Consider the following 64,402-nt stretch of genomic DNA (forward strand, 5'->3'; position numbering starts at 1 on the left):
AGAGCTGATCCCCTCCTTTGATATCCCCTGGGATAGAGGGGAGGGCTGGAGAGTTCCCTGGCAGTGCTGTAGGACTAACCTACTTCAGTGTCTTGAGAACGTGCACATGCAGAGTATTGATTTTTCTATGTGCAAGCCACAGTTTTAGCTTGAGTGGTTTATTATTCATGGCCCCAAGATTCCTGTGAACTCTGTGGGTGATGATTTTCTCTGTTTTCTTGATGCTCCCAGAGTGGCAGGATGGGGAGGCAGAGAACAGCCTGGTGTTAGATGTTTTTAGATGAAGCAAACTTAGCACCAGTCTCGGCGATCACTTGATTTCTCTCTGAGAAATGGTGTGGAGGGGATATTGTTTTAGCTGTGCAGCCAAATTCCTCATCTGGTAGCTTTGTCCTACCTGTTGTTCTCCTTGGCCTGGCTGGATCTGTCCCCTGGACACCTCCGGGAGCCCTTGGACAGGACAAGTGACAAGTATCTGCACATTCCCCTTGGAAGAAGCTGCTGCTTTCCCCTAGAGGCAGCTGCCCTTCTCTGGCAAAGGGGTGCCTGTTGTATGTGCTGTTTAGAAAGTGCTAATGCAGTTAATTATGGTTGATTAATCACCTGGGGATAATTATCACAAATGAGCTCTAATATCAAAGTAGCATTAGATCAAAATGCTGCCATTTCCCCAACAAAGCGCATCAACGTCTCACTTGTGGAAATGCAATGTGTCCATGTGTTTTGCACAACAAACTATGTTTTTCAGAGAGGAAATCCCCTCTCACTCACTGAGTCCTATGTGAGATTCTTCCAGTCCTGCTGGTGTGTTGCTGTCGCCAGCAAGTGCAATGATGTCTTCATTGCCATCACAAGCAGGAGCATGATACAGTGCTAAAGGCTTAGGAGAGGATTCCTTCCCCCATCCACCAAGGATTTGTTGTTCAGGGATCAGCACCCAGTTTTCCAGGCTGAGTGTCACGCTTCAAAGTGTGCTTCCTTCATGTGGCTGGGTTAAGATTTGCTGTCATTTGCTCCATGGCCTCTCGGAGCATATGTCCCACCACTGCTCATTCCGGAGAGGTGCGGAGCAGAAGCAGCGTCTGTGGAGGAGAAGCAGCATTTCAGATTTGCTCTGCAGGCAGGGAATATCCTTGTGCTTTTGTAGAGGAGCAGGTGGCAGCTCCCAGCACTGGGGATGGCATAAAGGAGGTTGGCAGGTCCCCTTGGTCCTTAGGAACAACAGGACCCATGGTGCTCGCCTCTTCTCGAAGCACAGCAGCCCTGTATGGCATGGAAAGAAATCGACGTTAGCCCTGCAGAGACAGTGACAAACAAGGGCCAGCTCTGATTTAATACCTAGCAGTGAGACAAGTTCATTGCTGGATAACTGAGGAGCACAGAGATCCTGCAGAACAGATGATGTGCAGGAAGCCCTTCCTTCAACCTTTGCTCTTAATGCTGCTGGAGCTGGTGCAGCATCCGTCCTCCAGGCACAGCCATGAGCTTCCCTGGAGCTGCGAACAGACCCCCCTGGGAGCAGGGCAGCCCCCTTGCGAGTTGAAAAGCCAGGCAGGGTCAGGACAGAGCAGGGTAGGTGTCCCCAGGAAAGTGCCGTAAGGACTGGGCAGCTATCTCTAGATACAGTGTGGTTCTGTTTCTGCCCAGGTTGAAGCCACGCAGGATGGTGCAGGACCTTCGTGTGTAACCCCCCGGGCTCTGAGCAGTGCTGCTGGGCCCCAGGCCCCTCTGGAGATGAATCTTTGTTGGAATGAGATCAAAAAGAAATCCCACAGCCTTCGGTAAGAGTCCCTGCCTGGAGCAAGCTCCGGGGCTGGCCTGGCCTTCCAGCTTTGCCTGCTGCATGTGCTTGTCAGGAGGTTTTTGAACTTGTTTGCTTGATGAGCCACATGAATTCACGGTGACCTTGGCTCTGTTTCCCCCTCTTGTCCACAGACCTCTGAGTCTTTCTCCCTGCACTGAAAAGCATCCCCTCCATTTCCACCCATCCCATCCTCCCCTCCTTCACTCCTGCTTGCTTTCTGCTGCTTTCTCCATCCTCTGCCACTGCTGTCTCTTCGGCTTGTCTCTTTTTGCCCCACAGCCTTGCCGCCACCTCCTCTGTGCTTGTCCCTTCTCTGGGAGCCCTCTCCACCACGTAGGGGGAGCATGCCTTCCAGACCATCAGAGGTTGCAGCTCCACAGCCAGCATGACAGAATTTAACTGGGGCGTGTTAATGGTCTCCTGCCTTAATGCAAGGCTCCTGGAAGCTGCCCAGCCATGTAAATGCCAAGCCAAGCCCCCCGTGCTAGCCAGAGCACAGCCCTGACGCACAGGCAAAGGTAGAGTGGCTCTGTCCTCTGCTCCGGGCTCCAGGGTAATGAATAGCCTCAGGGTTTTCTCTCCCCAGTGCCTCCGTGCTTCACCCCACCTGGCAGTGCAGCATCTGTGCTGGCTGAGGGTCATGCACAGCCCGTGCTGAGGCATGCTGCCAGTCACTGGTGGAGTCCTGTAGGTGCCCGGGGGTCACCACCCCAGCTGCGGTGCTGTGCCTCCCCTCGCTGGGGAACCTGCTCCTCTCCTGTCCATCTGACCACTGTCTTGCTGTCCTTGCTCTCCTGCCAGGGCTCGGCTGGAGGCTTTTTCCGACCACAGTGGGAAGCTGCAGGTGCCTCTCCAGGAGATCATAGACTGGCTCGGGAGGAAGGATGAGGAGCTCTCAGCACAGCTGCCCCTGCGGGGTGATGTCCTCCTGGTGCAGCAGGAAAAGGAGACGCACGCGGTACGTTCCCTCATGCCTCCCCTGCCACCATTCGCTGCTAAAATGAGCTGCAGGTGGGCAGCCCTGCCTGGGACCCCTGCCTCGTGTCACTCCCATGCCCACAGCCTGTGAGTGCACCAGTCCTTGCCCGTCTCCATCTCTGCTTCCCATGGAAAAGCAGAGCTCCAATCCTGTAGCAAATACCCAAGGCACGCGACAGGCGGAGCCCATCTGGTTTTATACAATAAATCTGCATTACAGCCTCAAGTCATCTGCAGGTGCTGCAGCTGGTAGTGGGCCCCATCACTTCTCTCATATTTTCTTCCTTATGTCATGTCCTACCTCTGCAACAGAGGGAATTGCCTCTCACTAGCCTCTGCTTTTGGGATCCTGGAGCCTGAGGAGGTTGGTTGGTCTAAAGGCGACCCGGTGGTCAGGACATGAGTGATTCCTGCAGCAGCACATTGTCATCATATCTGAAACTGGGGTAAACCCAGACAGATCAGAGTTTCCTGCTTCCCCAATCAGAGCATTTCCTTCTCACTGCCAGTGGCTGTTGGGCTTTAGTTGTTTTTACCTTGAAAATAAAACTAAACTGTTGCTTACTGTTGCTATCCCTTGTCTTCGCTGGAGCTAGCCCACTTCCCTGGCACACAAATAGCCGATCCAGCAGACAGCACCAGTGGGAGGCTGCAGTTGGAGGCGGGGAGGGGACATCCTAAACCAGCCTGCCTCCGAAGTCTGCCCTGGCAGATAGGCTGTTTGGAGCATCGTGCTGTTCCCCTCCTTGCTCCTCCAGCAGCTGGACCTGTTGCTGAACAGCTGCTGGAAGGACTGTTTGCATGACCGTGCTCTTGCTGAATGAGTGAGGAGCGTCTCTAAGCAGTGCCTGTGAAAGCATCATCAATAAAGCAGTTCCTCTTGAGCAGCCCTGGCTCAACACACCCTTCTGGGCTTGCTGTTCTGCCTCCCCCCCTCCAGAAAAGCTGCAGTCCAGACCTCTGCAGGAGCCACCTTCTTGCAGGCGGTCATTCCTTCCCTGAACTGCAAAAATATTTCTCTGTTAACTTCTGTCTGTGTCTCCAGTGAGGTTTGGGCCCTGGAGTGGATAAATCACTGCAGCCCTTGGCAAGGGGCAGCAGGGGCACGATTCTCCATCTCAGCCTGCTGTCTCATCTCTGTGCTCTGCTCTCCAGGCTTTCATGGAAGAAGTGAAGTCTCGGGGACCATACATTTACTCTGTCCTGGAGTCAGCACAGGCTTTCCTTTCCCAGCATCCATTTGAGGAATTAGAAGAACCAACTTCAGAAAGCAAAGGTCCGTGGAGCTTCCCCTTCCTTGTTCTCCAATAACACAGCACAGCTCCTCCTGGGCTGGACTGGAGAGGATGGAGTGGAGGTGGTTGGTGTGGCACAAAGTGGCATGCTCTGCCTCGTGCCATCATGCACCAGGCTGTTTCCAATCCTTTGGCCAAAGGTCAGACCAGCGCAGAGCAGTGCTTCTGTCCCAGGCGAAGGTAGAGGCTGCTGCTGCAGCCCAGGATGGGCTGTACCTCATGAGACAGTATCAGATGTGCTTTGGGGTAGGTTTTTAAAGGGCAGTAGGGCCTGTGAGGACAGAGAGAGGGCAGAGGTCTGTGGGCAGGCTGGATACCTAGAGGAGCTGGTGCAGAGATGGATACTATTAGCACTTGGTTTCTCTCCCTCTTTCCAGGTTTCCCTAGATTTTTATCATGTCCCTTTTTCCTGCCCTCCCACCATCTCTTGCCCACTCTCCTCTGGGCTGGGCTCTCATTTTTGCTCTCTGTTCCCCTTCTGCTTTGCCTTCACAGATGTCTCTCCCCGGCACCGGATCCAAAACATCAGCCGCTTTGTCTGGAAGCAGGCGAATGTGGCCAGTGAGCTGTGGGAGAAGCTCACAGCCCGGTGTGTGGATCAGCACCGTCACATCGAACGGACACTGGAGCAGCTGCTAGAGATTAAAGGGGCCATGGAGGAGCTCAGCACAACACTGGACCAGGCTGAAAGCATGCGTGAAACCTGGGAACCCATTGGGGACCTCTTCATTGACTCTTTACCGGAGCACATCCAGTCGACCAAGGTACTTCTGGCTCTGAGAAGACTCCAGCCTTGGCCCCAGAGGTGATGAGATGCTGCTTCCCAGGAGGGCAGTGCTGCTCCTCCTGACTGCTCAGTCCAACGCAGCCTTGTTACTTGGGGTCTCAGGGGCCAGGTCGTCCCTCTGACAGCCCCCTAGTTTTGCAAGGGTGGGTTTGGCCCGCAGTGTCCTGAGCAAGTGTCTGTGCTGAGCACCTTGTCATAGCACAGACCTTACACAGGTACAGTGGCTCAGCATAGATGAGCCACTGTCCATGTTCCACTTCTCAGGAGACTTGAGAAATCTCCAGCCTGGCTGGTTTGTTTTGTGGGTTTTTTTTCCCTGCTGAAGTGCCCTGTGGGAGGGTTAGTCAGCAGCATCTTGCCAGCCACTAGCCCACTCTAGCTTGTAGCAGAGGAATCAGATCCAAGTCCTGACCACTCACCTGCTTCTTTTCCTGCTTCCCCTGCCCTGTGCCTGTTCCCCCGGGCATGGGACTCCAGCTGTTCAAAGAGGAGCTCTCCCCCATGAAGGATGGGGTGAAAGTGGTCAATGATCTGGCGCACCAGCTTGCCATCTCAGATGTCCACCTGTCCATGGACAACTCCCGTACCCTGGAGCAGATCAACACACGCTGGAAGCAGCTGCAGGTGGGAAGGAGTCAGGACCAAGCACTGCAAATAAACCACAGGTGGGAGGACGCTGGGGAAGGGCTGTCACTGCTGAGCTTCAAGGATGATAAAGTAAGACTTGGCATAGCAGGGATGGTATAGCTGGTGTTCCTGGAGGAGAAGAACGTCATTTCAGTGTGAGGAAAGTGGCTGGTAAATCTGTAGAGGTCTTGAGCAGGAAAAGGCAATGGGAGGAAAAAAGGATGCTGTCTGAGAAGAATCAGGATCTGATGGGGGGTGGGGGGGTAGGTACCAGCTGCGGCTTTGTTGATGACTGTGAAAATATGGATACAGGTGAGCTGGAGATGTGGCCTGTGCTGCCTCAGCCTGTGGGAAGAGGTGTAGAGGGCTGAGCGGACTGGGGAATGCAAATACCAAGGCAGGCGAGGAAGAAAGAGGACCTGCGTGCTGGGCATGTTTGAGTCTGTCCACAGGCCTTCCTGAATGAGGCTTCAATCGGAAATACTTGATGGGCTGCTATTGAATTCTGTCCCATTCTCCAGGCCTCCGTAAATGAACGCCTGAAGCAGCTCCAAGACGCCCACCGGGACTTCGGACCAGGCTCCCAGCACTTCCTCTCCTGTACGTGAGCTGGTCCTCCTGGCTTCCCGCCGTGAGCTACCTCTGCAGAGTGGCTTAGCGTGAGCTGTGGTACAGGAGAATGGGGTGCAGAGTCCTGTTGCTGAGCCCAGAGCAACCAGAGCCATGCACGCAGCTAGAAAAGGGCCCAGGCCAGTGCCTGGTGCACAGGAACCAGAGCAGCAGGCATCTCCCAAAGTCAGCGTTGTGCTACCTCACCTTGTGGGACCAAGGGTGGGACATGAGTGTGGTTCCCCTTCAGAGTGCAGAGCTGTGACACTCACAACAGCAGCTCCCAGGTGATACTGGGACTGTGCCAGCCTCAGAGACTGGGCAGGCAAGACAACAGATGGCAGAAAAATGCAGTCCCCCATATCCCATGTTAGTCATTCAGAGGCCAAAAATGCACACATTAAGGAGGTTTTCATTCATGTGGCAAGGCAGAGAGATGCTGTTCCTACAGAGCTGAGCTACTGCTGGGTGACAGCTCTCAGACCTGCAAAGGGTGGGCAGCAGGTTGTGCTCCAGAGTATGCGGTCTGTCCTCGGAAATGCCGAGCCCTGCAGGATCTCCACATGTCAGTGGGGTTTGTTGGCCTGTGTTTCTCTGCAGACCATGTCCTCCTATCTGAAAGGAAGAGCTACTTTTCCAGTTGCTAGAATTGATAAGCTGCCTGCAACAAGGGAAAATAGCTGAGGGTCATAAAAGGGCTTTCATCCTCTAGATAACAAACATAGGGTGGCAGGCAACTGGTAGGGGTTGCATCCTCATCTTCCCGAGATACTGCAGCTGGCACACAGAGCATGAATAATGGGAAGAGCAGATGCTGTGGGTGCCCAAGCCTGGCCATAACAAGCAGTGCTGTGTGTGTGCCCGAATCCCGGCTGCTATGAGCCCTGCCCACTGGTGACCACAGTGTTGCACTGGGCATCATCAAAAGCATCACGAAGTGTGTTTTCCTGAGTTCTGAGCTCAGCCAGATTCAGGGCACCTGTCAGAGGCATCTTGCCTCTCTTGAGACAAGGCCAGCAGCCTTGTGCCTCTCTTATAGGCAGCATCTTCTTGCCTGTTCCAACACCCCTAGTTGGTGATTTGGGAAGGCACAGCCCCTTCAGAGGCACCCATCTGCTGTCACAGTCCTGCTGAGCTCTCATCACAAACAGCATCAACCTAAAGGAGCGTTTGATGTTGATCTGACATCTGCGTCTCTCTCCTTGCAGCCTCTGTCCAGGTCCCCTGGGAGCGAGCCATTTCCCCCAACAAAGTGCCGTACTACATCAAGTGAGTGTGCTCCCAACCGTAGCCCATGGTCTTCTCTGGCCCAGTGGGAACGGGAATTGGGGACCAACTTAGGAGCAGGGGGCAGCGAGCGGACTGGTCTGAGCACTGACCTCCAGCCCCCAACCTGGCAGAGCCAGGATTTCCCTGCCTGCCGAGATGCCCCAGATGAGGGGGGGCTGGCAGCAAGAGGGGGCATCCTCCATGCTGCTGTGGCTGGGGAGTGTGCTTACTGGGGTGCAGCAGCCCCAGCATCTGCAGGCACTGGGGGACTCACTCCCAGGGCCGGCTGGGTCCTTTTTTTAATCTCTCATGGCACCTGCCTAATTCCCAGCTTGTCTCTTTGTTTCCTTCTATTTTCCTTCCAGCCACCAGGCCCAAACAACATGCTGGGACCACCCGAAGATGACGGAGTTGTACCAGACGCTGGGTAAGGAGGCTGCCACAAAACCATTTGAGTATCATCTGCTGTTTCGCAGCGTGGGGCGCTATGTGAGATCCCCCCAGCCCACCTGCTCCCCTCTGTGGGATAGAGCCCCCCCAAAGCAGTGGGGTGCAGCCCCCTGCCAGGCTCTGCCCCTCCTCCTCCTGTGCACACTCTGCTTCTGCTGGTGGGGCTGGTGTCTGGGAACTGCAACTGCTGCTTCCTGCCCTGGAGATAAGGATGTCAAGCTGCAGTTTTATTCTTCTTTTCCTGTGTTATTGCAGCGGATTTGAACAACATCAAGTTCTCAGCATATCGGACGGCTATGAAACTACGACGGGTGCAAAAAGCCCTGCGATGTGAGTGCGGGAAGTATTTCCCTCCTGCTGGGTCTCCCTCCATAAAGGCATTAAACTAACATAAGCTTTTATCAGCACATCAATGGCAGGAGCCCACCAGGGGACAGGTAGCTGAGGCAAGAAGCACTAGGAAGATGAGCCTGTGGCTGGAAAGCTGAGCAAATCCATCTGCAAGGTGTCTGTGTCAGCGCCTTTCTTTGCAGGCTTAGGGTGGAAATGCCTCAAGGGTAGGTGTTAGTCAAAGGGATTTGAGAACAAAGTGGTCCAACTCAGAGTTACAAAGCCATGGGATCAGGCAGGGGCTCACCCAGGAGCTCCAAGGGAGCCCGGAGAAGCCGTGAATGTAACTGAGAGCAGAAACCAGTCTCACTGGCAGGAGCAGAGAGGGCTCCACTACTTAAAAGAGGAGGAAGGGAGCCAATGAAACTGATTTCTGCACTCTTGGTAAAGCTCCAGTTAAAACAAGGATTAATAGTCAGGTGAATATGATGTGCTATGAGTTCAACATGATGCATGGCTCTCTGAGGGGCAGCTGCTCCTCAGAAACTGCTGAGGGGTTTCCAGGGGAACTGGTGAGTGGGTGGGTGGGAATCTGATAGATGCAGCATCCGTGGCTGCTGGAGAGCTTTTGGCAAGGCCTCTCACCTAAGGCTCCATCAAAATTAAACAGCAGCAGGGTGCGGGAAAACCGTCTCCTGAATTAATTTTTCCCAACAGAGTGGAGACACAGCCAGGCAGCAGTGGGATCCCAGGCAGACTTGTGCTCCTTGACATCTTGTGAAAGGCCTGGAAGAAGGCAATGAACAAGGGCCAGAGGCGATGCGATACTCGTGGGAGTTGAACCCTGGCTGCAGAGTAGTTTCATGACACTGTCGTGACCAGGCTGTCCCATACCCAGGGACATTCAGGGCTGATGTAGTGCAAATGGGGGAAAGTAGCAGTTAGCTTTTACCACCCTGCAAAGATGTCCATGTACCAGGAGCTGCCGAAACACCAGGCATGGTGAGGAAAAGGGCAGAGAGCAAAGCAGAACCCTTCCATGTCCTGCTTGTGCATCTTTGGTGGCCCATCTCTTGCCTCTCACATGCTGTGCTGGCACCTTCTTCGTAGCCCAGAAATTATGTGGAAGAAAGTGAATAAATGCTTCTTATTCAAGACGTACTTGAGAAGGGCAAGGAGGCTGCCAAAGCAGCTTCCCCATGATGAGAGGTTTGGTGGAGGCCATGTAGGACAGAGGCAGTGTGGGACACATCAGAGCCATGTGCAGTCATGGGCAGTGTGGACGTGAGGGTGAGCAGGAGCGATACTCACTGGTGTGTGAATTGGGGGTCCCCAGTGCAACTGTCAGCAGCTTTGACAGGAGAAGAGAGGACTTTTCCAGAGTGAAGTTACACTGTGGAAATGGCACATGATCCCCTGTGCACTGAGAACATAAATGGTCTCAGAAATGGAAAGACTTTCAGGAGAGAAAGATTACTGGCTGCTAAACATGGTAGCACATGCAACCTGCAGCCATAGAAATCTGAAAGCAGGGTACCAGGGTAGCTCACGCTGTCCTAGCCCCATTTTAGGTTTGTGTCTTGACACCCACTGCTGGTCAGAGCTGGAGACAGGGCTGTTCCACTTCTGGGCAGCTGCTCACAGGGTCTGTGTGGCTCTGTGCCCCCTCACCTCCCCACGCCAGCCCCACAGAGAGCTGGCACGTGCAGAGGCTGGCTCTGGCCGCCTGCGGGTCCGCACAGAGCCTTTCATGGGTAGCATTTTCGTGGCCATGGCTGGCCACAACAACAGGGAAGGAAGGCCACACAGAATGGCAGCTCAGGTTGACTATAGGTGGAGATGTGGATATTTTTGGGAGGGGTTTACGGCTGGGAGAGCAATTCTGGGAGCTGTGCCCATCCTGCCAGCATCTTCCACACCACAGCGGGGCTGAGTGTGCCCCAGGTCAGGGCAGGGCTGCATCTCCCTCCTCTTAGTTCTCGCCTCTCCCATTTTCCTCTCTGCCTCTGATCCCTCCACCTGTGCTTTCTGTGCAGTGGACATGGTGACCCTGGCCACAGCCTTGGAAATCTTCAATGAGCATGACCTGCAGCCCAGTGACCGGGCGATGGATGTGGTGGAGGTCATCCACTGCCTGACTGCCCTCTATGAGAGGCTGGAGGAGGAGCGGGGCATCCTGGTGAATGTACCGCTCTGTGTGGACATGAGCCTCAACTGGCTGCTGAATGTCTTTGACAGGTACTGGTCCCTCGGTGTCCCCCTGAGCTGTGGGGCTGCCATGCTTGGAAGGAAACCTCTGTGCTGCTCTTCCAGCTGGCAGTGCTGCAAAAAGGCCCTGGCTGCTACCGGGGGGGCTGCCCGGTGCAGGTTTGCCTTGCAGACCCCTGTGCATAAAAAAAAAAACAACTCCAAAACATTTGCAAACCTGTGCAATGTCTCGCCTTGCAGTGGCCGCAGCGGGAAGATGAGGGCTCTCTCCTTCAAGACGGGCATTGCATGTCTGTGCGGGACAGAGGTCAAGGAGAAGTTTCAGTGTGAGTCCCCTGTCTCCCTCCACCAGGGCCTGGTGTGGAGTAACCTGGGAAAAGTGGGAGTGCTTTTGTTCCCTGGCTTAGCCCTTCTTTGCCCAGCAAGAGCAGAGAAACAGCTTTCCTGCACTGACTAATCTGCTTGCATCACCACCCCTCCCTCCCTTCCTCCCTTCCCAAGCCTACACCACCTAAATTAGGAGGCTTTTTTGCAGACTGACTGGTGCTGTGCTTGCATGGCACTATAAGGAACAGTGCAGAGAAGGCAAACAGGCAACAGTTATCCAGTGCTTCCCGGAAGGAAAAAAACTGGGGGTGCATAGCTGGGAAGTAGGTTGCAGACAAATTAAAGGAAGGCCTGTTCCTCATTGCATTTTAACCATGGTATTCTCTGCCATGGGATACTGCAGAGGGGTTAGCATAGGAAGCACCAAGGGCTTAAATAAAGGAATTGGGCAGATTCATAGAGGACAGGCCAGCTGTGGCTGTTAAAGAAGTGATGTATGTAACCTCTGTCTCAAGAAGACTCTCAGCTCCTGGTTATTGGGAGCTGGAAGGATACTGGTAAAGGTTATAGCTCAGTTTTTCCCTCTTATTTGAGCTCTGTGCTGGAGACAGGCAGCGGGGCCTCTGCTCTGATCCACACACCGCTCCCCTGTGCCAGCGTCCTGTTCGGTGTGTTGGGCATCAGCCGTGTTTCTAACGGGGCTGTGTGTCTGTCCTGCCAGCAGATCTCTTCAGCCAAGTGGCGAACGCCGGGGGACTGTGTGACCAGCGGCACCTTGGTGTCCTGCTGCATGAGGCCATCCAGGTCCCACGCCAGCTGGGGGAGGTGGCAGCATTCGGGGGCAGCAACGTGGAGCCCAGCATCCGCAGCTGCTTCCGCTTTGTGAGTAGGGTGCCATGGCCTGTGCCGTCCCCTCTGCAGCAGCCATGCCAGGGAGAGGCTCCTGGAGCTGGCGAGGAGTTTGCACCCCATCACAGCTGGGTCCCAGCTCTGAGCAGCCCCTTCCTCTCCCCTCCCCAGAGCAATGGGAAGCCTGCCATCGAGGCATCCCAGTTCCTGGAGTGGGCAAACCTGGAGCCGCAGTCCATGGTGTGGCTGGCTGTGCTGCACCGGGTCACCATGGCTGAGCAGGTGAAACACCAGACCAAGTGCTCCGTCTGCCGGCAGTACCCCATCAAGGGCTTCAGGTAAGGGTTGTGATGTGGGACCTTGGCTTCCAAGGGAAGTCCATGGTGTCCTGCAGGAGGGAGCTGAATTTGCTCTGTGCTGTTGGGGGACCCTTGAGCTCTGCAGCAGCAGTGTTTCAGGCAGGTCAGACCAGATGCCAGCAGAAGGGAAGGAGCAGGATGCTTTTCTGGGGACTTCAGCCACCAGCAGTGTGGGTTCAGTGGGGTGTGAGAGCAACACAGATTATCTCTGTCCCCTGCTGAGCTCTCCTTGGGCTCCAAAATGATGTAGTTTTGCTGACTCTCACTGCCTCCCTATGGCCTTTCAATCTCTGCAGATATCGGAGTCTGAAGCAGTTCAATGTGGATATCTGCCAGACTTGCTTCCTCACCGGGCGAGCCAGCAAGGGCAACAAGCTACACTACCCCATCATGGAGTACTACACCCCGGTATGGAGCTGGGCTGAGCTGGGAGGGCCTTGGCTCAGAGCAGGTCCCCATCGACAGCAGCAGCCTTGCGATGTTTAGGCTGGTGCAGCCCCAGAAGTGGATCCCTTGTATGTTTTTGTTCCCCTCTGCACGCTGGATGTTGCCTGTGTCCCTGCTATTCTGGGGCTCGTGGTGAGCAGGATGCATGGCATCCACTGATGTCCAGCTTGGCTTGTGCCAGGCCCTGTGACAGGCTGACAGGGCTGCCGTGTGCCCTCCTTGCTTCCTCAGTTGTGGCTGCCTCTTCCTCCGTGGAGCTCATGCCCAGCCTCAAGGGACTTCTTTCCTGTGGATGCTGACCTGTGGTCCTCCACTTTTCATTAAGCAGCACCTTGGTAATATTTGTATCTCTGCAGACCACATCCAGTGAGAACATGAGAGACTTTGCCACGACGCTGAAGAACAAGTTTCGGTCCAAGCAGTACTTCAGCAAGCACCCGCAGAGAGGTTACCTGCCCGTCCAGTCCGTACTCGAGGCTGACTTCTCCGAGACGTGAGTTGGCTGGACCCCACGCTGTGCCTTTCAACCCTGCCTGATATGTAGGCTCCACAGATGGAAGCAGCATCTCAGCTGTGAGACAGGGCTCCTGTGGGAGGGCTGGAGGGGGCACTTGCTCTGGGGGTGACATGGTACCTAGTTCTTGGAGGAGCAGAAATTTCAGTCTCCCTCTCCAGCCTCTCCCTGGCTCTTCTCAGCCCAGGTGAGACCAGGGCAGCCTCTCCAAGCCCTAGCTTTGAGCAAGGACTGCCAAGCCTTGCTGACCAGTGTGTGTCTCTTTCAGACCAGCCTCCTCCCCGATGTTACCGCACGCCGACACCCACTCCCGGATCGAGCACTTTGCCAGCAGGTATCACCACTGGGCACTGCTGTCATGCCAGGGCATGGAGCATGACTCCAATGGGTGCAGAGGGGTTTCGGGGCAGATGTGTGTCGAGCTCCTGCTGCCCACAACCCCCTCCACGCTTCCCAGCATGCTGCCTGGCAGGCAGAGCCTGGCTGCGGCAGCTCAGGCTGCAGTGCTATTGGGAAGAGGCAGCTGCAGGGCCAGGCAAACCTGCCTGCACCACTTTGCTCTTGCCTGGGACACGGCTGATGCCATGCAAATTGGCAGAAAACACTATGCATTTGACAGCAGATGTCTTAGTGATGAAGCAGCCTCCATGTACCCTCCTGCTCTTCCCAGTGTGAGCTGCTGGTTGGATTCTCACCAGGCAGATCCCACAATATCTTGTTCTGCTGGTGCGCTCACCAGTGCTGCTTGCACACTTCCCATTGCTGCTGCCTTGTGGTTTGTAATGCTTCTGCCCTCACCACGGGTCCAGGCAGAGTGGGGACCTGAGGAGCACAGGGAGCCTGTAGCTCAGGCTCTAGGCTGGAGCTGGTGTGCTTTCACCCCTTTCCTTTGCATAGGTGAGAGGAGGCTGAGCCGGCTGCATGGCAGCAGCCCTTTATTCCAGAGACTGCCACCCCAGAGCAGCAGTGTCTTTTGTTTTCTAAAAAGGCGAAACTCTCTAGAGCCTGTAAAGAGGGGCAGACTGGTGCAGGCCAGCTGGGAGACCCTGACAGAGAGGGGTCTTGCAGGGGCTGCCGTAAGTAGGGGGCACTGAGCAGACATTCAGGGTGTCTCTGACCCTATCTCAGCCTGTTTCTCTTTCCTCCAGGCTTGCAGAGATGGAAAGCCAGAACTGTTCCTTCTTCAATGACAGCCTGTCCCCTGACGATAGCCTGTGAGTTCTGCCTTCTTTCCCTCCTCCTCGCCTCCTGCTGAGTCAGGGCTCCTGTGGCTCTATCCGTACCTAGCCAGGGCCCAGAAATGCTTTCCTTCCCAGCTCCTTTGAGTCTGAGGCTCTTGGGCACCCCCAGCTACCCAGAGGTGCTGAGCTACTTCTGAGCTCTAGACCTGGAGCAGCCAGAATGAGCTCCCATACGAAACCACCTCCTCCAGGCTGTCCTTCCCCAAGGGCACACAAATCCCTTGAGACTGATGTTCTTCACTAAGATGTTTCTCCACCTGCTGCAACAGGGATGAGGACCAGTACCTGCTGCGCCATTCCAGCCCCATCACTGATAGAGAGCCTGGGGGCAGCCAGCAGGTTCCAGGAAGCCTCCACATGGATGACAAGGGAGAGCTGGAGAGAATCCTGGCCCACTTAGAGGATGAAAACAGGTAGGGGCATGGGCAATTCTGAAAGTGGGGTTTATAGCCTAAGGGGAAGGGGCTGGAGAAGCCTGGCAGAGCTCAGAGTGAAGCCAGGGGATAGCTGCTGGTGCTGGAGGTGGGGATTGGAGGAGCTGAGTGGTTTGGAGGGTGTTTAGGTGCCCTAAAACCTTCATGGGAGCACTCAGTGAGGGTGTGGTCTCCAAGGAAAGAAGACTCTGTTCCCCAAAATGTTCCTGTCCTCATCCCCAGAACCTGTTCCCCTCCTGAACTCCAAACTGGTTGAAGTGAGCCCAGGGCACTGCTGTTTCTCTTGTCCCTGAGCCCCTCGCAAACAGTGGTGGTACTGCTCTGGACCACATGAGGTGAGGCTCTGGGCAAGGCAGCTTGGCTCAGGAAGGAGGAGGTGATGCTTTCCCTCCCCTTGTTCTCAGCCTCTTAGGAAGCAGTTGCATGTCTTTTTGTAAACCGCCTGAGTGGAGTAGAGCTGCAGGCAGGCCACCCTGCTGCGGAGCAGGGACAAAGTCCAGGAGTGTGCTGGTCCTCAAGTCACATGTGGCAAAGCCTCCAGGGGTGTTTTGTCTCTGAGTCATGGGCTGTCCCTAGTGCGCAGCTGTCGGGTGTTTCCAGCAGTCTCTAGAAAGGAGAGCGGTGATGCTGACCTAGGCTATCTTGCAGGATCCTCCAGGGAGAGCTGAGACGTTTGAAATGGCAGCATGATGAGGCAGTGGAGTCTCCAACCTTGGCTACAGGCTCCCCTGAATCAGTGCAAGACCCACATAATGATGAGCTCCTGGCAGAAGCACGAATCCTCCGGCAGCACAAAAGCCGCCTGGAGACCCGCATGCAGATCCTGGAGGACCACAACAAGCAGCTGGAGTCACAGCTGCACCGGCTGAGGGAGCTGCTGCTGCAGGTACTCTCAGAGCAAGGACCTGGGGAAGCCCATCCTTGGGGTGGGCTTTGCCATAACAGAGCTGGGGCAGTGGCAGTCAGGGATGGTCAGAAGGGGTGGAAGACAAGGACAGAGGATCGTGACAACCCCCTTCTCTCTCCAGCCTCCAGCAGAGTCAGATGGCAATGGTTCAGCAGCCTCTTCCTTGGCTTCATCTCCACAACAGTCTGAAGGCAGCCAGGCAAAGGAGAAAGAGCACAACACCCCTGACACTGAAGCTGCAGGTGAGGACTGGGGTTGGGCTGAACTCTTGGCCCCGCTCCCTTGGTTCAATGCTGCAGGAAGCTGCCTAGGCCCTGCCATCCTGTAGAGATGCTGGCTGGCAAGGCGGATGCCCAGAGACCCTGCTCACCCCCCCGCCCTCTTTCTCACTGCAGATGAGGTGGAAGCCAAAACCCAGGAAGTCAGCATGTGCCTGGAAGACATCATGGAGAAGCTGCGGAGCACCTTCCCCAACTCTCAAGGTACTCGAGTGAAATCCCCCTCTCTGGCCTCTTACTGCTCCCTCAGATGAGGTTTTCCCCATGGAGCCCTGCCCCGATCCCAGCTTCCCTGCGACGGCTGATCCCCCACAGCACCTACAGCCAAGAGCTATGCTGCCACGGCGCTGCTGGGACTGGTGTGTGGCCTGGGTGCAGAGAGGATGAGGAGGAGGTTTCATACCTGCAAGGAGAGGCGATCAGAGCTGCCAAGAGTACGGACCAACTAGATCCCCCCAGATGAGCTGCAAGGCAGCCTCCTGCCCTGCTCAGGACCCCGCACCCTGCAGGGCTCCCCCCTGTGAAGATGGACAGACCTGCCAGCATCGAGTTTGCAGCGATCACCTTGAGCCACCTCCTCACTTCATCCCTGTCCAGACCCCTCTCCAGGAAAGGTTGAGGACGCAGTTACCTGGCGAGATGGAAGCAATGGTGCAAGCTCTCCTAGCTGCTCATGGATGGCTCTTCCCAGCAGGGATGGGGACTGGGGAATGTGTGTGTGGATGGTGCTCCACTCGCCCACTAGGGTTTGGTGTTGGTCTTTCTGCTGTCCCTCTGTGCTCCAGCCCGGGAGCAGCACTTGGTCCCTCACCCAGGCTGCCCATGCATGTGCCGCGGGGAGACATTGCTTGGTGCCAGCACTAACACAAGGCAGGGGAGAGCTTCCCTCCCTGCCCACGCAGACCCTCACCCACTTTCTGCCATCCCTGAGCAGGATCCTCCTGGCTCTGCAGCAGCCTTGTTCTAACCAGGTGGCTCACGGTCTTATTTTCCTGACCTCTCCATTTCTCTTTCAGGTATGACCTCCCTTATCTAACAACTCCTGTGAGCCAGAGGCTTTTCCTAACCAGCTGCCTGGCTGCTTTCCTCCCCCTCCACTCCCTGCCATGCTCCCTGTACTGCGGCAGACCTCGCTCAGACTCCCTCTGAGCCGGTCGTGCAGGATGCTTGCCAGCTCCAGAAGATCTCAGGGGAGCACAGGTCATGCAGGAGCAGGACTGTGGGCTCCCCAGGAGGCTGGCTCGGTCACTCGGCCACAGTGTCCAAGCCTGGGTAGAAAAGTTGAAGAAAGAACGGAAGCTGGGAAAGCTGCCTGTCTCCCCTGGCGCTCACGGGCTGCTGCCTTTGACTGCAGCCCTCAGGGGATGCAGAGCTCAGTGTCCTGCTCCTCTTCAGTTGTGCCCAGGGGCCTCCAGTTTTATGGGCACCAAAACACTCCTGGAGCCACCCAGTTTTTAAAAGAACTCTTTCTAACAGCATCCAGCTGCCAGCCTTATGGATTGAACTCTCTCTGCCACCCAGGGCTCCGCAGCCAGCCAGGCACATACCGTCTGGTGGGGAGAGTCTGTGAGGTTTATGGTGTAGGGTTGAGTCCATGTTAGAGCTTCAGCCCAGCTAGTAGCCTTATCTTGAGAGGGTCTTTATAACAGAGCCTTATCATTTAATTTGCATATATTTCTATATATTATATATATATATATTCTGTACTTAAATACTCTCATGGACTCACTCCATTAAATTCTAATACTGTAAGTGCAGCTGCCCTTCCCTTTGTCCAACCCAACATCTGCTCCTGCAGGGACCAGCACCTTCCCTGTTGCTGGTGCTGCCTTGGAGCAGGGCTGCTGCGAGGGGAGCTCAGTGGAGGGCCGGAAGGGCAGCAGGTCCTCTGTCCTGCCTGGTTTCCTGGGGAACTGTGCCTTTGCTGTGGCACAGAGAGCCTGTCCTGCCCGCACCCAGCTCCATCCCTGGGGAGCCTCTGCTCCTGCAGCTGCCCATCCCCACGGTGCTGTGGGAAGGGGTTTCTCCAGCCATAGCTACAGCCCTGGGGCCAGCAGGATGTTGGGCTGTGATGCAGGAGCATAGCGGTGCGGGCAGGCAGCAGGACAGGCAGGGCACCTCCTTGCTGCCCCCAAGGAGCAGCTGCCCTGCTGCTGCTGTCCAGTTTGAGCTGGGCTGAGGGGCTGGAGGCACTCGTTGGAAGCAGGCAAGTCCCGCCAGGCAGCGGAGGAGGCTGTTCTGCAAGCTGGCAGGGTAGCTTGGCGGTGGTGGCTCCTGGTCCCAAAGGCTCCCTCAGGCTGGCTGTCTCATGCTGCGTTATGTCGAGAAAGAGATAGAGTCAGGTGCTGTGGGGTGCCCCGGAGCAGAGGCTGAGATGGCCCTAGTGCTCTGGGGCCACATGCTGCAGAGGGATGAGATGCCTGAGCCCTTGAGGCAGGACAGGGTGCAGGTAGGGCTGCAAGCTGGTGTGAAGCACCCTGCCCAAAACAGGGCTTGCTGCGAGGACAGGGACGGGGCTGTTGTCGCTGGCTGGGACAGGATGCGGTGGTGAGCTTTTCAGGGAGGTTCGGACCAAGACAGCGTGTTGGGGCACAGGACTCTGCCGGTGGTTGGCTTTGGTGTGCTGGCAGAGGTGCGAAGCAGTGCCCATACCAGCGATTAGGTGGTGCACGCTTTATAGACAGATGTTTGGGGTCTTGTGCTGCAGTGTCCGCTAGCAGCAGTGCGGGTTGCTGTCCTTACCATCCCCTCTCACACTCGGGTGAGCGGCAGGAGTGCAGTAGCTGTGGCATTGGTGTTAGGCTGGCTGTAAGCATGCTGTGTGTCCAGCTGCTTGTTTGACCGTGGTGAGGGACCACATGCCAGCCTGCGAGACCTGGCTGGACACCCCCCCACCCCCACCCCCCCACCCCCCCACCCCCCCCCGTTATCCCAGTGGCAGGATCGGGGGAGCGTGGGGAGGAACGAGGTTTTGGCCTGAGGATGAGGTCAGGAGTACTCAGCCTGGGGGGGAGCTGGAGGAAGGAAAAGGCAGGATGAGAGCGGAGCTTCTGGCCCTGGTGCCAGGTGCGGGAAGCAGTGGTGGCCAGGCTGGGTGCTCAGGCTCTTGGGTGCAGGGTGGCCGTGGGCTGTGTTTGGGAGCCGGGATGCGGCAGGGAGGGGAGCAGGCTGGCTAATGCTCTGGTAACCATGTACTGTGGTGCTACTGTCCTTGCTGCTTCGCGCCATCTCTGCTCTGGAAAGAGAATAAATTTGTATTTATACTGAGACCTGGATCAGTGCTCTGGCCTCTTCTATCTGTGCACCTTGGCTGAGTCAGGGCAGCTCCTGGCACTGCTCCTGCAGGGCTGTTGGGATACGAATGTCCCTGTGCCCTGGGTCACCCTGGGTGTCCACACCATTCAAGGCAGAACAGAAGCCGTGAGCAGAGCTCTGGGCTCCTCGGGCACAGGTGCGTTCCCCCGACCACCATCTTCCTTTGCTCTCTTCCAGCAAGGTCCCCTCAGGGCCACGCGGCAGCCTGAGGGCTGGGACAGGGGCTGTGTGGGGACAGTTTTGCTTGCCTGGGAACTTCTGCTGTAGGAAACCGTTCAGCCCCAGGAAGGGTGTAGGCAGCAGTGGGATGCTGGGCAGGCAGTCTTCCCGCTCAGTGCTTTATCCCTGGAGCCCCATTAGGTCTCCAGTGCCCAGAGGTGTCCGGGTGCCTCTGCCCCAAGAGCTGCCCATGTTCCCTATGTCTCTGGGCACAGTGAGGGGCTCAGCTGGGGACTAGCCCAGGGCAAGGCTGGGGGCTCTCAGGCCCTCCCCGCAGCACAGAGTGCAGCCCAGCCCCAGCTGACAGTGAAGCCTGCCCAAGACTGATACTTGTAGGACTGGACCTGCTCTCACCCCTGCCTGGAAGGGCTGGCGGTGCTGGGCAAAGGCCTGACATGGTGCTACTGCAGGGAAGTACAGAGAGATTCAGGAGCTTAAATGGGGGTAAAATGCAGCCTCTTTAACTCTCCCTCTCAAGGGTAGAGCAAAATGCCTCATCCCCATGCCTGCACCGCAGGCTCCAGGGCAAGGGAGGAGGTGCGGGCTGTGATCAGGGAAGCCAGTCACGTACAGGAACAAATCCAGCACATGGTGCCAGGGAAAAGCTTTTATTTCTCAGCCAGCAAAGCTCAGCAGGGCCCAGCTGAAAGGCATTGGAGCTGATGAGTTGGGGCAGGGAGGCAGCAGGCGCTGCTGCACAGTGGGGCTGCTGGTCCTGGTGGCAGCAGGGTGAGGACAGCATTGTTCCTGTGTCACTGCAGGGCCAGTCCCCAGCCCTGGGGCTCCTCAGGGTACAGCAGCCCCACTGCCTTGCTGTGCCTCCTTGTCAGTGGTCTGGCAGCCTTTCTCCCATCCAGGGGTAACCAGCCCTGCTCAGGGCTGGCCATGCCCCAGCATCATGGCCCTGAGCTCTCTGCTCTCACTGCACTGCCCCGGGGGTGCATCACCCCCTTCCCTGGCTGCTATGGGGTAGGGGGTTACTTCTGCCCCTCCACCCAGCTCCTTGTCTGCCCCCAAGTGCCCAGCCTGGAGCACTGCCCCAGGGGTGAAGCTGTCTGGGGGGATGTGGCCTTCCCCAATATTTCCTTGGCCTCTGCCTGCTCGCTGTTCCCTGCAGCGCTCCTCTTCCAGTACCTCTTCTGGTGTTTCGTCCTCCAGCTCTGGGGACTCCGGCACTGGGGCTCTGCCTGGCTCAGCCCTGGCCACGATCCCTGTGCCAGCTCCCTCTGCCCCACTGGCTCTCTGCTCCAGCCCCTGCCTGAGCCCTACTGCCTCCGTCCCCCCTGCTGCCCCACGTGTCCCTACAGCCAGCTTTTCCATCTCTGCTGCTGGGCTCCCTTTGTCCTTTTCCAATTTCTCCTCCTCTACCTTTGCCGCCGCCGCCTCCTCCTCCTCCCTCTCCTCTTTTTCTTCCTCCTTCATCTTCTCCTCCCCTTCTTCCTCTTTCTCCACCTCCTCCTCTGCTCTCCAGCTCTCTGGCTCTGCCTCACAGGTGCCCAGGTTTTTTTCTTCGTCCAGTCCTATCCCTTCTCTTGCTTCCACCTCTGCCCCGGCATGCTGCCCCTGGGCTGCCTCTCCTTGTGGTGCTGCCCCTTCATACCCAGCCCCGGCCATCCCTTGTTCTGTGTGGTCAGCCCCTGGTTGTTCTGGTTCTACAGTCCCTGCACCCTGCTGCCCCTGCCCAGGGGTCTCCGGGACCCCAACATCACCCTGGGGTGCCTCTTCCTGCAGCATCGCTTCATCGCCCACCTCCCTGCTCTCCTGCCCCTCACTGGCCCACAGCCCCTGGGGCGGCTGGAAGAGCCCCTGGTAGCGCTTCCGATCCTCCACGTGCTTCTTCCTCATCCTCTCCCCTAGCTGCTTCAGCTCCTTCTTCACAGCAGCCGCCATGGAGGGGTCGAGGTGAGCCACCCGCTGGAAGTCCTCCCGTGCCTCCCGCTCATTCCAGACAGCAGCATGGGCCTTCGCCCGCTTGAAATAGGCCTTGGCATTGTCTGCCAGGAAAGCAGAGCCCCCGGTGGGGGTCCTGCAGCTCAGGGCCACCAGCCACAGGAGCTGGAGACCCTGGGAACCCAGGGGACACAGATTACAGGTACCATCATAGGCAGGGGAACATGGGGTGGACACACTTGTAGGTAGGGATACCATCATGGGCAAGGGACCTGGGCCATGCACATACCACCGTGGGCACCAGGGGACACGGGGTGCAGGGAGCATTGTGGGCAGGGCCATCTGGATGATGTTGGACAACATCACGGGCAGGGGGACCTAGAGGACATGGGATGCAGGTGCCATCATGGGCAGGGGAAATCAGGGACATGGGCACTGTCATGGGCAGGGGGACCTGGGACACAAGTTCTGCAGTGGACATGGGCATCCAGATGACATAGGTACCATCACAGGCAGAGGGACGTGCGATGAGCATTGTCATGGATGGGGGATCCAAAGGACAGAGTCCCTGGGGGCCGTGGGCATAGCGGGGGGGTAGGATGCAGGGCATTAGATACCGTTGTGTTTCTGGAGGAGCTCTGTCGTGTGCTCCAGCACCTCATAGTACTCGCCCAGCTCCATCTGGCACTGGCAGTAGTTGAGCACCAGCGGCGTAACCAGGCTCTCCAGCTTCAGCCAGCCATCCTCCCATGGCTTCTCCTGCCCCGGGAAGCCACAGTCGTTGCTTCGCAGCTGTGGCCATCCCCTCCTGGGCACCCAGGGGACTGCTTTGCTGAGGAAACCCAGGCAGGGATGATAGGAGACGGCCAGGTCCTGTTCACCTTGGCCTGGAGGTTCCTCAGGCAGATGACAGCCTCCTGGTACTTAGCCGCCGCCTGCCCAAACTCCTTGCGGAGGACGAGCCGGTTGCCCTCGCTGTGCAGCACAGGCACGGCTGCCAGCTTCTCCTCCTTGCTCATGGCCCAGGTGTCACGTTTGTACGCTGAGGGCTCCTCCACCTGTACAGGCAGCAGGAGCTGAGCTGCCTGCCCTGCCCATCCCCACACTGGCAGCCATCCCCACCATCCCCCTTACCCGGAACAACTCCATGATGAAGATGAGGGGCTGCGGCGTCCGCTGCAGCTCATCCAGGTCATCATAGCCCGTGCTGTGGTAGTCAAACATGTTGCCCATGCCACACCGGTGCTTCTGCCCTTCCAGGGGGTCCCGGCCCTCCGCAATCCTCCGCATGCCCCTGGAGACCAGGGCGTACATGCCTGTGTGCTGCAAGGAGGGGGAGCACCCTGCTCAGCTGCACGGAGCCAGCTTGCACCCCCTTCCTCTGGGGCAGCCCCCCGGTGCCATGGCTAAGTGACACCTGTGCCCCCTGTGCTTGCACCAGGCAAGGCTGGAGCACCTCGGGGGTGCATGGTCCTGTGCCCTGGCTCTGCAGAAAGGAGGGGAGTGGGCACCTGCAGGCCCCTCACTCACAATGGCGTCGCACCAGAACTCAGCCACCTCCCCAGCTCTCATGGAGCTGAGCAGTGTCTCCCAGATCTCCAGCTTGAACATCTTGCCCACAATGATCTCCATGGGGATGCCAGCTTCCCGGCTGTCATCGATCACTGTCCGCTCAAAGTCATCCTTCAGCGTCTGGAAGTGGAAGGTGATCTGCCCCAGAGAAGGTCAGTGTTGAGCTGGGGCAGGCACCGCAGTGAGTGCCCGCCGTCCCCTCGCCAGCCCCGAATCCCTCTACCACGCGGGGCCAAGCCTGCTCCTGGCGAGGTGCTGGTTTGATTGGCAGCTCCATCCACAGCAGGAGATTGTGCCTCCTACCCACTTAGACAGCAAGCAGATGGTGGTGTGTCTTAATGCCCATCGGTGCTATATCCTGCTGCTCTCTTTGGATCACCCTTTGTAACCCAGTACAGAAAGTGCTCCGACAGCATGCACCAGGACCTGGCAGAACCCACACCAATCTGCCCACACCCACAGGCTGGGGAATCTCAGAAACCCCCAAGAGCTCCCCATTGGCACCCCTCACTCCTGTTTGACACGCATCAGGAAAGGCAGATTTCCAGCAACCCATCGTGGCTGCTGAGCTCAGACATCCCCAGGACAGAGGGAGGAGGCGGGTAACGGCACCGACGCAAGGTGAAGGCAGTGGGCAATGTCGGCCATCACTGTGAGGGTAACGTGGCTGCCTGTGCCCAAAACAGCACCCCCCTTGCAAGGGATCTCCTGGAGATGGGATTTCCCCATACCACAGACCTGGAGCTCAGCTTGTGAGCAGGGAATTTAACCGTAACGGCAGGGATGGCGGTGTTGGACCCGCTCCCCTCTCTAAGGGCTTTGGGTTAACAACAAAACAACTTACCTTGCTCCCATCCCGCAACTTCGGCAGCTCCCCTCGGCCTCCATGCAGAATCTTCTTTTTGACCCCTTCCACATTCAGCAGGTAGGTTTCCTCCATGGCCGCTCCTGCCAGCCCCCAGGAGCAGGTCACGGGCACATGCACACAGGCGCGCTCCGGCCTTTCCTGAGCCCCACGTCTTCCTGAGGGTATCTCCCTTTCTTGACTATCTGGACACACGTGTCATCTCCCACGGCTGCTGCTGGCCTTTCACTTTCCGTGCTGGGGGCAGAGCTTGGAAGTCTTCTCCCCCTCCCCTCCCCTTTGGGTTGTGAGAGGGGCGTCCCACTGTGAAACACCCTTGCTGAAGCCTGCAGTGCCCTCTGGTGCGTTCTGGAACTGCCTTTCTAATCCTCTTCCCACCCTGCCAGGTTAATCTGGGATTTGCCTGCCTAGTCTGTGAGGAATTAAAGAAACTCCCTGATCAGGAGGGCCTCGCTCCTCCCCAGAGTGACAGCTCGTGGAGTCCCCTTCGCACGCAGTCTCCTTCCACCCATCCATGCAAGGAGCATTTCAGCGAAGGAGCCCAGCAATGCTGGTGCGAGCACCAGCCGGGGCTGTGTGTGGTCAGGCACAAGCTGGCAAGAGGCAGTGCTGGCCTGTGCTCTGGAGGCCACGGTGGAACAGACCAGGGTTGGAAACGGTACTTTATTGAGTCTGGTTTGCAGACACAAGCATTCCCCAAACACAAGAACAAGTCCAAGACTCAATAAGACGCAGAAAGCTGCACGACACCGTCCCAGGGAGAACTAAACCCCTCTGGGAAAATGGTGCTCAGTATTTACAGTAAATCCAGTGGTTTGGCTGCTCTCACAGGCATAGTCCAATTCTTTAGCTGCACTCAGCCAAGCCCAGCACAACATATGTGAGAGCAGCCCTGGACGTGGAGCCTCTAGCACTGCCCAGCAGCACATCTGGCAGCAGAGGTGTGTGACTAGAGCAGAGACTTCAGCATGGCAGATGAACAACGCTTCTAGCTCTGCTTGCAGGTACAAAGACCCAGGCCTGCTCACTTCTCCATGAGAGACTCCAGCTGCTCCTGCAGGGACGTCATCTGGGAAGAGGGAGTGAGGCATTACCAGTAAAGCATGGCTGGGACCCCAGGCAGCTCCAGCCCAAGCACTTCTCTGTTTCTGTGGATCTTCCACCTACGCCACTGGCTGCTTTCCCTGTGCGTCGCAGGGAGCCGTGCTGGCGCACCACTGGGGCACAGCTCAGCATTGCCCACAAGGTGAAGCCGCACAACAGGAACCTGGGAGTGGGAACCTCCTGCCTTGGTACCTGGTTGAAACTCAGCACAGCTGCCCAGGCAGGAAATCTGCCAACACCCTACAGCTACTGCCTTTCTTGTACATGGGTGCTAGTGGGTTTCTGTGTCATGTTTTTACCCCAGGCAGCAGTCCTAGCAGCCTTGGACTGCTGACTGGAGATGTTTTGGCTAACTGCTCCTCCAGAAGGAAGGCTGCAATCAACTCCGTTTCCTATACCTCCTTGTGCCTTAGGAAGTTCAATGTAAGTACAGATGAGGTACAACCACACCTGACCTGTAACACTGGAGTTCAAAGCAGCTGGTGTGGTACAAGATTCAGGAAACTTTGTCAGAGGCCAAGCCTAGATAGAACCGTGTCGTGCCCCAGTCCTTCCCACCCCACTGTGGGAGTTTCCTCACCTGCTGCTTCTCTCGCTCTTCCTGCTGCTTGAACTCATCCAGCACAGCCTGGAGACGGGTCTGCAGAGAAACATGCCAGACCACAGTTACCAATGTGTTCTCAACTGAATGGGTGCTCACACAACATGGTGCAGCAAGCCCCAAGCTGCACTGACAACCAGCCCCCTTATCTCCTGCAGTTTCATGGATTGCTTTGCCTCCATGGGGAAATGCTGGAGTGTGTATGGTCACACCATAATTATTTTTAACCCAGCAGGCAAAGGCCCCTAGCTTTTCTAGGACAGCAGCTGAATCAGTCTGCCGGAACTAAAGGCAAGCCAGTGCTAAGCAGAAGACTTGAAGAGACCCCACAAGAGCACTCACCTTGAGGGCTAGGTTCTCCACTTTCATGATAAGATCTTCCTGGCGCTTCCTCCTGTCCTGGGTCTCCTGGAGTTTACTTTTCAGGTTGTCAATCTGTTTCTGGATCCCCATGACTGGAAGAGAGAGCGAGCTCAGACCCAGAGCAGCAGCAGAGCTGGGCAGCGCAGCCTGCCTGGTACCCCAGTGGTTCTGCTGCGCTCTGCCACCCACTCACCTATCTGGTTGGACCCCTCATTCTCCTGTTGCTGCCCATCGGACTCATTTAGCTTGTCCTGCAGCTGCCTCTCCAAGTCCTCCTCAGTGTCCATGATGTTCAGGTCTTCGTCGTCATGATGATCCCTCTCATCTTCATCTTCGCTGCTGCTGCTGATGTCATTAAATATCTCCCGCAGTTCATCATGTTCTAGGGGGGTGCAAAAGGGAAGAGGAAAAACACAGCTGATGACCTTCCAGCACCCTTTGCCTGCTAGGGACCATGCCAGTACAGAGTGCCTGTCTCAATGCCCTCTCTCCTTTGCTCTGGTTAGGGCTTACCCCAGAGAGAATGGGCCCAACTGATTACTTAGTGGCTAGAAAGAAAACAACAGCCTTCCCCACTGCACCTGAGGAGCCGTGACCTTGCTTATGTCCCGACATCCCTGGGGAGGAGATGTCCAGGCTGGTGAGTGAACCATGGTTGTCTACTTCTTTTGTTTCATCTTCAGCAATGACTTCCCAGCCTGACAGCAGGAACAGATGAGTCAAGGGAAAAAGAGAAACATGAAAGATGCAGTACGACAAGAGAATGCTAAAAACTGCAGGAGATCACTGCCCCTCCAACAAGTCTGGCCTTGCAGCTATGAACATCCAGGACGAATCACCCCAGCCCCCTTTTTTGAAGACTTCTTCTCTGCTGTTACTTAAATTCCTGCTGAGTACAATAGTACCCTCCGCAAGGATGGTCACCATGAATAAACAATGGGCTTTAAACAAGGCAAAGATGAAGCTCCAAAACTTCAGTGCCTCTTGTGTGCTTATCTCCCAGTCTCTCACACCCACACAAAGCTGAACTTGTCTCTCCTTTCCACAATCCCCAGGTCACACATAGCGTCCTGTCCCCCACTTGAGCTTTTTTCGTCCTAAAAGGATACGGACACTGACAGCTTCAGCATCTGTGCTCAGGAGACGCTTCACCTCTTTTTCCACATCAGGAGACTCAATATACTGGGACAGAGAGGGGAAACAAAACAGAGACACTGTTAAATGCCTCATGCTGGTGCTGGCCAACTCCAATCCTCCACCTCTGGACAGATCCCCATTTCAAGCCTTTCTTCTCTTATACTTTTTGCTCAGCCTTTGCTCATGCTCACTCTAAAATTAATTTATGCACCTCCAGAAAGCAATCCATCTTTTTTGTACAAAGCTCCTTGGTGGGTTGTATACTCTCACTCTTCTACCTATACTAATGAAATAAGACTTTCTGTGTGTATGCAGAAAGTCCTTGAGGTGCTGTTTCCTGATGGATGGTCAACTCAACTCCTCCTCATCTCGCTCAAAAGAAGGTTTCATTTTTCACTTTTAAATTAGCCAGGAATCTTAATGCAGTGACATCAAATCTCTCCTGTGGGCTCTAAGAATGTCTCAAGTAATTTGTTTCCCAAATGTCACGCAAAATAGCACTCCATCCTGTTCTCAGAAACTGCAAAGCAGAGAAGAAAAAGTCTTCCCAGTCTCATGGTGCTGCGTCTCCCCAACACCTTGCCTGGCTTGTGCATATGCACAGAGACAGTCTCTGAGCTACATCTGTTGTCACTCCCTCAGCTGACATGACAGTTATTCTATTTGTAGTGTTGCTTATTGGGGAAGTGAACGCGCCATGCATAGAAAGAAGATTTCAGCTGGGAAAGCAGGAATGAGTGAAGCCTCATTTCCATGCGAGTCTTCCTTTCTTCTCTCTGGGCAGGAAGAGATGCGCTATGGCAAAGCAGCTGCAGGAATGGAGTCCAGCAGTTCTCTGCACAGAGGATTTTCCCCTCAGGAGCATCTTGGAGAATATGGAGGAAGCACCCAAAGAAGTGTTTAAATCTACTACTCTCCCTTCACCCTCATCCCAGGCAAGGAAACATGTGAAGAAATGTTAAGAAGTTACATGTTTTCTGGACTAACAGACAGTTACAGCTCTAATGTCTCTGCCTTCCTATCCCTTGGTTATTGCATCTGCATCTGTGTGAGAAGCAACTCACCTTCTTCTTAGCTGTCTTCCGGAATCGTCTCTTCCGTACATTTTTCAGGGGAAGAGTGACTGTGACAGAGGAAACAGATTGCATGTGTCAGGCAGATGGCCTAATGGGAAAGCTGCATGCCAAAAGATCCCTTCAGGAACAGAGAGAGCACCAAAAATGGAGCAGCAGCACAGCCAGGACACGGCAGTGGTGAGTGCCCTGCACAGCTGTGGGGACAGTGGGGTGGTGGGACGGAGGGGTTTGGCACAGCCTCTACTCACTGCCATGGTTCCAGATGAATTTCTTCTCTCTGTCCTTGTCCTTCTTCTTGTTTGCCTTGGGGTCAGTGCTGACAGTTTGCTCTTCCAAAGGAGGGTAGAGATCACCATCCACAGTGCAAACAAGCATCTGGAATCCCCGCATAAACACAAAGGGTGCTTATTGTAACACAAGGACAAAAGGATGTGAAAGCTTTTCTGGAAAATGAACAGTGACTGCCCACTGCATGTTGTGAGCCAAAGGGATTCACAGGCATGAAGTACGAGAAACACAACGTATCACACCCAGCTCAGTTCATAGCTAAACACAGCAGCAGTTAAGCTGTTACAAGGAAATCACATTTCATGCTTCACAAATGGGATTGCTAAACACCAAGCGGAGTGGAGAATTTTAAACTGCTAATATTGTGAGAATACAGCAACTGGCCATGTTATTCTGGGTGTCCAGCTGCCAAAGTGTACAAGAGTTTTCCTGGAGAGGGGAGCAAGGAATTAAACTGTTGGGGCAGGCAAGCAGGACAGCCCGTACCTGGCAAATATCCGCTGTTTTATAGAAGGTTTTCTTGTCAATGGTTTTTAAGCTCTCAATGATGCAGGGCAGATCCACCAGCTTGGCCGCCAGCGGCACCCGGTCTACACGGACAATCCCGTGGCGTCCATCCGCTGCGGAAAGCCACGGGACAGGTTAGTGCTGTCGCTAAACAGCTAAACTGAGCAATACATTCCTAGGCAGCAGAAAATTCACAGGAAAACACATGCAAGTTGCACAGGTTCGGTTGTGGACAGTCAGAGAAGTTTTAAGATGCCCTCATCCTGCTCACTCACCGTGCAGCTCAATGGTGAGCCTGTCCTTCAAGTTGACATTCCCGGACTGTACCGCTCGCCGCACAGTGGAGGCATATTCCTGGGAAGGTTGGACAGACTTACGTCAGGACTGGGTGTGCTTCCTCCAAGAATCACTGAAGGCTTCTGTCCAGCCTACCCAGCTTTAAACAGCCCTGCCATCCCAGCGCAGAAAAACAACTGCAAGAGCCGCAATGAAAATTGCGTCCTCCTCCCAATACCACATGTTAACCCTGTGGCTCTGCTATTCCCTTCACACCCGCTGGCACAATACAGCTGTGACAGCGGCATGAGGCCCCTGACAGAGATACCCTGCCAGAGTACCACAGCTCTGGGGGAAGTCACAGCTCCCCTCAGCAAGCTCTCGTGGTCTCAGCAGGACACAGCCTCAGCTTTAAGCATCTAACAAATAGCACCAAGTGCATTGACAGCCATAGCAACTGAAGACCCAGCACTTGCTAAAGCTCCACCCTTACAGAAATTTCCTCCCTAATCCTCTAAGTCATCTTCTGAGCCTCCTGTTTCATGTCGCAGGAGCACCTCTCAAGAGGAGACTGTGGAAAATCTGTTCAAAGGAGTGGAAATGGGCTACCCAAGGCCAAAAGCATCCTGCCCCTTCCATGTCCCTTGCCAGGTCTGCAGATTTCCCACTGACTTCGCCTGCCTCGCTAATCCCTCTCCCAGCCCCCGTGCTCGCCAAGCAAACCGGACTGAGCTGCGTGTAAAACCTGATGGTGGCCACTGCAGCTGTACCAGGCCGAAGGGTCTCTTACCGGCGGCAGCCGCAGCACGAACTGGCTCTCCAGCTCATGCGGAGCATCGTCCTTGCTCTTACTCATCCTTTCGTCTTCAGCTTGGAGAACGAGACACAATTACCTCGTCGCCAGGAAGGCTCCTACAAGGTAACCCCAGCCCAACAGCCCCAGGGCCGCGCTCTCGCCCACGGGCGCCCCGCGGGGGGAGCTGGGACCTTTCCGGGGCGCGGGGCCGCGCTGCTGTCTGTTTGACACCCCCGACAGGGCCCGTCCGCCGCTCACGGGCGGCCCCGGCCCCCAGCCGCGCTGCTGGAACCTCCCAGCCCCGCTCCCCCGCAGCCCGCTGCGGCCCCGGGCGGAAGTCAGGCCCGGTGCGCCGGCATAGGCTTCCCCCGCCCGCGCCGCCCGTCCCGTTCCGCTCCGCCCGGCGTCGGGGGAAGGGTGTTAGCGGCGCACCGGAAGCGGCGGCGGGCGGCGGCGGCGCTGCCATGGGGGAGGCGGGCGGGCGGCCCGGCTTCTACGTGGGGCTGGGCCTGGCCCTGGCCTCCAGCGCCTTCATCGGCGGCAGCTTCATCCTCAAGAAGAAGGGGCTGCTCCGGCTGTGCCGCCGCGGCCGCGCCAGGGCAGGTACCGCCGGCCCCGGGCCGGGGCGGGGCGGCGGGGGGGGGGCAGGCCTCCCCGGTGCCTCCCCTGCGAGCGGCCCGTCGGCTCCTGGGCACAGAGCCCCGGGCGGTAACGGCCGCGGCGCCCCCCGGAGGCGCCGTCCCCGGACACTGCAGGCCGCATCGGCCTCCGCCCGGCCCGCGCTGGGCCGTGGCCGCCCCCGCCTTGCTGGTGGGGCTTTTCGGTCTAAAAGTAGACTTCTGCTAGAGGGGGAGCCAGCCATCGCCCAGAGCCAATAAAGACACGTTCCTACAACCACGCACGCGTTCTTGAAACTGCTGTCTTTCAAAGGCGGGAGAACCAGGGGATAAAATCTGTGCTTTTAGGGTAAAAGAATTGGTGCTTGCCCACGTCTGGCTCAGGCCAATACGGGACAAGGCAGGCAGACCCCGGCAGCCTTGCACACAGGAGATCAGGCTGCTCCCACTTGCTTCCCCGAGGCAGTTCTGGCAGGATAATGAGCCTTTTCTGTACCTTCATTTGAGGTTTCTTGTTACTCTTTCTTCCTTACTTAGGGCAAGGAGGTCATGCATACCTGCAGGAATGGCTTTGGTGGGCAGGGCTCCTGTGCAGTAAGTATCCGCTCTGAAACTGTAGCAAGACACACTTAAGAGTGTGTCCATCGTTTCCAGTTGCTTTCATGTTTTATTAGTATGATGTTGTTTGACTGCTTGATTTTTATCTGAGTGTCTGAGGATGTTGTTGATCCAATTATAACTCTAAAATATTCTGAAGTCTCATGCATTACCAGGTTTCTCTGCTAGACAGGAGTTGAGGAGCTGGTCTAACTGGGTTGGGTTAAGTGCTTCTGAAATGGCCTGCCCAGACGATGTAGTTATAGTGGCACAACCAGCACCCTGCGTTTAGCACTACAGTGATTTCAGCAGCTCTGTTTTACACTTTTCAATGTTAATAACCAATTGTACTTGATTTACCCCTTAAAAAGGAGAAATCTTACCCCTGTACCAGGAGAAGAACGTGACTTAGAAATATGAAACGAGTCAGAACTCCTTTCAGCTTTGAGGATATTTCTGTGGTTACTGCTCAGCTGCATAGTCACGTGTGACTAAGGATCACCATGCGTAGCCACGAGCCTTCTCTTCCCAAGAGAACCTATATCAGGCTTCTGCTTGCCCTTGCTGGTGCTGTTCTTTCCTGGTTGCGCAACATACCTCAGAGAAACACGGAATGCTCAGGTGGAAACTGAGGCTCTCTTCTGACTGCACTCAAGCTTGTATTATGCTGAATTGCTCCTACTTTGATGCTCACCTGACAGAGTTTCTCTTGCAGTGGGAGTTGGAGAAGCAGCAAATTTTGCTGCCTATGCCTTTGCCCCTGCAACGCTGGTAACTCCACTGGGTGCTCTAAGTGTCCTTGTTAGGTAAGCAGCCTCAGAAACATCCTTACCTCACCTACCACCCCTTAGTGGTGAAAGCAGTTGCTCTGCTTTCTTCTGTCTCTTTCCTCAGGTACTCCACCCCTTGGCCTAATTTTTTTTTTTTTTTTTTTTTTACTGTCTTTCAGTGCAGTTCTGTCTTCCACCTTCCTGAATGAGCAGCTGAATGTTCATGGGAAGATTGGCTGCGTCCTGAGTATCCTGGGCTCCACGGTGATGGTGATCCATGCTCCGCAGGAAGAAGAGGTTTCCAGCCTGGAGTCAATGGCAGAGAAGCTGAAAGATCCAGGTACTTAAATAAAAGGGATCCTGACAACTTCAGGCTTGGAAATGACAGTAGAAGGTAGGATACAGCTTGGCTAGACTGGGAAGGACTGAACTAAAGGGTAATTAAGCTGTTTCTTGTTCTGTGCACCAGTGGAGGAAACATTCCCCTGTGTCCAGGATAGCTTGTGAGTTGGCTTCTGTGGTGAGAAAAGGCTGGAGTCCCCATGCTCTAAATATAAAAGATTGGTGACAGTCAAACAGCATTTAATGCATGCGCTCAGAGGATTTACACCTTGTTAACTAGCTCAAAACATAGGGGGACTTGTCAGCTTCAGAATGGCTTTTTAGGACTGTCAAGTCCTCATGACCCCAGGTGAAAGAAGCAGACGGGAACCCCACTTCGCAGAGAGGGAGTCTGGGTGATGGTCCCAAGTCACTGGGTCTGTGCTGAAGCAAGGATGAGAACTTGGGTCATTAACAGTTACCAAGTGTGCTTTTTTTGTACTGTCTGTGAGGTATAGCTGCAAAAAGTGAAGAGCATGGGTGTTAGCTGCAGCTGTCAGCAGAAGGGCCTGTGGCAGTGCTGGGATAGGAGAGGGAATTCCTGTACACGAGGGTGGCAGTGGTGCGGCTGAGGGAAGACAGAGGAGGAATTTCAGGCAAAGATAAACAAGCGATTCAAGGAGTTATGCCCAAGATCAGGTAGTCCATAAGTATCATTTTTGTTAGAGGATGAATCAGGTTACAAGGATATGATTTGGGCAGTAGCATGAATGGCAGAATAAGCCACAGGAGATGGAGGAAGGAAGCGTAGGGAGAAGAGCAAAGCAGAGTAACAGGTAGATGCTGCCCCTCATTAGAGGGGGCACTCTGGCAGGGCCTCGCACTCCTGTGATGTGGCACTTTCCTCTTTATCCCACCACAGCCTGCAGAGTTCAGCTAGGGCTTCCCAAGCCTTCTGCCACCCTCCTGGGCCTCCTGCAGAGCTGTGTCCCCTCGTCTTCCTGCTCAACAAGCGCCCCACCTCCGGTAGTGCTGTAGAGCCTGGCTACCCCTTCCAGCACAGGCAGCTGTATCCCCTGACAGGCTGACTTGCAGGGTGGTGCTGTGATCAGCACTGTAAAGAGCTGCTGTTGTCTCTGCAACTTTGCTCAGGCTGGAGACCAACTCTGCTTCCCAACCCTGGTCCCTACAGGTGGCAGCTAAAAAGACAGACTGAGGGGGCAGTTACCCGCCTGTCCTCCATCTCTACTTGCTGTTCAGTTACATCTGTCGCTGGTGCTACTGTTCTCTGATAAAGCTCTTTAATTCTTCTTTCCCCAAGGATTCATTGTATTTGCTGTGTGTGTCCTGGTGAGCTCCCTTCTGCTTATCTTTGTGGCCGGACCCCGTTATGGACAGAGCAACGTCCTGGTTTATGTTTTGGTCTGCTCTGCCATCGGCTCGCTTTCTGTGTCCTGTGTCAAAGGCTTGGGGATTGCCCTGAAAGAACTGTTTTCTGGGAAGCCAGTCCTGAAGGAGCCACTGGGCTGGGTGCTCCTGGTGTGCCTTGTGATCTGCATCAGCATCCAGATCAACTATCTGAACAAAGCCTTGGACATCTTCAACACGGCTGTGGTCACACCCATTTACTACGTGCTGTTCACCACAGCAGTCATGATGTGCTCTGCCATCCTCTTCAAGGAGTGGCAACACATGGTGCTAGACAACATCATCGGCACCATCAGCGGCTTCCTCACCATCGTGTCCGGCATCTTCCTCCTGCACGCCTTCAGGGACATGCCCTTCACCCCTGACCTCCTGCCCCTCTTCCTGCAGCAAGGCAGGGCAGACCTGCACACCTCGTGGAGGAGCGCAGACAGACATCGGTCATGTCAACACCAGCCTCTTCTGCCCTCAGAGGACAAAGGCTCTCAGAGCGCAGAGGAGGAAGAGGAGGAGGAAGGTGAAAGCGTGTGAGGAAGCCTCTGAACTGCTAACTCTATGCTCCCGCTGCTGAGCAGCTCTGCTGCAAGGTTGAACATGCTGCCTCAGCTGCTGCTAGCTACTGCCGTGCTAGCAGGAGTTGGCAGTTACCATCTACCTGCCACAGGCGTGAGCTGGGCGACCTGCCACTGCCAGGAGGCTGACAGGGACAGCAGCCTCCTGCAGCAGTGGTTCCCGGGAGCCACCCAGTTCCTGCGATCCGGTGCCTCTTCACTGTTTTTTTACATGAAGAATTGATCTGCCCTCGTCAGGACACAGGCTTCAGCTGCACAGAGGCCTGCAGCACTAACGCAGTGCTAACCCTTACTGAATGCGAAGACCACACATTTGGGGAGGCCTCACAGCATTTTTTAAAAATATACTTAGAAGATTAACAGTTACAAAATAATCTAACATGGTGCTAAGATTACACAGAGAGAAGATGGATGTCTGGCTTTAAAGATGACAAACCCAGAATATTAATTTAAAAATTCCTCTGTCAAGCACTTGTTTTGCTCACTCTGCTAGAATTTATTTACAGATTCACATCCAAGAACAGAATACAGCTAAAACTGGAAAACTTCAGTGGTGCTGCCATGTGCTGCTGTGGCTCTTACAGAGGGACCAACCTCTTCACGTAACGTCTGCTGTGCAGGTTGATGAAGCACCTGCTTACTGTATTCTATTAAAAACGATTTGTTCAGTTAACAAGTGGCTAGTGATACATTTGTACTGAGAGCTGGGCCAGTGCTGAAAGGCGTGAAGGATTACAGGTGTAGGAAGAGCCGTGCGGATGCTCGAGAGAAACTCAAGACAGGGACAGGAGAGGGAATCGCTTGCTGTGGGAACAGGAGTGACCTAAGAGTCCTTACCTATTGAGGTAAGTTTCTGAAAGACACCTAGACAGCTGTGTCCTCACTTACGTGGGTTTATATCTGCATAGCTCTGTTTAACACATCCTGAATTTGTTCCCAGGAAGGCTGCTGGCTACAAGCCACCCGTGTTAGGAACTCACACGCCTTGTCCAGCCACCATGGCAAACGGAGGTGTGCAGAACTGCTGTATCAGGTTCCTGTGCAGAGCTCCAAGCCACTGTCAGTGGGTTGCTCCAGGCTTCCCAGAGCCACGCTGTATGTAAACACTGCCGAAATGCTATGCTGCCTTTCCAGAGGGTGGATTGGCAGTTTGTTGTTTTTTCAGTTAGAACCTCCTCTCTGTGTCCTGGGGGTAGAGGTCCAGAAGACACAGCCATAGGCCTCCCTTCAGGGATCTCCACAGGTAAAGGTGCATGAGGTTATAAGGTAACTGTACTTGTCACCTGCATTTAGTCTCTCTAAAGAAACTACTCCTTTACAGGACAGCAAGAGCTGTTAACCCTTGGGGGAAGAGGAGGAAAGGCCACAGCCTCTCCCAGAAACAAGTTTGATTCATGGGACCAAATTAATTGAGCAACAAATCAGAATTCAGAGCAGACTTTCTAGCCAGAAGACAATTATGCCCTTTCCCTACTAATTTTGCAATAAACAGGATCACTGGGAAGGAGGGAGAGTGACAAGAAGGCCAGATTTTCAATTCTCAGTGGTCATCTACCTGAACAAAGAAGAATCTCATGTTAAAAATTGACCCAGTTAATATTTATTACATTGACCAGGGGAAAGCAGTTAATGGAGCAAGTCAGTATTGAGAGAGTTGTGCTGCAATTTGAAAATTTGTCACTTGGCCACATGAATGATTTACCTATGGAAGCCTGAAAGTACTTTCCAGTAGTGACACTGCCTGGGATGATGACTGTGCCCAACAAGCTCTTCTCGCTTAGGGTACCTGTACTGGACTGCACAGCGATGGCACCTGCAGGGCTTGTTAGCGTCTACCCAGGAGGGTTCATTTTGTGCAGCACCATTTAAGGCAGCGGTCGCAGGCTGGCCTCACCCAGAGCTGAGGTTCACATCAGTGCTGGGAGCACCCCCAGACATGAGTGTTGCCACCCCTCCGTTTAGCTGAGCGGGTGTGTTCCAAACGCTCCCTGTGTAGCATCGGTAGTCCCAGAGTCCCAGCGCAAAGCTGGCCACTGGCCCGTGGGGCCAGAAGCAGCACGTCACCCCGAGGAGGAGCGACCGTGCCTCTGTTGTGGGCTCTCATCTGGCTGCAACTTTCCCGAGACTGGCAATTAATTAAATCCTAAACCCCAGAGCTGATCCTGGCTCATTCAGGCGGCAGAGTGACCGGGAGCCGGTACGCCGGAGGGCCCAGCCTCGTGGGGGGCTGGCCGGCGTCCCCCGGGGCACAGGTCCCGCTCAGTCAGACAGGCTCTCCGAGAAGGCTGACTTGGACTTCTGCGTCTGTTCCAGCCGGTTCAGGATGAACTGGCTGGTGTCAATGAAGCGCTCCACGCAGTTCACGAAGCACGTCTCGGCCCGGCTGTCCAGCTTCGGACCCGGCTTGTCCATGCACTTCTCCTGCACACAGCGGGGGACCCGTTGGTCCGGGGGGCACCGCGGCCTTACCCCCCTGCACACCGGGAACGTGTCTCCGCCCCGCGGGCACGCCGGCGCCATCCACCCTCGGGAGCCTCCTCCTCTGGGGCGCATCTACCCCCCCGCCCCGGCCCGGGGCTCTCCGTGGCCCGGGCGCCCTTCCCCGAGCTTCCCCCCGCCGCTCACCGGTGCCGGGGCTGCTCACGCGGCGGCTCCATTTTGTCCCCACCTCCCTCCTCCCCTTAGGGGCAAGGGTCAGCGCGGCGTCCCAGCCCGCCCGTCCCACCACCGCGACCCGCTCCCCCCCCCCCCGCCGCCCCGGTCACCGGAGCCGGCGGCCCCGCCTGCCGCCCGTACCCAGCAGAGCTCGGTCATCTGGTGCACCAGCTGCTGGAAGCGCTGCTTCTGCGTTTCCACCTCGATGAAGCGCTGGAGCTGGGGGTCGGCGCCGCCCAGCCCGGCGGCGGACGGCGCGTCCATCCCGCTACCGGTACCGCCGGCGCTACCGGTACCGCCGCGCCGCGACCTTCACGTGCCGCGCCGCGCCGCCGCCGCCGCGCATGCGCCCTAACCGCACCGCGCACGCGCTGCTCCCGCCCCTTTCGCGCGCGCGCGCTGCGCATGCTCGCCTGCCCGCTGCTCGCCCCCTGTCGGCGGGGCGGAACGGGTGCGCGGCGGCAGCGAGGAAGGCCTCGGCCTTGGGAACCGTTTATTGTGCGCAGGCCCGGCCCGCCGCCGCCTGCGGAGCCCGGCGGGGCCGGCCGACACCGGGGCCGCGGCCGTCAGGGGCCCCGCCTGCGTCCTTGGGTGCGAGGGGCCCTGCCGGTGACCGGGGCTGCGGTGGCGCCCGTGAGGGTCAGGCCCCTGCTTGCCCGGGGGTGGCCGTTGCCGTGTCCGTGACGGCGGTGTTGAGGCGCCGTCCGGTGCGCGGGTCCGTCCCGGCGGGCGGCGGGGCAGCAGCGGCCGAGCAGTAGCAGGCCGGGGTCAGCGGTGCGGGCCGGCCCAGCCCGGGGTCAGGGCTCCTCGTCTGTGATGTCCAGGATGCTGCCCAGCAGCGCGGTGAAGGTGGGGCGCTCCTCGGCCTTCTGCCGTGCGAGAGCGGGGAGCCTGCTGGAGCCGGCCGGCTGCCCCGCTGCTCCCGCACCCCGGGGGAGCCGCGTCAGCCGCCCCAGGGCAGTTGGGGGTGATCACCGAGGGGGAGAGCAACCTACCTCGTGCCAGCAGCTGTACATGATGGCGTAGACCCGCTCCGAGGCCTGCTGCGGCCGGTAGAGGCGCAGGCCTTGGATGACATGCTCTGTTGTCTCGCTGTTATTAAACCTCTCATAAGGCATCTTTCCCAGGGAGTAGACTTCCCACATCAAAACGCCTGTTACAGGAAAGGGCAGGGACAGTTCATGATGCGGGAGTGCCTGTGCCTGAAGCTGGTTTTCAGAGGAGCTTGCTATTGTTGGGGCACCCACCCTTCCCAACCTCCGAGTCATTAATGCCATGCTCTTACCAAAAGCCCAGACGTCAGACTTGCTGCTGAACTTGCTGTACAGAAGCACTTCAGGGGGAGACCACCGCACTGGAAACTTTGACCCCATGGAGCTTGTATACTCATCATCTAGAACGTACCTGCAGCAGATAAATGGACCAGGGTGCCTGTCTTGGATTTCACATTTCACTCCTCCATGCAACCAACCAAGCCCAAAAGGAATCGGAAGCTCTCAGAGTGACCAGAGGTTGCACTCTGCATGGGTTTCAACAGGCAGAAATGTCCCTTTGCAAACAAGTGTATGTTAGTCAAGATTGGGAAAGGGACAGGGTGACACAGAAGCATAGCAAAAAGGGGATGTGGAGAGAAAGCTCCAGCCAGAAGACTAGAGGTGGGGGAAGGAAGAAGCAAAGAGAGAGGGATAAGGGATGAGGGAAGTAAGAAGGGGATGGTGGAAAGTGGAGAGGCAGAAGGTTGAGCCAGATAGATAAAATGGAAAGCTAGGAGAAGATGGAGGAAAAGCAGAGCTGGAGGATGGTGAGGAGAAAGATTAAAGTGCAGAAGAGACTGAAGAAGAAGATGAGATACGAAGGTGACACAGATGTATCTACCAGACCTGGAAAGGCCAAAATCTGACACTTTCACAATTCCTTGGTCGTTCACCAAACAGTTGCGAGCAGCCTGTGGATGGAGAGATGGAGGCAGTCACTCCTACCTGCTCCTGCCTCTCCCATCCCCCTGAACCATCTGGAACTTCATCTCACCCCCACCCACTTAATACTTTGCCTCACTTTGTTCTGCAGGTTCACCTGGATTGGGGCAAGCTACAAAGTCCTCAGCAAAGATAGCAAGAGGGGCCTCTAGGCATCTTATTTATCTACAGAGGGGCAACTTCCCTGGCAGGATTTTGCCTGAACAAAGCAGCACCACGAGCAGATCAGGTATGGCACCTAGCAGGACTGCAAGCTGGCAATGCCAGCCCAAGGCCTGACAAACTGCAGGCTCAGCTTTTCATGGCGGTCGAGACGTCCCTTTTCATGTCTGAGCCAGCGATGCTGCCTGTGTGCTGCCTCACGCAAGCCCTGCCCTAGCCACAAATGCATCTCGCATCCCCTGGAGAACTACCTAGTCCTGCCCTTCCTGCAATCTCCGCTAACTCCCTGCAGAGCAGTGATTTCAGAGCATCCCACCCATACTCAGGTGGGCAGGGAAGCTTAGAGGGATGTTCTGCAGAGAAGGCCGCACAGCTGCCTCTCCTCATGTTGATGAAGTAGCTGGACCCTGTCTAGGAGACGCTGTGGCTGTCGCTGAGCTGGAGATGTGTCCTTCAGCCACAGCCCTACCAGGTCTCGGTGCAGGAACTGTTTGGATTCCAGGTACTCCATAGCTTCACAGACGTCCTTGCACATCTCCAGCAGCTCAGCAGGCTGGAACCGCCGCCGAGTTTCCCTCAGGAAGTTCAGGAGGCAGCCGTTGGCCATGTACTCGGTGATGATGAAGATGGGACGCTGCTTGGTGCAGACCCCGTAGAGCTGCACTAGCTTCTCATGGGACAGGTTCCTGTGTTGGGGGCAAGAAGGGCAATTCTAGGCATGTAGAAGGCCAAGCAGCAAAAGAAGCACCTGTGAATAAAGAGAGTTTGAGAAGGGAAGGCACTCCTGTCCAGCCAACGGTGGAAAAGCTCACCGGGGAATCAGCACAAAGGCCGATCGGTTCTCGATGCATTTTGCAGCGTGAGGCTGCCTGAGACTGTCCCTCCACACCACACAGGAACGCAGCCATTCTGGCAAGGCATATCCAGCACTGACCTGCAGGCCGCTCACCACTTACATCATGACTTTGGCTTCGTCAATAAACTCATCCTCTGACATGGAGCCCTCCCTGATCATCTTGATAGCAACGTTGTACTGGCCTCTCCATTTCCCGTACTTCACCACGCCAAACTGCCCCGTCCCCAGTTCCTTCAGGAAAGTCAGATCCTTCGGGTCAATCTCCCACGACCCTAGGACAGAGATTGCAAGTGTAATGTGGGTGCAGGTGACCTCCCTGCAGGGCGCTCCCAGTTATCTGATCTAGCAAGTCCAAGAAGAGCTCACAAGCATGTGCTGCCTGAGAAACCATGCCAAAAAATCCATGAGATCTGAGACTTGTTCCTCCAGGGGATGGGGAACAAAGTAGCTTGTGGTGTCTCTTGGTCAGTACTGTCACCAGAGAGCCAGTGAGTGTTGAGAAGTGATTTCTGGGAAGGCTGTGAGCCCTGCTGCCGTGGGACAGCCAGGATCCCAGCCCCGGAAAGTTACTGCCGGTAGAGATGGGCCTCTGCAACCAGGGAACCGTGAGGTAGCCCAGGCCAGCTTACCATAGCCCAGGCCAGCTGTGGAAGGAGCACTTTTCTGGTGTTGAGACACGGGGTACTTCAGTCTGGATATGAGCCCTGAAACACGAAAAGGTAGATTGCCACACCACACTTAACCACCACGTTCCAGCAGGGAACATAAGCTTCCTGCCTTCAGCGCAGGAAGGTGAGGATACTGTCATGTCAGTAAAAACACTGCTGGCCTCACTCTGTCCCCCAAACACTGACCGGCAGAGTTGTGCTGGTGGTAGGTGATGAGCTCTGGGATGGTGTTGAACAGGTGCTTTTCTGCCAGGTAATACTGATTCTGGGGGGTGCAGCATACAACATAATGGCGGATTGTGCCTTGGGGGTCTCTGGAGAAACAGTACGCGGGGTCAGCGGCATGGGGAGGACAGGCAGAGGGTGATGGGTGCCTGGGGGGGCCCTCTGAGGTAGGAACAAGCTGTTCTTAGATCCACTTACACAGAGGACTTGGCATAGACGGAGACAGTGTATTTCCCTGTCTTGCTGGTGGAGTCTCGGACAATGAAGCCTCCTTCCTTACCCTAAAACAGAAAGGGGAGAGGGGACGGGGTGGCTGTGGGGAGGTGTGACTGGAACAGGCAAGACTTAAAGTGAGTGAAGATCACAGCATGGCTGGACAGGGTGCGATAAGTCAGAGTCCCTGCTGGGGGGGGCTACCTCCTGAAGTGCCTGCCAGGAGGAGGTCACGTTGGGGTAGAGATGGTTTCTGGGGCTGTTGGGGCAACACTCCCCTCCAAGCACAAGCCAGGGTTGGTCCCATGCTGGATGCAACATGACAGCAGTCCACGGAGGGCTGGTGTGTAGAAAGGACCCAGCCTCGGGAATCAACACTTACCTCCTGTTTCAGCAGTTGCTCTGCTTGGCTCCGAGTGATATTCTTTGAGTACCACCTGGAACAGGGACACAGTCATCAGAGAGATCACCGCAGCCACCACTATCCCCAGCCTGGTCTGACCATGGTCCAGCCAGGACAGGTGGTGCAGGGAGCATGGCAGGGATGGCTGTCACGGGGCCGGAGGCTCTCAAAGGGTGTACAAGAGGGAGAGTGACCCAGCCAGGCTGGGCTCGCAGGCTGCGTAGGTTAAGAGAACTGAATGTAAAAAGTCTCCGACCAAGTGCAACTTGCAACATCCCTGCGCCATCTCTTACTCACTCAAAGATCTCCAGGGAATTGCTGGTTTCAGTGACATAGTTGCTGGGGATGTATCCTTCCCTCCTGCAGGAGAAAAGGGGCTGGTCACACACTGATGGAGGAGGCCAAGGGGAAAGCAGGTTCCTGTCCCAGAACGCTGAGTAGAAACAGGCTCAAAAACCTTGGTGCAAACCCGTTTGGGTTCATGCTTGGGGAGGCCTGATACCACAGCCTGCTTCAGTCTCCCTCACCCTCCTCCTGTGCCATCCCAGGCGGGAGCCCGCAGGCAGGCAGGCAGCCTGTCCTAACCCCTGTGATGCTGAAGAGTTGTGTTCGCCCACCAGTGCCTCGGCACCAGGAGAGGGCACCATTGTGGGGCAAGTGCTGCGGGCAGCGGGACCTCTTACCCGTTCTTGTCACGGGCTTTCCACCAGGGCAGGTGGCTTTCCTCCAGGATGAAGTACTCCTCGCCCTTCTGCAGTTGCAGGTCCTGTGCGTTCATCGGCAGGTAGTTGTAGAGGGCCACCACCTTCTTCATCTCACCTGCTGTGCTGGGGGCTGGCTCAGGGGGCAGGGGCTTCATCGCCATCTTCCCCAGAGCGAGGGAGAGCGTGGGACACGGTGAGGCTGGCAGACACACTGTTTCCCAGGCAAGACCCTCCCCAGGCCTGGCAGGGCAGTGAGCTCAGGCCAGTTGAGCGCAGCGTTCATCTCGGCTCCCATATGAATCTCCACTGCGAGACCAATCCTCCCCGAGTGCTTTTATTGCAACATTTCCTCCTTGGAGACCCATCCTCACAAAAGATAAGTGTTTTCTCTCTACCTTTTGGCTTAACTTGTGACTTCTCCACCTTATATCAGGGCTTCTCTATCCTCCCAGCTTCCCCTGGGGAACCTCAGGGGTGAGATCATTTGACTTTCCTCCAGGCCTTTGGGCTCCATCCCCTGGTTCAAGCTCCTCCCTTAGGGCACCATCTTGACATCCCTCTCCAGAGCAGAGCCCTGGCCTGTACATCTCTGAGCAACGCCCTGTCAGTCATTGGATGTGTTGGCTTTTCCCAGGTAGACCTTTCCTTAAACATCTTGGAGCAAACCCACATGCTGATGCTGGCCCCTACCTCGTCCTCCTCAGGAGTGGGGGGCAGAGGCTTCTTTGTTTTCCGATGTGACCGCCCAACTTTTAAACCTTCAGAAGAGAAAGGGGACTAAGGTGAGAAGAGATCCCCGGTGTCATGCTGTGGTGGTCCCCAGGGGCTGAGGGAGGGTGCCCAGTGTCTTACTGCCATTCCTGCTCTCCAGGATCTGGCAGCCCATGGCATTCTTGGCTGTCTGGGAGCAGCACAGGTACTGGCCGTCGATCCAGAAGCAGGGGTGATACTTCTGTACCAGGTCGCTGTTGTACCGGATCACTGTGGCAGAGGAGGGGAAATGGGTGTGACCCAGGGCTGTATCCCCAGCCCGCTGCAGAGAGCTCTCTGCTCCCTGAATGCAGATGATCAGCCTCATTAAATAATTTCACCCTCTGCTGTGCTACTGATACACAGTCACATGTGGCCCTGCTGCTTGGGTTTCCCTCAGCTCATATTGCTTGTGTTTCAGTGCTGCGGCTATGCAAACCCTGTGCCATGAAAACCCTAGCTCGGGGAGGGCCAGGCCTTTCCTCTCAGATTTGATCAAAGCTCTTCAGCAGCTCTGCAACGGGACACAAGCATGCTTGGAGGGCCAGGTCCTGCTGTGACCGGCCCTCCTGCCAGCCGAAACATCCAGCATCCCCCAGGCTGCTGAGGCCCACGGTTCACAGCTCTTTTGAACCCTTTTTTTCAGAAGTGGGGAGGGAGGCCAGTGCTGTGCCTGGCTTGCCCATGGGGAGAGCAGGGCACTGCCACCATCCCCTGCCTGCTCAGAGACTTCCCTTGCTGGGAGACCGCTCCCTTGCCAGGCAGGCGCTAACCAGCTTCCTCATACTTCTCCTCAAGCTAGAGGGACAACTGGATGTGCCTAAACACCACCGCAGCACGGTGCTGGCCCACAGCAGCTCCGCGGGGTGCACAGAGCCCCTTCTCTGGTGGTGCAGGATGAAGGCATCCCGGCAGCAAAAGGCCAGCATTTTCTCTCCCCTTTTCCCTGCGGATTTTACACTGGCTTCAGCTGCCACAGCAACCCCCCTCCCATAGCAGGGAAGTGGGAAGAGGGCTGGCTGCTTGCCAGGTCAGAGCAGCAGGGGTCTCGTGAAATAACCGACTTCCCCGTTATCAGCCTGCTCTGCTTCCGCCTCGCTCAGGCAAACTTCCCTGTGTCAATTCGAGCAGCTAATCTCACCCTACCAGCACAAAGCCACAGAAAGATACACATGCACCAAGAGACACATATGGGCAGCTCCAGCAGATTTCGACTGACTGCAAGCACCCGGGCCCCTCTGCACAGTGCTGCTGCAACACGCTCTTGGCTCGAGGAGGTAGCACCCATGCAGCTGAGCATTAGCTCAGCAATACTGAGTGAGGCTCAGGGTGGGTTAGGAGAGACGCTCCCTGGCTTCCAGCAGGCTTTTTCTCCGTGTTTCCTAAAGCACTGGAGGCTCTACCCTCGCATTGCATGCCAGTACAGCTGCGTGGCCCCATCTGCTATTTCCTCTTGCCCTCAGTAACTTCTGAGCCTGCTTGAGCTAATTTGGAGCAGGCTTGTGAGAGGGCAAGAAGCCTCAGCTGAGGTGGCTGCGGTGCTGCAGAAGTCAGAGGGTAACAGAGGTGAGGAAATCCAGTGTAAAATCCACCTCCCCGGGGCAGGAGCGGCTGGTGTCAGCTCAGGGATGTTAGGGAGCATGCATTTAGGGGCATGGCCTTACGAGCGAGCTGGTCACGGGACAAGTTTCTGACCAGTGCTCACTCTTCCGTAGACATAGGATAATGTAACCACGAGATAGCGAGTCCCCGGAAGCCCAGGGCTCCGGGTTGTGCCGCACGCATAGCTGATTGCTTGTGTTTTTGCTTTCCAAGGGAGCCACAGAGCCCCCAAACTCACCACTCTTCAGCTGATGGATCCAGCGTTTGCGCAACTCCTCTGTCGGGGAGAAGACGTAGAGGGGCCCTTCGTCATATACCACCTGCAGGATCACACACCTCAGCACCCCGGCCAGGGGTCTCCCAGGGAGGATGGGGGGAGCCGAAGCTTGTGGCCACCCCAAGCAGCTGGTGCAGAGCACTAGCTGTGCCGGTGTGTGCTGGCCCCGCACGGTGCTCGCAGGACCGTGACAGAAAGGTTATAAATAAGCCCCCTCCCCCGAGACTTTCCACTTCCTTCTCTGACTTTCAGTGTGTCGGGGGCCGTGCTGGGTGCCAGCAGGGGCAGGCAGCTGGGTTGGGGGCTGAGCGGGCAGCCGGCAGACAGCATCCCTCCAGCATCAGTCAGGGGACTGAAAGGGGCAGGACAGAGGTCAGCAGCAGGTTTCCATCTAAGGAGCTCCCTTAAATAGAGCTGCCCAATTCCTCAGGGCTCGCAGAGGCTCACCTGCCTGCCCCACACAGCGCAGACAGCAGCAAGGCATCCCCAAATGGCTGAGTGACCCCTGGCACTGGGGCAGCAATGCCGTGTTTGGCCCCAGGTCCCTCTGGGGTCCTCCCCCCAGCACCCTGCAGCTGAGCAGACTGGACCAGCAAAGGGAGTGCAGTGAAGACTCACCTGGAAGGGGTAGGGGAACCGTTCGATGATTGATATCTGCTCCATGTTGTTGTAATCCTCTCCTTTTCTCTGGAAGAGAGAGGCAGAGACGGATGCTGGCATCCCGCTGCTCAGCTGCTGGCATCTCCCCTGGGACCTACAGCCTTTGGCGTCCCCCTGCTCCCACTGCCCTGCATCAAGCTGGCCCCTTGGTATGGTACGGGCTGTGGGTGCAGAGCCCCCCATGCCAAGCAGGGCTGTCCTCCATTCCCACCACCCCAGGGCAGGGTAACTCTCCCTAATTCCCCAGCAAGGGGACAGGGGGACACAAGCGGGGACCCCGGGACCTTCCTCACCGGGATCTGCCGCTCGGGGGGAGGGTTGTTTTCAGGCACCACTGTCTCCACACAGGTGATCTTCTCAATGTCCACCGAGCCCTTCTTACTGCCCCGGCGCTGCAAGAGACAGGGTTGGTTCAAATGATTGTCAAGGGGGAGACCCGGGAAGACTCAAGCCAACCACTGTCCCCTTGGGCTGGGTGCTGGTGAGGGACAACTGGTGACCCATGGGCACTGCCATGGCACAGCCCCTGTGGCCCTGGGACCGCTGACTCACCCCCCGCTCAAAGTCATACTCGTAGTAGGACAGCTTGCTCTCCGTCAACAGGAACAGGCGCTTCTTGAAGTTGAGGGGAGACGTTTTCTTCTTCTGCTGTGAGCGCTTCAAGAAGATGCTCTCCAGGATGATGCTGGCCATGTCGGCCCCCTCAGCCTCCTCTGCGCCGTGTTCTCTGGGTTGCTGTGGACAGGGCAAAACCAACAGTGCGCTTGCTCAGCCAAAAACCTGCCCACGGCAGGACCTCACTCAGGTGCACTTTCTCCCCTGCTTGAGGGGCAGCCAGGGGGTGCTGGGACCCCCACAGGGGCAATCAGCTGCAGAGGTGTGTGGGCAGGTCAGCGTGGGGTATATGCGATATGACCTCTCCCTCTCCTGTCCCCTCTCTGACGCCAGGCTGCAGACCAAGCCACCACCCAGCGGGCTTTGGCTCCCGCTGGATGCAGGAGGGGCCCCCAGGGTGTGCAGACAGACAGACGGACACAGATGGCTGGAGAGGGAGGGAGCCGAGGCGGCTGCAAGAAGTGTAGCCCCGGGGAGGAGTGCAGAGCCTGAGCAGTGACACCCAGGTCCCTCCTCCCCTCCAACATCGCGCGTGTGTATTTGTGTGGGCCATTTCCTCCTGCTGCACCGCAGCCACTTCATGCTGGGGACGTGCTGACTTGGCAGTGTGCAAGGGACGGCTGCGGGAGACCAGTCCCTGAAAAGTTGTTGGTAGGTCCTAGCCACGAATAACCACAATGCCGTGCTGCCGAGAGCACGGAGTAGCCCTAAAGTCATCCTTCCCCTCTGTGTCCATGGAGCCCGCAGGAGTGCAGGGACGATGCTCAACCCCCTTTCCTCCCCTGTGAGCAGTGCTCGCCAGAGGCCAGGCTCGAAGGGCTGCCTCCAGCCAGCAACCAGCCCTCCTCAGCAAAGCTCTCCACCTGAGCCTCCCCAGGGATGGTTCAGGCAGGAAAGGGCTCGGGTGAGAGCCCTGCGTCCCACTGCTGCCCTGCCTTCAGGGGGGCTGGAAATCCACCCTGGCCCATCTCTTGGAGCAGCCCATCCATCTCACCCTGTGCCCCTCCATACTGCACCCGGGCACTGCGACACCCAGACGGTTCCAGCACCCCACAGAGCCACGTGGCTGGAGCTGTGGGCTTCTCCTCCTCTGAGGGCTGTAACTAATACCTGACTCCAGCCTGGACCTAACTGGGAGCTGATGAGCTACATGGAGCCACTGCTGAACTGTAATCCCCTGGAGCCCTCCTCCACCTCTCCTGCCCTGACCCCCTACATGCCCTGCTCCTCCTTCACCTCCACCTCGTTCCCTTTTTTCTCCTACAAACGCAGCTTTGGAGGGCAACCTGGGAGAAACTGTTTCCCTCCCCTGCTGCCCACAGACCGTCTTCTCCGGGGGAGGCTCAGAGGTGGGCCAGTCAGGGGTTGAGCCCCCCGCTACCTGGCCGGACAGCCCATCCGCTCCTGCCACGCAGGAGCATTGGCTCACTTGTGACAGGGACCAGGTGGGGACCAAAGACGCCAGGAGCTGGTCCCACCTGCCGTGCCTCTCTCCAGGGCATGCCCCAGCCCAGGGCAGGAGCAGGGCCGTACCCCCATCTGCTGGTGATGCCCAGACCTTCCCAGCACAGATCCTGCTGCTGCAGTCCTGACCCTGCCCCACTGCGGTGGCTATAGCCAGAGAGGCTGGGGACAAGCAGGGTTTCCCCCTCCCAGGGCACCCCCTTCCCTCCCCTTGTGGCCCTCATGGCTCAGGCCTTTCCGGCTTGTTTAGGTGGTTTAAAAAAAAAAAAAAACCCAAAAAACCCAACCTTAAAAAATGAGTCGTCAGAGCCTTTTAGAAAAAACAGCAGCCTCTGCTGGCTGATGCAGGCCTGGGGAGGAGGGAACTGGGGTCCCTGGCAGGTGGCTGGGGTGGCCACTGACCCCAGACTGCTGGCGGGGTGGTGGGCGAGCCCAGAGTGACCCCAGCATCCCGCTGTAGCCCCATGCCTCAGTTTCCCTAGCTATAAAATGTGGCTGCCGTTCCTGTGTCCCAGGAGCAGGAGGGCTCCCATTGCACCCCCTGGCACAGGCACAGGGGCTGAGCAGAGCGGCCCCAGGCTCCAGCCCATCCCAACTGCAGTGCTGGGTCCCCAGAAGCTTTACCTTGAGTCGCAGCAGCTGGGTCACTGCCAGCAGTGCCGGGCAGAAGGGACACGTCCTCGCTGTGTTTTCTGGGACAGTGCCACCAGAGAGGAAAGGATGATGAGTATCTCAGAGGGCTGTTCTGTCCCAGCATGGCACAGCCGCCCTGTCCCCAGCACTGCCTCCTTGCCCCTAGCATGGCACAGCCTCCCTCTCCCCAGCACTGCCACCAGCCCCACTCTGTCCTTGCCTGTCCTTTGGGGTGGTGGGTGCCCCGTGGGACTCACCCCCGCAGCCAGCCATCGCTGCCGTGCTGTGACAGCAGAAGTGGCGAGTGGGTGGGTGGAAACAGGTCCTGTGTGTCCCCCCCAAGGCAATGTGACTTCCTGCCACTGTCACACCTTGGCCAAGCGTGCTCTGACACCACCACTGGGCCCAGCACACACTGCTGCCCCGTGCCACCGGATGCTGTGCCCCACCACGGTCCAGGGGCCATCCCCCCACAGGCAGGCTCCCCGGCCCCTGCCAGTGTCCTGCTAAGGAGCCAAGCCTGCCTGCCACCACTGGTTGGTGAGGCGCTGGCGGGGGGCTGCATGCTCAGGGCAAGTAGGAAGGGCAACGGAGTGTCTGGGAGTGACAAACTCCACAGCCCCCACGTTTCAGGTGCAGCCTGGAGGGTGACAAAAATGAAGGGTGGAAGGGACAGAGGAAGGAACCTCCCCATGGGAGAGACTTGGGAACAAACCCAGAGCTGCACCCCAACAGCGCCCACTGCAAAAAGCAGGAGCAAGGAGTAGTCAAAGGCCCTGTCAGCACCCCTACTCCCTGCTCTGGAGCACCCCTGCGGTCCCCAGCAGTCCCACACTTCCCTGATCCCCTGATCCTGTGCTCTGCCGCAGCCCCAGAGCCCCCGGCAGCCCCATACCACCCCGCCCTCCCGTGCCCGTGCAGCCCCAGGGACCCTGGGGGTCCCATGCACCACCCTGACCCCCTGCTCCAGTGCAGCCCCGCAGCCCCTGACACCCACACACTGCCCCACCGCCCTGCTCCGCTGCACCCCCGTGGCCCCCGGCCCCGTGGCAGCTGTCCCGCCCCCGGGCAGATGCCGCCTGCTCAGAGCTGGCCAGGCTCCGGGACAGGGCTGATCCTTCCCAGCCTGGCAGCGCGCGGCCTGCGCCCAGGATGGCCCTCGCGGCACCGCCGAGGGGGCGAGCAGAGGTGCGAGGCTGCAGGCAGGCGCCGCATGGAGGCTCCCGCCTCCCGCCTCCCCTCCGGCGAGGAACGAGGCCGCCGCAGCGCGCAGGCCACCGCCACCCTCGTGCTCCCCGCCGCGCCTCGCCGGGCGCCACGCGGTGCTGGGACAGGGCTCCCCGCGGCCCTCAGCGCCCTGGCGGACTCACCGAGCCTTGCCGCTGCCGCTCCGCCGGCTGGGGTCCCGCTGCGCCCGCTGCCCCGCGCCCGCCCCGAGCGGCCCAGCCCGGCGGGTCGGGGTGGCTGTGGCGGCGGGGAGGCAGGGAGGCACGGCGGGGTCGGCGGCGCAGGGAGGAAGGACGGGGCCGGCCAACCCCACCCTTTCGGTTCCCCTTTTTTTGGTTTCTGACTCAAAAAGCAGCAGCTGTGTTTCCTTCTGGAGACAGCCGGGCCACCTTCCTGGGGCCGCCGGGGCCCCGGCCGCGGCCAGGGCCTGCCCCGCACGGAGGGGCCGGGGGCCGGTCATGGCGCCAGGGCTGCGGGGCCGGGGCGCGGGGGCCGGGCTGCGGGGCGGGCGGGGGACAGCGCCACGTCCCTGCCGGCTGCCCGGCTCCGCTCCCCACGTCCCACACCCTGCGCATCCCACAGAGCCCCCCGGGAGCCCCGGTACCCCGGCACCCCCCCCCCCCCCCGTACCTCCGCTCCCCCGCAGCCCCCGCCCCGCAAACCCCGCACCCCGGCCCCCCGCCTCCCCTCCCCGCCCCGCTCTCCTCCCACCGGGAGGGGGCGCTGCAGGCCCAGTGCCCGACGAGCCGCTCGCCCTCCCTCCGCCCCTCCTCTCTATGGTACCTCGCTCTCATCTGCTTCCGCTTCCGGGGCGCTCCTCCTCTTCGGGCTGCAGCCGACAAGATGGTGAGTGCTGGCGATGGCGGGCCGTGGGTCCGGCCCCATCTGCTGCCATCCGCCCTGGCGGCGGCTCCTTCCTCCCGCCCGAGGCGCCGGCCGCTGCGGTGGGTGCTTGGCCGGCGGCTAGGCCGGGTAGGGGCGGCGGGGGGAGGCCGTAGGTCCGGGATGGCGGCGCAGGGCCTCCCTGAGGGGAGGGGAAGGGCGGCCGGACTGCGCTCGGCAGCGCCGGGGCGAGGGGGCCTCCGGAGCGCGGCGTGGCGTCTCTCCAGCCCCCTGTGCGGCTGCTGGCCGTGCTGACCGGCTTCTCCCTGCCCCTCCAGGTGAACGTCCCGAAAACCCGCCGGACCTACTGCAAGAAATGCGGCAAGCACCAGCCGCACAAAGTCACCCAGTACAAGAAGGGGAAGGATTCTCTCTACGCCCAGGGTAGGGACGGGTGCGCGCCGGGGGCTCTGGGGCACGGCCCGGGGGAAGTTGTGTGGGGCCCGGGTGGTCACGCACCGTGGCAGGGTGATGGCTCTGAGCCGGGCATGCGGCTGCCAAAGAGGGGGGATTGGTTCTGATCGGCTCTGCAGCTGCAGGCTGAGGGCTGTAGGGTTTGGTGAGAGTGCCAGCTGCGCTTGTAGCATGTCTTGAGCTGTTGTCTAAACAGAGCCATTTCCTCCTGTAGGAAAAAGACGCTACGATAGGAAGCAAAGTGGCTATGGAGGCCAGACAAAGCCCATCTTCCGTAAGAAGGTGAGTGCTGCTCTTGGACGGAGGACCTGCTAACTTTCTTGGCAATCTTTCTTGCCCAGCTGAACAGGGGCACTTCAGCCTCCTGCAGCCTTGTGGTGGTCCTGTGCTCAGGCCGTGTTATGGCAGCTCTGTGCTGGTAGTGCTGTCCGGGGAGTGTAAGCTCCACATCTGCTCATCTTCCCTGCTGCTCCTGTCTCACGTAGATGATGCTTTTGCTCCTTTTTTTTCAGGAGTGACGTAGCATGTGTTTGCAGCGCAGCTTCTGCAGGGAGCCTTGACGCTGTAGGGGAGCGGGGTCTTATTGGAAGGGATGCTTTTAATGAAAGGAGTGTTTCCTCATTCCTCATTGCTTGCCAAAGGGGAGGAGTACAGTGAAGGGAAAGTGAGGCTGCCGCTTGCTTTCCTTATATTCTTGAAGTGTCAGTAGTTTATCACTGAAACTTTTTGCTGGGTTTGAGAGGCTCTGCATAGTGAGGCTGCCTTCACTGATAAGGGTATGATAGAAGGGCACTGTGTGCAGCTCCTGGGGGTACCGCAGAACATGACATGGTTTTCTTGCAGTCCGCTGTCTCCAGGGAAATGTGTATCGCTGAGCCAGGAAACAAGCGCTGCTGTGTTAGGCCTTTCCTGAGAGTCTCAAAGCAGCAGTGGAAGGGCAGCAGTGCATTCTGTTACAGATGAGTTGCAGAAACCTGCTGCTGTCATCCTTCCTCTCCAGCGTGGGTATCTGGAACTGCAGTCTTGCAGCATCTTTTCCCTCTGTGTGTCTACCTACCTCCTGCCAAGGAGCTGGGGGGGACAATAAAATCTGTGGTATTTACAGCAGGGAAGCAAAACCCAGTGGGCTGATTTGTTATAGTTTCTGTGTGAACTGTTTAATTATACTTATAGAGCTACTTTGCTCACTGCTGGAAAGCCCAGGTGTTCTGCTGGAGATGTTCGGGAAGTCTTCCAGCAAGAAGAAAAAAAAAAAGACAGCAGTTTCTCAGGTTGACTTTCTGCCAGGAACTGGGGAGACCTTGCAGAAAATGCTTCTGCAAGCAGGGTACACAAAGTAGCCATACTGCTCTCACAGGTCAGCAGTCTCCACCTGTACGTCGCCATCACCATTTCTGCTTTTTCGTAGTCAACGTTATATGGATGATTGGCCGAAGTTTATAACTGGCGGTTACAGCTCTGTTCAGCTGCTACAGTAGTCTCGCACCTTTGGATTCTTCCCTCTGTAGTCTTTTGGGTTTCATCTAACTTCTCAGTAGCTGCGGGTCTGTACTGAGCACATTGCGTCACTGCACCTTCCGGGGAAAGTTTGTCAGTGGTGCTGCTTTCACGTGTTTCTTCTGCCTGGCTTTCTGCTGAACTCGTCCTGAGCAGTGTCAGTCTGTCCTCCCACGCTGCAGAAGTGCCTGTTCTGTGGTGTGGTCACTGGCACAGACTTTCTTCCAGCATGGCTGATCACTGCAGGGGACCAGCCTTGCCCCACTGAGTGCTTTTGCCAGTGTCCTTTATTGTGAAGGTACAGATCCACCATACTCCCGTACTGGTCCTTATCCAGTAAAAACCTCCTGGTTTTTAATGGAGGGAGCTTAACCGTGTTCGTAGTCTTTCGTTACACTTTGAGAACAAGCTGCTGAATCTTCAGGAGTGCAGATAACAAGCTTTTCCTGAGAGCAGCAATTTGTCTGCTTATGGATTGCTGCGCTCTGCTCCTCTCCTCCCAGGCTAAGACCACGAAGAAGATTGTGCTGAGGCTGGAGTGCGTGGAGCCCAACTGCAGGTCTAAGAGGATGCTGGCCATTAAGAGGTGCAAGCACTTTGAACTGGGAGGAGACAAGAAGAGAAAGGTATGTTTGTGTACCCAGGGTGGCTGAGAAGGGGTGGCGACATTCAGCGGTGAATAAACTCGCTCTGTCTCTTCCTTCTTACAGGGCCAGGTGATCCAGTTCTAAGCTCCATCCTCCTCGTTGTTACAGACCCTATTAAAGTATTGGGAAGTGATCCGTTGCTTGGTTTTCTGTATCGTCTCTTGTTGGCGGGGTGGGACTTGCAAGTACATCAACAGGAAGGCGTTGCAAAGCTGCTTAGTAAATGAACTGTTTGTAATCTGAAGGCTTTTGAAAAAACCCTGCCAATGGCTGCGATCTGCTTACTGTGTTACCAAGAGGTGGTTTAGAATATGTGTAGAGCTCGAGGCTCTGACGGATTTTTGCACCAGTGGCTTCTTTGCGTGAGTGTTGTGCTGCTTTTCTCCCAGCTTATTTATGAGCTTCCGTGGTAGGAGGCTGTCTTCAAAGGGCCTCCTGCCATCTTCTGCAGCTTGTTTCATTTAAAACATTTCACGTCTCTATTATAGCAGTTCCATTTCACGAATGCTGTGGTGCATTTGAATTGTTGGTAGATGAAGTAGTGATTGAAAAAAAAGCAGCAGAGCTGCCTGAGTAGGTCCTTTCCCTCTCCAAGCCCTTGCCCGAGCGGAGGCAGGTAAGATTCCTTGCACCCCGCAATGGTTTCAATGCAGTGGGGGCCAGAGTAACCTGAAATCCCCCGAACAGCCCCTGCGCTTGGCTGTAGGCCCCTCTTTACAAACAGGGAACAGTTGTGCTGCCCTAATGGGCGACGCATGAGCAAAGGCCCTGGCGCAGCTAGCAGGTGTAGTATGAGGGGCTTCATCTGATAAAGTGTCACCCACACCATTACGCGGTCGTTACGTGGTGTGGCTGTGAGTGTTACCATAGCTCAGGGACAGCTTTGTGCCTGTGCTTCCCCTGCTGCGTGCTATCACCCTGAAAGTGATGGCGTGACAGGCCTCAGCTGCCTGCCCACTCTGTCTGACTGCTGTTGGCAGCCCTTAGAATGTTCCTTAAAAGAAAAAGCCCAAGCACAGTACTGAAGTTTCAAATGAGCAGTGGCTGATGGGCAACCAAGAGCGTGGTATGTTACAGGACAGCCTGCCCTGGGCTTTGATGGGATCATGCGCTTGAGGCAGCACCATGCTGCCTGCAAGTAGGGAGTCCAGTCAGCAGGTGCTGGGAACGCAGTGCGGACCTCTCTTAAGGGCAACAGTCTTGTAGTGGAAATAGAGCTGGAGGATGGAGAAATGCCTCTTAGCATCTTCAGAGGGACTGAGTGCTCAGTTACCGAACAGTAACGGAATTTGTATTTCTGCTTATTCAGTACTGGCTGATGTGATCGGTGTTTTCACACTCCCAGTGCTTAAGCTGTTAGCAGCAGTGGCTCTGGCCTCTGCCTATGAGGACTATATGGCTGCATTGTGTCAGCTTTACTGAGCGGTTTGTAGTAATCGTGGCAAATTTCGCAAGAACTTAGTGACAAGAACAAACGGGCCTGTTTTTTAAAACATTTAATTTCAGATACCATGCTGTACGGTGGAACTAAGAGAAAGCTTGGCCTTTTTAAGGGACATTTTAATCAGAGTGCTTAATCACAGAAATAACAAATTAAGACATCCTGATTGATTGTGTAGTACTTGGATGAGAACATACTTGCACCTGATGGTTCATAAGGGATTAAGTATCCATCTCCTGTCTGAGAAAGACCTGTATTATTCAGCCTAAATGCTGCTGCCAGCAGCAGAAAGCAAGCAGACAGGTATTTCTGGAAGGGTGCCCCATGAAGGGTGGAGGGAATTGTCATCTAAAGGGAAGTGACAGCTACTGGTGAGAGGAAGACTGCTGGAGTAAGGAGAAACCCTCAAAAGCTGAGTCCTAAGGCATGATACTTAATCACGCTTACACAAAGCAGGCAGCTGTCAAGAAAGCGCTTGTGAAGTGCAGTGATTTAGGCCAGTCCCTGAGTTGTCTGAAGGTGGATGTAGATGTCCACTCTCAGAGGAGGGCGTTGGGTTTCTTCAGTGGGGGTAGGAGCAGCTTTTCTTCTTGGACTGTGTGCCCCAGCCTGGCGAAGCAAGAGCAAGGCAGCCAGGGTGTGTTTCCCTATTGCCCCTGAAGTGCTGAAGGAGAGCCATAAGATGCTGCATGTATCCTTTGCATTTCTTTGGGTGGCAGCGAGCGTTAACAGGAGTTGCTGCCCTGCTGGGGCCCTTACAGCCCCTTGGAGGAGGAGTTAGGTGAGGTGCCAGAGAAAGGGTAAACAGAAGAGAAGCAGCGCCCCTTTCTCTGTTATCTCTTGGTGATGGAGTGATGGGTGTTTGTCACATTAGGCTGAAGGTTCAAAGTCCAAGTGGAATCCCTTGAGTAGTGAATGCCTGAGGAGAGAACAAAGGCACCCTGCTTGGAGGAAGAAGACAGGCTTCTTGTGACAAGTTTAGGCAGTCTGAGGCTTAAGAAAAGATTGTCTTTGTGCCTCCTAGAGCGCCACTACTTTCAGCAGCACGGTGCCTGTTGGATTCACCTCCACGCTCAGGGAGGAGACCCAGCTGTAGACCCCCCAGTCCCTGCTGGCTGGCAGGACCTGCCAGATGGAGCACGCTGGGTTGCAGGCCAGCCCATTGCCGAGGAAGGTGAGGGAGAAGGTGAAGTTCTGGGGTCCCCCAATCTCCTGCTTGTTCAGCACTGCCGTAGCGTAGGCTTGGCCAGACAGGGGCCGCTCCCACAGCTCAAAGTTCTTGTCCTGCCAAGGAGAAAATAAACCTGGGGCTTACGTTAAGGAAGGCAGAACTGATGGTCTTCATGCCCGTCTGTTTAAGCAGGCTTCAGGAACAAGTGGGCACACTAGGTTCCTGTTCCCAAACCGCAAGCACTCCTTTATACCCCATGTGTCCCCTTTCCGAGGAGGCTGGCTGCCTGTGCCCCACACCGCACCCCCAGCCCAGTCCTGCCGTACCTTGGCGATTTGGTATCCCTGCCTGCCCAGCGGATCCTGGTTGATGGCGATGACCTCTTTGTTCTGGAGCAGCCACTTGGCCTCAGGACTAATGTGCCGCAGGTCGTTGGACATGAAGAGGGGAGCTGCCATAATCGCCCACATTGCCATCTGCGTCACCGCCTGGTCCCAGCTCAGCCCAAAGTTTCCAATCACCAGCTGTGACAAGAAAACAAAAACACCTGGTAATGCTGCCTGCTGAGGAGAAACTGGGCCACCAGCCTGAGCACTGGTAAATGACAGGATGCTGAGGGTGGGACCCCTATTTGGGGACTGGTTAGATAGGCTGAGTGCCAGGAGCAGGACCAGCTGGTTGGGAAAGGCAAGGCATGACTAGTGTGGCAATTTAGGATGAACCACTGGTGGAGGTCAAGAAGGATCCTTAACTGGCTAGGCAGCATTTAAGAATCTGCTTTTGGATGCAGCTATTCCTTCCTTGCAATGCTGGCACCCAGTCTAGCACCCAGGGGTTTTACCTCTGGTGGGAGATCAGCACTTTGCAGACTGTCTCCCACCACCATGCCTGTGTTCTGAACTGGCGCTGCTTGTAGAGGCTGTGTTACACAGAGACAGCGCTTCCTCGGTACTGTCTGTAGCTGTAGTTCTCCTTCCCCTTCCAGCCAGGGACCCTCTCATCAAGTTCCTGATCCTAGGGCCCCGTCAGAGCCCTTCCCCTCAGTGTTTCCCCCCCGATTCTCTCCCTCCCCATCCTTCTCAGCCCACAGCCAAGGAAAGGATTTTTTGCTGGTGCTGCAAGGGAGGTGGGCGTTGCTCTACTTGCCATGTCAGGATCATTCCAGCCCCCTGGCCCAGCTATCTTCACAATGCTGTCCTGGTGAAGTGCTGTCCAGTCCAAGATACTCTTGATGCTGCTCCAGGAATCATAGACATCAAAAAAGTTCCTCCAGTGATTGCAGTACTGTTTGATCTCTGTGTAATTGGGCTGCCAAAACAACGAGTGTGATTAGCCCGAGAGCCTGGCTGTAAAGAACCAAGACTGCACACAAGGCTAGACTGGATCAGGCATAATTTGGGGGAGAACTATGGTAACACCTTCTATCACCAGCTATCTGGATGATCTAGAGGATGTTGGTTCCCTAGGGTGCCTTGTGCCCAGTAACTCCAGTCTGCTACGCTCCAGACAACACTATTGCTTCACTTGGGAGAACAGTTGTGGCCACCCAGCTCTGTTAGAAAATTCCTTTGAGCGCTATTTTACTGAAGGTGTGATGGGGCCAGTGGGATTAAACTGTGACATCCCATTAATTATTGCCATGTCTTGGGTTTACGCCCTTCAGTGACTAATGCTTTTAACTCCCAGTGGGAAGGAATGGCAGCATCCTGTCATGGTGGCACGGGGGAAGCCAGCTATGGGTAGAGAGTAACATGTCAGTCGTGGACCCTGGCTGGCAGAAACCTGTCGGTAAACAATGTGGAGAATTCCGATTAAATAGGTTGTCCTAAAGCCTCTCTCCTGGTCCCTAGAGGTGACTGTAAGGCTGAGTCTGCAGCACCCTGCGTCCAGGAGGAATAACACTGAATTATCTGCTAGCTGTGTGTCTGCATTGCCAATGTTTTGTTGCTTGGTTCCTTGGAGACAGAGAGCAGATGGATGCTGCTGTGTTCTTTGGCATACTCCAGCTGGGCTGTGCCTTCATACTGCAGGATCCTACTGAATTCTTTTCAGCAGAGTAATGACTCGCCTCAGGTATACTTCAGGGCTCTAGAGGAAAAAGTGGTTTCCCTCCACTTTACAGTCTTGTCCTCTGTTAGATCAGAGGGCAGCAAGTTTCTTAGGAGGCTGTTTTGCAGTCTTAATGCCTTTCTGTTCTTCCCACCTTCAGCCCCAGGATAAGCCTTGAGAAAAACTCCTTACCTGCTGCACAGGTCTCAAGTAGAAAGGCCACTCACAGGAGTACACAATGCTCCTTCCAGTCCTGTTCAGGGCCAGAGACATGCGCCTGTAACCTAAAGGAAGAGGACAGACAGAGGTTATACAATCTCCTTGGTCAAACAGAGGAACTAATCCAATGTCACAGGTTCAGGTTTCAGTTCAACTTTTGCAAAATCAAGGCTGAACACATGCTCATGGCTGAAACGCCACAGGAAGGACAGGGGAGCTTATAGTCTGCGGCCAGTCTCCTGCCTCCCAAGGACAGGTGAGCTTCGTTGCAGCTTTGCTACAGGTCATGGGCAGGCCTACTGCTCCGAGACTACTGATCTCTTTGTATATACAGCCATGGGAAGAGGCTGCGGTTTTGCTGTGTGGCATTTTTTCCTCTAGATACCTGGGAAATTGGTAGTTGGTATCTATCAAGCTGCTGGGTACAGCTTCACTGGGTAACGTTGCAGGAGTATGTTCTTATGAGGCAGTTGCACCATATGGACTGGGCAGGAATGCAAAAGCACTAGCTTTTTCCTGTCCTTGTCCCCAGACAGCCCTGTTAAGCCCCTTTTAATCAGCAGAGAGGGAACGAGAAGTTTGTTCTCTCCCCTGGAACTGCTTCAGTACAACTGGATTGTATCTGGGTTACACATAGGATCCAACAAGAGCTTTCAGCTCAGCTGTGTTCCTGGCTGTGGCAGCTGGCATATACCCCACCGACTGGCTTCGATGGGATTGTCACTTGGGCAGGTTCTCCCTGCCAGGCAGATCCAGGACTGCGTGCAGGATTCCTGCTGCCAAACACCGTGGTGCTGACTGTGCCAGCAGCGAGAGCCCAGTCAAGAGAAGCCTTGCAAGTTCCGTCGTTCTTCCCACAAATCTGCTCCTGTGGCACTGGGATTTGCTTGTGCTTGCAGAGAGTCTGTAGCTGAGCCCCCTCAGCACAGTGAGCTACTGAGCTGTCAGCTGTTGATTTGCCAGCCTGTGTGCAAATAACTTCTGAACTGGGATTTACACTGGTATGCTTTAAAACGAAAACCCCAGTAGAATTTTCATGCCAGAATTCCCTTCATTTTTTTCTGTTAAAAGCCCTGATAACTGCCCTTTTTACAGCTGACACAAGCTGTTCTAGCTTCAAGCTGATCCATGTTGACATGGCCTCACCAAAGGGATTAAGGGTTAAGTGTGTGTGAAATGCTTTGAGCTCTCCAGTAAAGGCACTGCAGAAGGGCAAAGCCTCTGCTGCGTTAAAAGCTGAGGCAGCAGTCTGCACAGAGAGCCCCCAGAGCACGCAGTCAATGTTTCCATGCTCGGCATGATGTGGTCTCTGGTGTGAGAAAGCTGCTTTATCAAGCTGTGCACACCAGTGAGAGCTCCAGGAGGCTGAACAGGTAAAAAACACTTGGGCCAGCAACACTCGCTACCTTGGGCTTGAGAACAGTCTCATACCTGCTTTTGTAAGCAAATTCCTCAAATGAGTATGCTAAGGGAAAAGCAACTCCCTGGAGCCCACCCTGGGCCTAGAATTGCTACTGCCTGCAGAATATTCCCACCCTGTGGTGCAGTGTTGCCTCGAGCCCATGCCTACCTTCTGCCAGCAGCTCCAGCGTGTCAGAGTTGCAGCCGTCAAATTTCAGCAGGTCCACGCCCCAGGAGGCGAATGTTTGGGCGTCCAGGTCGTAGTGGTTGTAACTGCCAGGGAAGCCAGCACACGTCTTGTTCCCGACATCGCTGTAGATTCCTAGTTTCAGCCCCTTGGAGTGAACCTGCGCTCACAGACAGAAAGAGAATGGGATGGGGCAGCCACAAGGCAGGAGGAAGTGAGCTGGGCTGGCAAGGGAAGCAAAAGCCCATGCTGGCAGGCAGGGCCTTCGCTCAGCAGCTACGCAGCTGCTCCCCACCCAGCCTTCCCTCTCCTCCCCGGCTCCCAGCATGGCTGCAGCTCAGGTCCCTGACTGCTGTCACTGCCCTGTGCAGCGGCGGGCGGCACTCACGTAGTCAGCCAGCTTGCGGATCCCACTGGGGAACCGTTTTGGGTCAGCCTGCAGCCTGCCACGTTCATCCCGTGTCGGGGCCATCCAGCAGTCGTCAATGCAAATGAACTCGTAGCCTGCGTCCCTCCAGCCCTCGGCAGCCATCACGTCGGCCATCTCCACGAAGAGCTGCTCGCTGGGCACGGGGAGGCAGCGCGACCAGGAAAGAAAGCGGAGAACGTGGCAGCCCGATTTCTAGCACCGAGACGGCAACCGCGCCGCCCTCCCGCCAAGGGGCCGGGCCGGCCGTGCGCACACAGCCGGCAAAGGGGCGGGGGGAGGCCCGGGCCCGGGGCCCAGCCTGGCTCTGCCCTGGGTGGGGAAGGCACGCCGGCTGCCAGGGCACAGGGCCGCAGAGCGTCGCACCGGGTCGGCTGGCCCCGGCCCTGACACCCCCAGCGCCGGTACCCGGGCTCCCCTGGGACCGGTACTCCTCACCCCGCCTGCGGGGCCGGGCCCCGGGGCACCCCCGCCCGCCGCCGGTACCTGACGCAGCGGCGCGGGTCGGCGGCGCAGTCGGTGGCGCAGAGGAAGCGCTCCCAGTGCAGCCAGCCCATCGGCGGCGTCCGCGCCAGCCCGTTGTCCAGCGCCAGCGCCGCCGCCAGCACCGCCGCCGCTGCCAGGGCCCAGCGCAGCGCCCGCCCCGCCGCCGCCATGGCCGCCGCCAAGCCGCCGCGGCGATGGGCGGCCCCACCGGCTAATCACCGCGCGGCGCCCGCCACCCCTCCGCCAATCCCGGGTAGTGGGGCGTGCCGCGGCCCGCCTCTCCCGGGTGGTCACGTGGGGGTGGTCACGTGAGCGGGGCGGAAGGGCACATGGCGGCAGGGGCGAGGCCCGGCCGGGCTGGGGCTCGTCAGGGGCTGACCGCTCAGTGCTCGCTGGCGGCCGTGTGGCCCGGCCCGGCCCGGCCCTCCCCTCCCCTCCCCCCTCCCCCGCCCCTCCCCCCCCGCCCCTCCCCCCCTCCCCTCCCCTGCCCCTCCCCCTCCCCTGCCCCTCCCCCTCCCCTCCCCTCCCCTGCCCCCCCCCGCCTGCTGCACCGAGGCCCCCGTGAGGCGCTAGGGGGGTGCGCCCGGCGTGGGAGCCTGTGCGAGCGCCTCCTCCCTGCTGCCGGGCCCGGCCTCCTGTGCGCAGCTCGCGACTGAGCCCTCTGGCGGCACCTCCCTCCTCCGAGCGCTTTCTTCCCCCTGTTCTCTTCCTGCTCTGTTCCCGCTACCCTCTTCACCCCTCTGGGACACGTTGCCAGGTTCACCTTCCTCGCTTTGCCTCTTACCTTGAGCAGTACCGCTCCTTGGCTGCGGCAGCTTGCTCAGCATCAATGGAGAAGGAGGGGTTTGGTGTTAGAGTGTTTCTTCAGGCAGCACCTTGCGGCTTGTCTGTCCTGGCTGCGTGGGGTGTTTGGAGCACAGGGCTCTCGGGTGCCTCGGCTCTGCTGAGGAGCTGGCAGGGTCTCTGCCATGAGCTCAGGGTGTTTTATGGTGCTGTAGGCTGGGAGGTAAGGAAGGGGAAGGGGGTCTCTGCAGAGCCTGGCTCTCCTGTTGCAGGGATCCAAGGATCAGAGTGAAGCCTGGGGCTGGATCCGGCGCTGGCAAGAGGCCAATACAGAGCGTGGGGTATGGCCAGGCTGATTGCTGCCACTCTGCCTGCCTGTGGGGATCCCTGAGGGGCTGGATCCAGCACGTCTTTGCCTGGGGTGCCGGTGCCTGATCTTTATACTCAAAGATTGTGGTCTCTCTTCAAATAAGTTCAGCCACGAGAATAAGTCATAGTCACTGGGCATTGCCCCGTTTGCACCAGTAAAATCAGCTTGACTGGAGGGTGAGACAAAAACCTCTGGGAAGGGGCATTGCTGGTGTCAGCAGGGCCCAGAGAGCTGTAAGGCGCACCTGCATCGCATTCACTGTCTCTGAGATGACCCCCAGATTTAATCCCTGTTTTTTCAGGAGTCACACAGCTACGAGCACTGCTGGGCCTCATCCTGCTGGAGGTGTCAGCATTGGCAGCATGGGTGGCCTGTCAGGGAGGTATGGAGGCTCTCACTGCCAAGGCAGCAGTGAGAGCAGTAGGAAACGGGAAACGAGGCACTGATTCTTCTGCCTTGTGCATCTCCCCCAGGGCTGGACCAGCCCCTGCAGCCTTGCCGGAGCTCTTGTCGTCAGCCCCGCTGCAGCAGGAGGAGGGGATCAGGATGGGACTGCTGCAGGGCCAGGGCCACCATGGTGTTGGGCTCTGGGTGCCGCTGGTGCGCGGGGTCATTGAGGCATCTTCGCTAGGTGTCCTCCGATCCCTGCTCTGGCACATCCAGGGAACAAAAGCTCTTCAGAGCCGTGGTTTGATAATTGCTCCTTGTTTCAGTGCTGGAGTCCTCCCCCTGCCCCTTGAGGGGCTGAAGCGCAGCGGCTTCTTGACAAAACAAGCCACTTTGGGGGCTGGAAAACCTCATCGCTTTGTTTTTTCTTGTGCAAAACCACAGCCTGGAGCCGGGCAGTTATCCCGTATTCCCAGGGCTTGGGAGCACTGCAGGGCTGATCCCTGCTTGTCTCCGGGCTCCAGCCTTCCCTTGCTGCCCCCTCCCAGGTGTCCTGCCTGCCCCTGGGAGTACCTGGCACACCCACACCGCCTGGCCTGTGGGGCCTGCATGTGCTGCCTGGCTTCCCCTGCGAGGTGCAGGGTGGTCCCAAAGCAATGCCGGGGGGTGGATGTGGGTGTGGGGTTTGGCAGGGCACCAGCAAAGCCCCTCTGAGCGGGCGGAGGTGATGGGCTGTGGTGTGATGCTGCAGCTTAGATGGCAGGGGTGCGCTGGGGGCCGAAGTGCCCCTTGGCTCCTGGGGTTCCTCTGTCCCGGGGGCAGTGCTGGCAGAGCTGTGGTGAGGGCTGGGGTGCTGGCACAGCCACACTGCCTGAGCGCCCTGCACCTGGACCTTCCCTGTGGTGGAAGGATCCTGCCACCACGGGGACAGCCGCAGCGGGTCTGCAGTCCTGCGAGGGCCCCGTGCACCATGGCGTGGCCAGATCCCAGCAGGGCACGCTGCCAGTCCAGCTCCTGGTGCTTTCCTCATGCCTTGGTTTCCCCGGCTGTAAGAAGCAGCCCTAGCCCACTCAGGACTTGCTGATTGACTTTGGAGCTTGATATTTTCTTTAAAAAAAGTCTGTGCCCGGGCAATGTGCGAAGGGCACTGAGCGCTCAGAGCCCCAGCAGGGCTGTCGCCTGTTCTTGCTGCATTGAAGTCACCTGGCTCTGAACCCGGTGCCCTGAACAGCGTGAGACATGCTGTCCTGTGGGCATCAGTCCATCCGGACAGGGTGGTTTGCTAAAGCTGGGGCAATTGGTGTTGCCCCAAGGCAATTCCAGGCTGTGGGTGCGGGCAGGAGGCCCTGGTGAGGGAGGGGGGGAGGAAGGGAGGAAGGGAAGGTTTGGCATCCTGATGCTGCCACATGCAGCGTCAGAGCTCAGCTCCAGCAGGACCAGGCCCTCTGTGGTTGGCAGAGCGGGAGCCTGGCTCGTGTGCCGTTGCAGTGCCTGGCCAAGGGCACATTTCCTTGGCCCCATGCAGGCATCCCAGGGAGCCCTTGGGGCTGCTGAGGGGCTGTGCTGCTCCAAACCTGTGTGTGCCTGTGGCCGCCCAGCTCTGGGCATGCTGTTGGAAAGCTGTCAGTGCCAATGATGCTCATTTTACTGTTTGGGAGTCCTGTTAACCCGGTGTAACTCTCAACCTAAACTTCCATTTAAACCAGCAATTAATTTGGCCATGGCTGTTGGTCCCATGCCCACTGCTGCTTCCCGTGGTGCCTGGGATGCATCTCCCAATGCACATCCTCAGGTGGGAAATGGAAAATCGACTCTGTCCAAAGGCCATGGGCTCTGCTGGGGGATGGGGCCACCTGGGTTGGCCCCTGGCCATGCTGCGACCTTGGGAGGGTGCGGGGCGAAGTACCACCAGCCTAGGCACTGCCACTGTCCCCAGGATGTGAGGGACCCACTGGAGCTGTGTGCTGGAGGGCAGTGACAGACCTGCAGCTGTGTGGGTGTCCCAGTGGCTCCCAGTCCAAACTGGGCTGCTAGGAGGACCAGGGGCGGGGGCTGATTGCTGCTCCTGACCCTGAAACTGCTTCTGGGGACAGCCGAACCGCAAGGGTCTGCAGGGCTGTGGGGAAGTGCTTTGTTCATGCCTCTGCTATTGCGATGCCAGCAGCGAGGCCCCCCCCACCTTGCTGCAACCAGTGTGTGGGACCCGGGGGCTTTAGCTTAGGAAGGATGTGTTGGGTTTTTACCATTTTCATTTTTCCAGGATGCGCCAGTTCCCAGAGCCAGGTGGCTTAGGATTGACCACAGTATTTATCTCCAAACAGATGCCAGGTACCCAGACCTGACATTCAGCAAGGGAGAGAAAAGAAAGCAGGGAGTGAAGAAACAGGGTGCACTGTGCTGGTGTGAAACTGCTGCCGGCTCTCTCCTTGACCACATCGTCTCTAGGTTTGGTATGGGGGCAGGAGCAAGACCTTGGGGAGGTTTGGTTTGTGCCATCTAAAGAACAACCCCAGCACCAAACTGGCGTGGGTGCACCTCGCTTTCTCTCCTCCATGCTGCAGAAGACCCCGATGGGGCTGGGCAGGCGATGGGGCTGCGAGGTACCAACAGAGCTGGTCTGTGAAACTTGGCCGGGAGGACAGAGGGAGATTGATGTTTGCTTGGGCGCTTAGCCCTCAGCTGCGGGCTCTGCCTGCCCCCGTGCCAGCTGGGGACAAAAGCACCGGCCCCGGATGGCACTGCAGGGCTGGCGTAAGCCCCCTGGGACAGCTGGCAGCTCTGTAAGGCTGGCGCCCGCCCAGCAAGCCAGCGCAAAGGGACCGTGTGGGGAGGCTCGCCCATCGGGGTGCTCGCCCATGTTCGGGTGTCTGAGCTCCACCATGGAGCTGGAGTCCCCCCCCGGCCCCATATCTGCCCCATCTTGGGTT

At 56.9% G+C, this 64,402-nt stretch overlaps 8 protein-coding genes across 13 annotated transcripts; 3 read left to right on the top strand and 5 right to left on the bottom strand.

Annotated features, from left to right (window-relative positions):
* Positions 1–1,719: 1,719 nt before the first annotated feature.
* On the top strand, positions 1,720–16,221 carry DRP2 (dystrophin related protein 2). The gene is made up of 22 exons (XM_082322871.1): positions 1,720–1,781; positions 2,606–2,762; positions 3,938–4,058; positions 4,573–4,841; positions 5,342–5,488; positions 6,013–6,091; positions 7,309–7,369; positions 7,735–7,796; positions 8,075–8,149; positions 10,186–10,387; positions 10,598–10,683; positions 11,409–11,566; positions 11,705–11,871; positions 12,189–12,300; positions 12,696–12,832; positions 13,122–13,187; positions 14,002–14,067; positions 14,364–14,507; positions 15,177–15,414; positions 15,557–15,677; positions 15,831–15,917; positions 16,029–16,221. The coding sequence occupies exons 1-22, from the start codon at positions 1,735–1,737 to the stop codon at positions 16,160–16,162; spliced, it is 2,736 nt and encodes a 911-aa protein (XP_082178997.1). The 5' UTR covers positions 1,720–1,734; the 3' UTR covers positions 16,163–16,221.
* Positions 16,222–20,120: 3,899 nt separating this feature from the next.
* On the bottom strand, positions 20,121–24,087 carry LOC309595707 (aryl-hydrocarbon-interacting protein-like 1; the record flags this gene model as incomplete). Its single annotated transcript, XM_082322965.1, has 6 exons — positions 23,554–24,087; positions 22,668–22,847; positions 22,272–22,460; positions 22,019–22,195; positions 21,755–21,896; positions 20,121–21,241 (listed from the first exon to the last, which is right to left on the bottom strand). Exons 1-6 carry the CDS (start codon positions 23,647–23,649, stop codon positions 20,121–20,123), a joined length of 1,905 nt encoding a protein of 634 aa, XP_082179091.1. The 5' UTR covers positions 23,650–24,087.
* Positions 24,088–24,268: 181 nt separating this feature from the next.
* On the bottom strand, positions 24,269–30,064 carry TAF7L (TATA-box binding protein associated factor 7 like). Its single transcript, XM_082323524.1, has 11 exons — positions 29,717–30,064; positions 28,926–29,004; positions 28,630–28,763; positions 28,104–28,230; positions 27,844–27,902; positions 26,752–26,824; positions 26,224–26,340; positions 25,836–26,024; positions 25,622–25,734; positions 25,259–25,318; positions 24,269–24,643 (listed from the first exon to the last, which is right to left on the bottom strand). The coding sequence occupies exons 1-11, from the start codon at positions 29,780–29,782 to the stop codon at positions 24,599–24,601; spliced, it is 1,062 nt and encodes a 353-aa protein (XP_082179650.1). The 5' UTR covers positions 29,783–30,064; the 3' UTR covers positions 24,269–24,598.
* A 118-nt stretch (positions 30,065–30,182) lies between these two features.
* LOC309595937 (magnesium transporter NIPA2-like) lies at positions 30,183–35,347 on the top strand. 2 transcript variants are annotated; one of them, XM_082323522.1, is made up of 5 exons: positions 30,183–30,325; positions 30,877–30,933; positions 31,652–31,742; positions 31,886–32,046; positions 33,349–35,347. In XM_082323522.1, exons 1-5 carry the CDS (start codon positions 30,187–30,189, stop codon positions 33,981–33,983), a joined length of 1,083 nt encoding a protein of 360 aa, XP_082179648.1. In that variant the 5' UTR covers positions 30,183–30,186; the 3' UTR covers positions 33,984–35,347. The 2 variants fall into 2 exon arrangements, with proteins under 2 accessions (XP_082179648.1, XP_082179649.1); XM_082323523.1 differs by having other exon boundaries at positions 33,493–35,347.
* On the bottom strand, positions 34,550–37,064 carry TIMM8A (translocase of inner mitochondrial membrane 8A). Its single transcript, XM_082323526.1, has 2 exons — positions 36,821–37,064; positions 34,550–36,445 (listed from the first exon to the last, which is right to left on the bottom strand). Exons 1-2 carry the CDS (start codon positions 36,941–36,943, stop codon positions 36,284–36,286), a joined length of 285 nt encoding a protein of 94 aa, XP_082179652.1. The 5' UTR covers positions 36,944–37,064; the 3' UTR covers positions 34,550–36,283.
* Positions 37,065–37,264: 200 nt separating this feature from the next.
* On the bottom strand, positions 37,265–50,251 carry BTK (Bruton tyrosine kinase). Of its 5 annotated transcripts, none has more exons than XM_082323517.1 (20): positions 49,898–50,251; positions 47,879–47,946; positions 45,728–45,910; positions 45,469–45,567; positions 45,134–45,202; positions 44,477–44,558; positions 42,739–42,867; positions 42,577–42,644; positions 41,866–42,047; positions 41,480–41,542; positions 41,162–41,216; positions 40,765–40,847; positions 40,528–40,655; positions 40,303–40,377; positions 39,774–39,945; positions 39,287–39,503; positions 38,560–38,624; positions 37,965–38,083; positions 37,675–37,832; positions 37,266–37,548 (listed from the first exon to the last, which is right to left on the bottom strand). In XM_082323517.1, exons 3-20 carry the CDS (start codon positions 45,866–45,868, stop codon positions 37,477–37,479), a joined length of 1,977 nt encoding a protein of 658 aa, XP_082179643.1. In that variant the 5' UTR covers positions 45,869–45,910; positions 47,879–47,946; positions 49,898–50,251; the 3' UTR covers positions 37,266–37,476. The 5 variants fall into 5 exon arrangements, 4 of the variants coding, with proteins under 4 accessions (XP_082179644.1, XP_082179645.1, XP_082179643.1 ...); XM_082323520.1 differs by lacking the exon at positions 49,898–50,251 and adding an exon at positions 49,258–49,562; XM_082323518.1 differs by lacking the exon at positions 47,879–47,946 and having other exon boundaries at positions 37,265–37,548; positions 49,898–49,966.
* Positions 49,903–52,687, top strand: RPL36A (ribosomal protein L36a). The gene is made up of 5 exons (XM_082323525.1): positions 49,903–49,960; positions 50,275–50,380; positions 50,625–50,692; positions 52,411–52,533; positions 52,618–52,687. Exons 1-5 carry the CDS (start codon positions 49,958–49,960, stop codon positions 52,636–52,638), a joined length of 321 nt encoding a protein of 106 aa, XP_082179651.1. The 5' UTR covers positions 49,903–49,957; the 3' UTR covers positions 52,639–52,687.
* Positions 52,688–52,904: 217 nt separating this feature from the next.
* On the bottom strand, positions 52,905–60,105 carry GLA (galactosidase alpha; the record flags this gene model as incomplete). Its single annotated transcript, XM_082323521.1, has 7 exons — positions 52,905–55,279; positions 55,493–55,690; positions 56,313–56,474; positions 57,408–57,499; positions 59,005–59,182; positions 59,411–59,585; positions 59,936–60,105. 7 exons carry the CDS (start codon positions 60,103–60,105, stop codon positions 55,016–55,018), a joined length of 1,239 nt encoding a protein of 412 aa, XP_082179647.1. The 3' UTR covers positions 52,905–55,015.
* Between the last annotated feature and the right edge of the window lie 4,297 nt (positions 60,106–64,402).

The sequence above is a fragment of the Platalea leucorodia genome, assembly GCF_965183815.1.
Source record: "Platalea leucorodia genome assembly, chromosome: 10".
Lineage (NCBI taxonomy): Eukaryota > Metazoa > Chordata > Aves > Pelecaniformes > Threskiornithidae > Platalea > Platalea leucorodia.

What these genes read in the sequence shown, in the direction of transcription:
- LOC309595937 (XM_082323522.1), top strand. Translation starts at nt 30,187, where the DNA reads ATGGGGGAGGCGGGCGGGCGGCCCGGCTTCTACGTGGGGCTGGGCCTG. An exon ending in CCGCGGCCGCGCCAGGGCAG is followed by an intron (nt 30,326 to 30,876) that starts GTACCGCCGGCC and finishes TTCCTTACTTAG; the next exon opens with GGCAAGGAGGTCATGCATAC. An exon ending in GTGGGCAGGGCTCCTGTGCA is followed by an intron (nt 30,934 to 31,651) that starts GTAAGTATCCGC and finishes TTTCTCTTGCAG; the next exon opens with TGGGAGTTGGAGAAGCAGCA.
- DRP2 (XM_082322871.1), top strand. Translation starts at nt 1,735, where the DNA reads ATGAATCTTTGTTGGAATGAGATCAAAAAGAAATCCCACAGCCTTCG. An exon ending in GGTCAAGGAGAAGTTTCAGT is followed by an intron (nt 10,684 to 11,408) that starts GTGAGTCCCCTG and finishes TCCTGCCAGCAG; the next exon opens with ATCTCTTCAGCCAAGTGGCG. An exon ending in TACCCCATCAAGGGCTTCAG is followed by an intron (nt 11,872 to 12,188) that starts GTAAGGGTTGTG and finishes CAATCTCTGCAG; the next exon opens with ATATCGGAGTCTGAAGCAGT.
- TIMM8A (XM_082323526.1), bottom strand. Translation starts at nt 36,943, where the DNA reads ATGGACGCGCCGTCCGCCGCCGGGCTGGGCGGCGCCGACCCCCAGCTC. An exon ending in AGATGACCGAGCTCTGCTGG is followed by an intron (nt 36,446 to 36,820) that starts GTACGGGCGGCA and finishes CGCTGTGTGCAG; the next exon opens with GAGAAGTGCATGGACAAGCC.
- RPL36A (XM_082323525.1), top strand. An exon ending in GGATTCTCTCTACGCCCAGG is followed by an intron (nt 50,381 to 50,624) that starts GTAGGGACGGGT and finishes TTCCTCCTGTAG; the next exon opens with GAAAAAGACGCTACGATAGG. An exon ending in GAGGAGACAAGAAGAGAAAG is followed by an intron (nt 52,534 to 52,617) that starts GTATGTTTGTGT and finishes TCCTTCTTACAG; the next exon opens with GGCCAGGTGATCCAGTTCTA.
- TAF7L (XM_082323524.1), bottom strand. Translation starts at nt 29,782, where the DNA reads ATGAGTAAGAGCAAGGACGATGCTCCGCATGAGCTGGAGAGCCAGTTC. An exon ending in AAACAGCGGATATTTGCCAG is followed by an intron (nt 28,231 to 28,629) that starts GTACGGGCTGTC and finishes CGGGGATTCCAG; the next exon opens with ATGCTTGTTTGCACTGTGGA. An exon ending in GCAAGGTCACGGCTCCTCAG is followed by an intron (nt 26,025 to 26,223) that starts GTGCAGTGGGGA and finishes GCACCCCCCTAG; the next exon opens with AACATGATGAACTGCGGGAG.
- BTK (XM_082323518.1), bottom strand. Translation starts at nt 45,868, where the DNA reads ATGGCCAGCATCATCCTGGAGAGCATCTTCTTGAAGCGCTCACAGCAG. An exon ending in AGCAACTGCTGAAACAGGAG is followed by an intron (nt 40,848 to 41,161) that starts GTAAGTGTTGAT and finishes TTTCTGTTTTAG; the next exon opens with GGTAAGGAAGGAGGCTTCAT. An exon ending in CACAGCTGGCCTGGGCTATG is followed by an intron (nt 39,946 to 40,302) that starts GTAAGCTGGCCT and finishes TCTCTGTCCTAG; the next exon opens with GGTCGTGGGAGATTGACCCG.